The sequence below is a fragment of the Amblyomma maculatum genome, chromosome 10 (genome assembly GCF_055883805.1).
Source record: "Amblyomma maculatum isolate TAMU_Amacu chromosome 10, ASM5588380v1, whole genome shotgun sequence".
In the NCBI taxonomy this organism is placed as follows: Eukaryota; Metazoa; Arthropoda; class Arachnida; order Ixodida; family Ixodidae; genus Amblyomma; species Amblyomma maculatum.
The window spans coordinates 82,976,878-83,048,966 of record NC_139353.1 but is presented as its reverse complement, the minus strand read 5'-3'; the positions used below and the strand labels follow the sequence as shown (position 1 = coordinate 83,048,966).

At 46.8% G+C, this 72,089-nt stretch overlaps 1 protein-coding gene across 1 annotated transcript; it reads right to left on the bottom strand.

The window, feature by feature from the left end:
* Positions 1–33,303: 33,303 nt before the first annotated feature.
* On the bottom strand, positions 33,304–62,888 carry LOC146176890 (neprilysin-3-like). The gene is made up of 9 exons (XM_084581417.1): positions 62,681–62,888; positions 62,310–62,541; positions 60,982–61,123; positions 52,202–52,351; positions 47,927–48,190; positions 39,779–40,063; positions 37,684–37,971; positions 34,144–34,458; positions 33,304–33,522 (listed from the first exon to the last, which is right to left on the bottom strand). The coding sequence occupies exons 1-9, from the start codon at positions 62,886–62,888 to the stop codon at positions 33,304–33,306; spliced, it is 2,103 nt and encodes a 700-aa protein (XP_084437543.1).
* Positions 62,889–72,089: the final 9,201 nt, after the last annotated feature.

The following is a 72,089-nucleotide window of genomic DNA, read 5'->3' as shown; positions in this document are numbered from 1 at the left end:
TTTCAGCGTTACTTCTTCCTATTCTGCTTCACAGCCATATGTTCTATTCTCTCTCTTATTCTGTGCAGGTGACAAAATTATTCAGAAAGAGTGCGCCGCAAGTTCTCAAGACTTTGCAGGACGTCACGTCAGGTATGATGAACCTGACATCCGCCGAGTGGACTGCGGCTGTGAACGACGCGCACGCCGAGCAAGATCTCAAGCTGAAGCCGTCGGATATGGTGGTCGATACCGACATGGCTTCCGTCCACGAGGCCTCGAGCTTCCTGGTGGGCGAGGGCGTCCAGGTCACAGCCTTCTACTTGGCCACCAACCTCGCGGCCGACTTGATGTTCCTCGTCCATACAAAGCTGGCAAGTCTGCTCTCAAGCTGTCTAGGCAGCATTCGTTTGGGGCGGCTTTCGGAATGGTCTGCGGCGTGACGTCAGGGCAGTAAATATGGATGCATTGGATCCTTTATGACGCCTTGACATCACGTGACCATGTTGGACACATGCCGACAGTCATTGGAGGATTGTTTACGAAAACATGGGGGTTAGTTTACTTTGGCATAGGATATATGTCTGTGATCATAAGGGCGCCTGATTTCTGCCTCACCGATGTCGACTGGCTTTATGCAAGCACTCGTACTATGTGACTGTAGCGGTAAAAGCCAGCTGTACTATAATGATGTTAATTGCATCGTTCAGCGTTTATTATGGCCTCATACGGCATAAATGAGCTCTATCTCCTTTTTAGAGGCAGTGTGTTTTCTCAAGATTAGAGATAGTACGGTGGCACAAGTGCGGATGTTTCTGACCCCTGAATATAATTTTTTTGGCAGATGGTAGATGATTAGGTAAGTTTATTTAATTAATTATGTAGGATTTAGTAGACGCCGGAGACCACTTCACTGCTTGTACCACCATGATACTACGTGCTTACACAAGGCCAGAATGATCTTACTCGCGAAAAGAATTTGCAATATATGTACCCTCAGCACTCTACCGATGAAACGTGTAATTTCTTCACTTTGTAATTCCTTGTCTCTCATATTGCTGCACCCAGAACAGACTGCCGCTGTTAGCTTGTTTCATTACATAAAAAAAATAAAAACTGCACTATATGTCAAATATTTACTTCGCAAAATGATTTCTTAAAACTGGCTGACAGGAAATTAGTAAGAAAAGTATATCTGCGTGAACACGGCGCAGTGAGCCGTTTCTTGGGTTACAGAAGTCATGCAAGCAGCGAAAACGCTTTACTGAAATCATCTTACGGGGTCTTGGCAGTAAGAGACTCATCTCAGGCATAACTTGATACGAAACAACTCAATTCTTTTTGTGAACCATATGGTTAAGTAGATATATTTAGTAAGCCATTTTTGCTTTTCATACAGAAAAAAAAAACAAAGGTGTCCCAACGTATTTTATGAACAGAGAACCTACTCTCCATCGCAGTTTACATTTAGAAAATGTTCTGTTGTCAACCTAATTATAGCGAGGTATTAGATTCATACAAAAAACAAATGGCTCCCCCGCTTTGCTTGCTGTGGCTCATGCGAAGCAATCGTAGCAATCTAAGTGGTATCCGCTGCTGACGTTATCTGCGCTATATGATGTAGAATGCGGCAAATCGGGCTGCACCGCAGGTTCCCGCGCAGCATGAGATCGGGAATTTTCAAAAATATCTGGTAAGACATCATCTCACGTTATGGATTTTTAGCCAGCATACGCGGTAAGTGGTATTTATTTTTTCGCAGAATACACGGTGGCTAATGGTCGCTTTGTGAAAAATACTTTCGAGTAGCTTTAACATTCAGTAGTCCGTAAACAAAACAATGAGAACTTACAGACCCTATTCTGACACATGATAGCCTCCACTGCTTATGCACCACAAATATCCAAAACATATACACACGCACAGAGAGAGAGACATAGACACGTACACAAAAGCCAGACAGAGAGAATACCCAAGAACACAGACGCACGTGTATACACACAAAGGCACACTCAGAAACACACACACGAATACATAGGCGCGCGCACGCACACATTATCGGTTAAATAATTGTAGCTCATGACCGTTGCCAGTGCTTTGCTTTGGTACGGCTTCAATGGGCGCGCGTCTGGACTTCATCGCACAGCGACAGCCAGGCAGATTCCGCTACGTACCCTCTGGATGAGCAGCACAGCACTCGATGGGCGCTCTAGACGGTCTCTCACGGCAAGCCGCAAAGCTTCTTCTTATGCAGGCCACCAAAACGGTGCGACTTCATTTGCCCAATCCAGTGGCAGCAGTTGGCGGGTACAATAGCGAGCGCGCCGGTTTCCCGCTTCGAATTTACTGCGGCGCGAGGGGGAAAGGAGGGGCGCCACTGTCGGCAGTGGCATCACTGAGTCTAGGGCGCCTGAACGGACAGAGTAAATATCGTCCACAGCTACCCAAGTCGCAGTTCATTCATTAATGTTGCAGCTGACGCGACCAGCTTATAGCCGAAGACTTGCATCCAAGTAAACATTTATTTTTCTACATAAAACTAAAACCGTTTTAGTTTAGCAATGCCGTATTCGTGCGCCAGCCAAGAACTAAGTGAGTGCGCTTACAGAACACACACCTACATCATTCAATGGCAGAGCGAACGATGCATTACAAGTGCTTCCTAATAGGCTGGATGGCGCGGTGGTGTGCTTGGAGAACCCAGTAATAAAACTGCGGATTTGAGACCTCATTTTGGAGGACCAATGGACGTGTAAAATAATCTTTGTGGTACTTACAATCGCTCTTCTACTCTGAACCAGGACACCTCCGCGAACCGGTTGCAGCAGTCGGGCTTCTGTATGTTCCTCGTGCGCAAGTGCCTGGTCCTCACCTGGCCCGTCCTGGCCGCCCAGATACTGCTGAGAGGGACGAGCAGCGTACAGGTTCTCCACAGCCTCTACTCTGGCTTGAAGGTGGCCACCAAGGTTAGTGACTAGGCGGCGAAAGCTAATAATAGGGCTACAGGTTCCTCGACGCGGTGCAATGAGTTGAGTGATTAAGCGCTCCTGTCTGAACACGAGATACGCACTAACGTTCTGAGCTTGACGCTCTGTGCACAGTTTGAGATGGCCGGCCTATAAACGAAATTCATTATTGTAAACATTGCGCATGGCGTTTGTAACCCTGAAACTTCTCAGATTTTTCATAATGAATCATGAACCACCTATCCAGTAGTTTAGACTTTAATCTCTTAATTCCTTTTCTATGTATATTGTAACAGTTGTTACACAGAAAGACTACTGTGGCCACTGAGCGAGGGCACCGAGAGAGCTGAACCAGCGAACGAGGGCACCAGGCATGGGGACCACACTTCAACGTCGTCTACTTCGTCCAATTGCGCTCCTTATACCGCTCATGCACGTGTCACTGCCCCCTCCTCTGGAATATCGCCCCGATTCGGTGTTGTCGTTAGACAAAAGAGTGGGTGAAAAAAGCATTGAAGAGCTGCGCCACGAGTCTGGCATCACAGAATAGACTACATGCAGCCTGAAAGTCAGTCGGGGGTTCGCTCGTAGTATGGCTTAATTCGCACCACATGCACAACGTCACTGCGCTTGCTGTTGCGCAACGAATGAGCTGGCGAAGCTGGTGCAACGTTACGTCTCCGAGGCGGCGGACAACAAGGTAAGGGCGGAAGTAGCGGCGCAGTAACTTTTCGGGCAGCCCGCGGCGACGAACGGGCGTCCAGATCTGCACATAGTCGCCCGGGTTGTAGGTAACGTAGCGGCGTCAGAGGTTGTAGCCGCCAGCGTCGATGTGCTGCTGACGGTGACTACGGTGTGTGGCCAGTTGCCGCGCTTCTTCCGTGCGCTGAACAAAATGGCGAAATCGACGTCAAGATCAGTCTCACTGTCAGGGGGGTCCATGGGTAGCATAGCATCCAGAGCTACAGAGCTAGGGGTGGTGACCTGGCGACCGAAGACTAATTCGAACGGAGTGAACCGCGTCATTTCTTGCTGCGCGGTATTATACGCGAATGTTGCGTATGGAACAATTTGGTCGCATGTTTTGTGCTCAGCATCAACATACATGGAAAGCATGTCGGTCAAGGTAGGTCGTGTTGAGGCATTCCGCCAAGCCATTTGTCTGTGGGTGGTTGTACGTCTATGGCTGGAGTACGTTAGCTTCAATACATCCTGAGTGAAGCGGGCCGTAAATGCAGCTCCATGCTCGGTAACGATAGCTGCAGGAGCGCCATTACGCAAGACGATGTCGTGGAACAAGAATTCGGCGACTTCAGCAGCAGTACCGCTTGCAAGTGACGCGGTTTCAGCATACCGTGTCATGTAATCTGTCGCGACCACAATACACCGTTTTCCAGTGGACGACTTTGGAAAAGGGCCGAGGAGATCTACGCCAATTCGCTGAGAAGGGGTCTTTGGGGGTGCTATGGGCTGCAGAAACCCAGCTGGTCTCAGAGGGGGAGATTTGCGCTGTTGACAATCGCGGCAGGTCGCTACGTATTTACGCACTGATGGTAGTAAATTGGGCCAGTAGTACTTCAGCCGAATCATTGCCAGTGTGCAATTCACCCACAAGTGGCCGGCAGATATTTCATCATGACAAGCGCTCAAGATTTCGGGCTGTAACTGCGATGGCACAACAAGCAGAAACATCTCCCTGGTGTTGTCGAAGTTGCACTTGTAGAGCACTCCACGCCGCAGAGTGAAGGACTGCAGCCCACGACGAAACAAACGGGTACACTAGCATTTGCACCCTCCAGGTACTCAATGAGTGGTGACAACTCAGAGTCGATCCGTTGAAGCTGCACCATACGGGAAACGCTAACGGCACAAAGAATAGGTCAATCCTCGATGATATCTAGCGTAGCGGGTTTCACGGGCGCTCGAGATAAACAGGTTGTGTCTTGGTGCTGCCGGCCCGACTTATAGACGACTGTCACGTCGTACTCCTGTAACCAGAGGCTCCACCTGGCCAACTGCCCAGAAGGATCTTTAATGCTGGCTAGCCAGCATAGCGAGTGATGATCACTGACAACACGAAATGGTCACCCGTAGATGTACGGTCGGAACTTACTCAGAGCCCAGATGACGGCAAGACATTCTTTTCTGTCGTCGAATAGTTCCTTTCTGAACCAGAAAGTGTACAGCTCGCGTAGGCGATAACTCGTTCTGCCCCGTCCTGCCGATGTATGAGGATCGCTCCGAGGCCGACATTGCTGGCGTCAGGGTGGATATCCCTGTTTGCATTCTCGTCAAAATGAGCTAGTATTGGTGGAATTTCCAGGCGGCGGCGGAGTTCCATAAAGACTTCATCTTGGGCACTCCCCCATAACAAGGGTGTGTCGCCTCGAGTCAAGGCTGTCAATGGCTCAGTTAGGCGAGAAAATATTTTAACAAAGCGGCGGTAATAGGAAACAGAGGTTCAGAAAACGTCGGAGGGCCTTTTATTCGGTTGGTCGTGGGACACTGGAGACAGCGGAAGTCTTCTTGGGGTGTGGGAAATAACCTTGTGCTGACCACATTTCCCAAGAAACGGAGCTCCTCGAAGGCGAAATAACATTTGTCTGGCTTGATAGTTGTTTGCTCAGACTGGAGAGCTTGAAGGACAATGCGCAATCGCTGCAAGTCTTGTTCGAAGCTAGACGAAATGATTACCACGTCGTCCAGGTACACAAGGCACGACTGCAACTTCAGACTAGCTAAGACAATGCCCATCATGCGTTGAAACGTGGCCGGCGCAGGGCAAAACACAAACGGGAGCACCTTAAATTCGTAAAACCATCGGGCGTCATGACAGCCGTTTTCTCGTGGTCTCGCTCGTCCACTTCGAGCTGCGAATATCCGCTTTTCATATATTAGGAAGAGAAGAACTTGGCGTCTTGGAGTCGGTCAAGCGCATCATCGATTCTGGGGAGTGGGTACACGTCCTTTTTAGTAACATTATTCAGTTTCCTGAAATCAACGCAGAATCGTAACGTGTTGTCTTTCTTTTTCACCAGGACGACCGGCGACGCCCACGGAATTGTTGATGGCTGTATAACATCTTCTGCAAGCATTTCATCGACTTTCGTTCTAATAGCCTCCCGCTTTTTAGGCGAAACACGGTATGGACGCTGACAAACTGGTGGCATGGCCGAATCGATGATGATGCAATGCTGGCTACCGGTGTACGTCCGACCTTTGAGCTCGTCGCGAAGCAATCTTTAAAATCAAGTAGCAGGTACGATAGAATGGTCTTTTGATGAGGTGACAAACCCGGGTCGATTGTAACCTTTTGAAGGGCGCTACGTGGTACGGCATCGTCGTGAAGATTCATCTCTACGGGGCACAGATTCGGCAACCCATCCACATCGTGGAGGAAGGTGACAGCCATTCCCTTGGCGAAGTTCTGAATTTCATTGGTGAAATTCGTCAGGAAAACTGTCGCGCAGCCATCATTCACGTCGACAAGAACGCGCGCAATAGCCACTCCCTTCTTGAGCAACAGCGAAGGGTTATTGTCCGCAACACCTTCGTAGTCGTGAAACCAGTCGTTCCTCACTAACACCAGCACACTGGATTGTGGTGGCAGCATTATGTCGTCTTCGACAATACTCAGAGCGTTGACTCCCGGGTCTTCTGTGTCGCTGTGCGCCACGGCTTGCTTTGTCAAAAATGCAACTTGCACCTCGTGTAGGTCGATCACAGCACCGTTTGCCTGTAGAAAGTTGTCGAGGCCCAAGATCAAATCCCTCGAACACTCGCTCAAGATGACGAATTCACCGATGTAGACGAAACCACGGATGCCGATTCGAGATGTGCACCTTCCGGCCGCGCTAATGAGGTGACCTTCAGCCGTGCGAATTCTAGGGCCCAACTATGGCGTAAAAACTTTGCTCAAGTTCTGGGCGAGGACGTGGCTGATCACCGAATAATCTGCACTAGTATCAAGTGAAGCGATAGCGTCTGTATACATCAATTGTCACACACACATCAGAGGTAGCTCGTCAGATGCTGTCGCTACCCTGCCCCTGTGAGAAATAAGCGTTTCGGCGTATCCGCGGCGGAGGATCTTCAGTTTTCTCGACGGCAGCGACGTTGCCTCCGGAGACCGCTGGAATTAGTTTTTCCCGATGTGGACCTGGAGAACGCCGCTCAGGATAGCCGGCGTCTCGGCGAGGACTTGGGGAACGGTAACACCGAGGAGACGACGATCTAGTCGTAGCGGCCGTATGTCCCAGTGCTCTGACTGGCCGACAGGTGAGCTTCGATTTCGAATGGCCTTTCGCCGTTCCGTGGGCAAAGGTCGTCGGGCGCAAGACCCCGCAGGCCCACTCGGTGATATGGGCAGGCCCTGTAAAGATGACCCGCCTAACCACAGTGGTAGAAAAAGCGCCGCCGGTCGGGTGCACGCTACACTTCACATTTCCGTAGCCGCTGATAGGCTGGTTTATCAGGCAAACTGGTAAAACCAGACTGCTGCACTGCTTGAGTCGTGGTATTGACGGTATTGACATCGCAGCCAGGTGCTGGCACTCGACAGGGGACAGATACATAGGTAGGTCTGACCTCAGTCTGGCTAGGACCCTCAGGGAGCTGTGCTGCGCTGCTAGGCGCACCTCGCTCCAGACGACTTCCGACAGCGATGCAACAGAAGGCACGCTGCAAGGCAGCTGGAGGGCTTGTAGTTGCTCCCTGACGATCTACCTGATTAGGTCACGTAAAGCGGCCACATCGCTCCCTAGCGGCATTGAAGAAACAGCGGGGCCAGGCGTTCTCTTGGCCGGGCTCGTTGCAAGATCGCTGTTTCCATGGTGGTCGCCAGAGTCAGGAATTTGGCAACAGTACGCGGTAGACTGTGCATAAGACCGGCAAAAAGCTCCTGTTTGATCCCACGCATGAGGTGGCGAAGCTTCTCCTCCGCCATGAAGGGGTCGGCACGCTTGAAGAGGTGTGTCATGTCCTCCACATACATGCGGACGACTTCATTAGTCAGCAGGTTGCGGGAATGAAGCGCAGCTTCCGCTTTCTCCCGGGGGTCTGCGTTGGGGAATGCACATAAAAGATTTTGGCGAAATATCTCCCAGGTGGCCAGATTGTTCTCGTGGTTCTAGAACCATGTCCTAGCGGAGGCTTCAAGCGCACAAAACACGTTGGAAGCTTGTTGTCGCCAGCCGTTGTAGGGGCGACCTGCTCAAAAGTGTCCAGCCAGTCCTCCGTATCTTCGTATACATCACCAGGAAAAGATGGCGGTGTTTGCTGCGTGTGGTAGAGGATGGGCACCGGAGGCCTATACTATCTGTGGCCATTTCCGGTGGGACCATCGGTCGAGGCTGCGTCGCCCTCGTCGGGGTGGTAAGAGGTCCGAATTCAGGTGACTGGCCGCGGAGGCGGCGGCTAGGGCGCTGATGAGCCGATGTGAGTTCCGTGTTTTTATCTAGGCGTACGCAGGTCAGGAAACGTTTACGCAGCACCTCCACCAGATGTGTAACAGTTGTTACACAAAACGACTACTGTGGCCACTGAGCGAGGGCACCGAGACAGCCAAAGAACGAGGGCACCAGGAACAGGGCCCACACTTCAACGTCGTGTACTTCGTCCGATTACACCTTCTTCTTCTTCTACCTCTAAAACACGTGTCAATAACACACACACACACACACACACACACACACACACACACACACACACACACACACACACACACACACACACACACACACACACACACACACACACACACACACACACACACACACACACACACACACACACACACACACACACACACACACACACACACACACACACACACACACACACACACACACACACACACACACACACACACACACACACACACACACACACACACACACACACACACACACACACACACACACACACGCACACACACGCACACACACGCACACACACGCACACACACGCACACACACGCACACACACACACACACACACACACACACACACGCACACACACGCACACACACACACACACACACACACACACACACACACACACACACACACACACACACACACACACACACACACACACACACACACACACACACACATATATATATATATATATATATATACTCACTAGTTATCTAGACGAGGGCGTAAGGGTCAGGGTCATGGGAAACTGCGCAGTTTCAAGGTAATACAATTAGTCAACGTCATTTTACCCAACAGAGTCATAAGTTGAAAAGAATTGCAGTAAAAACTTCCTGTGCTACACAGCTGGGGGCTTATAATGAGCTATTTTGTAACACGCTTATGTCTGGTTGTGCATAGTTCTTATTGGTTATCAATAGTTTTGCCTAATTAAAATTAACTTACGTCGTTTCACATAAGTTGTATGCTCCTCGAGTTAGCAGTAGAAACCCATATAAGACCCACTTTAACCGACCTCTATCAACTATTCTGCATGGCCTAAGAGTAGCATGTCCGACTCGTGGTCTCAAGGGTCGCTGTAGGGCAGCAGTTATTGTCACAGCTCAATGGCCTTTTCTTTAGCACGTGAATTGCGTTTGGCGTCGAGATCCCGCAGACCGCAGACTCCAAGAGGGAGTGTAGAGGCGGCCGGGGCCGTTTGCAAACCGATGCAGGTGGGACATTTGCCGAGCTAGTAAATTGATTAGCGCACGTATTGACAGCTCAATTGCCGTTTTTCTCTTAAGTACTGCCTGGTGAGCGATTGCATTGTTTGTGCCACTCTCCACAATTTCGCATGAGCTGGTAGAAACGAACTCTTAGCATCCTCTGAACACACACTCATAACGTCCCGGCCGCTTTTCGATGAAGGCGAAAAGTAAGCACCAGTATCCAAGGTGGTCGAAATTTCCGGAGTCCATCCCTACGGCGTTTCTCATAGCATGAGTCGCTTCGGGACGTTAAACAAGCCCATTGGGAAGTCGATGCTGTTCACAGGTTTCTTGTGTCACCGGGAGCTACGGGCACACGCTTCAATGAACGCGCCAACAGCGTGCAAGGTTTACCAACTACACTCTCCACAGCAAGCGTTTGAATTCCACCGAACGGACACCGCTGCTGCACGATTAAGCCTTCATCATAGAGAACAAGCACACAGCTTGTGAAAGTTTGAAAACTAACCACTGACGAGAGCATAGAAATGTTCAGTTTTATCCTATCTGTTGTCCTTGTCAAGGGAGAGCAAAATGTAATTTTGATAGCTTTACAAATTTTAGCACCCCGCACTTCGCTGCTTGATCGAGGATGCTTTTGTTACGCCTTAGAAACTGCTTTAACGCTTTTTGTTACTTATGCGCGCCAAGTTTTCCCTCAGGCATCACTGCACTGGTTTTAGCCCTTTATTACTTCGTATCTCGTCATTTCCACGCCTTAACACGCGGTTTGTAAACGTGGTTTTTCTTTGTCAATCTGTTTGTTTCCGGTGACGCCGATATGACTTCCGTTATCTTGCCAATACTCAATTTTATGCGCTCTGCTGTCGTTACACTCTCTCCTTGCGCATAATTTAATTATTATCTCGATCTACTACAAATTACTTTTTAGCCAGCCTCTTGTAGTGTCTACTGCCTGCTTTTTTTTAACTGGCTAGCTGTTTTGCATGGTTTATATCTCTCTGCTTTCGTCAGCTACGGTATCGGTCCCTCTTGTCCTTTTCTGCCTCATTGCAATTAACCCTTAGGAAGACACATATAGAGGCCATATCTGACCTCACTTCAAAAAGGTGGCCCAGAAATTATGACAGAATACAGCTTTGCGCGATATAGGTCGAGAAACGTCCCATTCAAGACTGAGAAACGGTCTTGATATTTCTGGCAACATAACTCAAGAGCAAAGTGCTACAGATAGTTGGCGAGGTTTCTATGTGTGTAACAAATTGCACTCATGTTGCTGTCCCCATCATTGTGTGCTCATTAGGACTGCAAAAAATACAGCGAAGAAAGTCGACAGCACATTTTTCTTCAGCCCAGCCCAACGTGTTGCCGTTAAAGATATGAGGCTGCCGACGGTCCTTATCTAACGAGCTCAAAGCACAGCCATCACAGTATTTTTAGGTTGTGATGATGCGTAGTAAATAGCAGGCGTTTGATATGATACTGATCAAGCTATCCGAATGAGGTAATATTAAAATAAAATGCTAAAATTGCCGACTGTTTGTAACGTAGCTTTTCTAGTGCTGTTGCGAAGCTATTAATACAGGGTTTTATTTCAATAATAAAGCCTAGGACAGCTGTATATACAGTTATCAGTTTGTTCTTTCAAAGTTGGGCATAACCATTCTCAAACTTTATGACCCCTGACAGGAGTCCAGCGTCCTGACCTGGATAAGGGAGGAATCGTTTATCCATGCTGACAATGTCATCGACAACGTAACTCTCTCGGTTGTGACTGCGGCACTGCCTGTCGGCATCCGTGTGAACTACACCGGCCCCACCCCACCGATCATCGACGACGACCATGGGTTTATTCAAACCTTCGTGCGTGCCAGACGCCATCATTGCGACGTAAGCCTTCGGCGCCAGTTTCAATACCTGTGTTTATACGGACAATGCACTTCCCTAATTGGACGTCTTTGTTTCAGTGACTGCAGGTTTAAATTAGCAGGATTTCATTTTGCAGGAGTGTGAATGCAGCGATTTTAACTATACGTATTCACATGTTATCGTTCTCAAAAGCAACGAGGGATTAACACGCTTCAGTCCAGGCTCTGTGAGCGAATGTTAGTGCTTTTCGAGTGTCAAATAGCTAGGTTCAGAGTGAACGTGATACACCTGATGCAGTACGAGTTCTCAAAAAAAAAAAAAGGGACACTAAAACAGAACACACAAAAGACGACGTAAAGGTACGTGTGCCTTTTAATGTGTTCGCTTAGCGTCCTTTCAGTCAAGGCACAGTACCACACTTGAGCTTGATTTAACATGTATACAAGTATTAGTATATGCACATCAATGTTAAAATTAGCGGGTTCTACTGAGGCTCTGAAATGTTACCCAAATGATTAAATAACCCCCTGCTAATAGTCCTAGTCGAGAGGGGATCCCATTTTGCCAAGCGATAAGGGCGAGAGTGATACGTAGCGAAGGGCGGATCATGTTCATGCCAGGTTACAATGCATTTGATACATTATCATTGTAACTTGCACAGGGAAGCACTATAGGACTTGTGAGATGCTATGAATATGCATAGGCAGTTTATGTGAGCAATCCAAATCATTTCCCCCTGTTAAGTCTAACACGTGGTTCATCGCCTCTACTCGTTCAGGCGCTGTTGGCCTGCTCACAAGACCAATGACACGGTTTTCATCGTGCTGAGCTATAAGCAGCCTAAAAGATTCCAAAAAGCCGAAGCTTAGGCAACCCTCATCCTATAGGCTCACTCCTGAAGGATCGCTTGTCGGGGCTCCTACGTCAAGTCTCACAATAAAAAAAGCAAGTACCTTAACGCTGTCGCAATACTGCTGAAATCTGGATGATTAGCCGGAAAGGCAGGTAGAAAAACAGCAGGCAGGGGAATTAGGCGATGACATGCTGGTGTCTTCATAAAGGAGTCATATTGGGGAATTAATCAAAGAAATGAGACTCAGCCTCGCGTGATCTATGAATCCGCGTATCCGTGCTCGAGTCCGAGGAGTGTAGGATAAGACTTCTTAGTAGCTATTCTTAGTACCTCTGCGGGAAAAAGTGTCGAACTCTAGTAACGACTGGCCAAACCTTGGCAAATGACCGCGGCTCAAAACTTGATGCCGAGCCATTATGTATACAGTCCTGATAAAACTGTGAAGGACATTCAATATTGGCCCCTAATTTTGGGCCACGAAGTCATAGCGGTATTGGATCCTGTCTGTTGGTCCCCCTTGTGAATCATCGTTTGTGTTCACGCACTTTCTCAATCACTTAATCTCCTTCACTATTATCTCACACATACTCATTAGCGCATACAGTCGCAGGCTACCACACGATGTGAAGGGCCACCCGGCATAAACTTTCCCTTTAACCATATCGCATGAACGGGCCTGGAGTCGCCTGTCAGACTCGGGATCAAAGAGACCCGTTGTGTGTTATCGTGTGTTAGATTCCCTTCACGCTTAATCATTTCAAAAAGAAGATGGCCGAATTGTGCCAGCGAACTCTGTCATGTTGTGTAGTCACCTAACGTCACTTAGCCCGCCGGCCACTCAATCCACAGTGACGTCACCTGCTGACTACCACCTACCACGGGCGTTCCTGTGATTTTTTTGCTAATGCAAAAAGCGCCATACTAAATCTTTCCCGGCGCTTTTATACGGTACATGGTAATGGTACCGTATAAATAATAATAATAATAAATAAAAAAAGACCGAAGCGTAGCCTTGTGGTAGAGCATCCACTTCGTGTTCGGGAGGTACCAGGTTTGATCCCTGTTGCCGCCGGCTACCCACCGGCTTTCCTATGGGCACAAGCTTTCCCTCGGCCTGGTGTTCGGCTCTTTGGAGTGAAACGTTTGGGAGAGCATCCGCTTCGTGTTCGGGAGGTACCAGGTTCGATCCCTGGTGCCGCCGCGTACCCACCGGCTTCTCAATGGGTACAAGCTTTCCCCCGGCCTGGTGCTCGGCTCTTTGGGGTTAAATGTTTGGGAATGGGGGCATAGGTCTCAAATAGTTGCTCTGATGTGGCAGTGACCAGTTCCGCCATCGGACAACATTAAGTCCGCCTTCTGCGGCAAAAGCCAATTATGTGGCCCTTTCTTTTTCTGTCAGCCCGACCTTTGCAGATCATTAGTTAGCAGGGTTAGCAGAGCATCTTCCAAACGCACACCCTGAGAGAGCCGGGCGCCGGGCTGGGGGACGCTTGTACCCATTTTACCGGTGGGTGTCCGGCGGCGGGTTCGAACTGGCCACCTCCCGCAGCCGAGACGGGCGCCCAAACCACTCGGCCACGACTGCGGTATTACCTTGCGGTGGAACTCCCGGTACTACCTTGAAGGCAGCATAACAAGCAGTATGCTGAAGGTCTCCATTGTCATTAAAACGTTCTGATCTATCTCTACAGGCGAATTAACATTTGCGCTCAGTAGTCCTTCAAGCATTGCTCCGAATCGTATACCTAAATAAATTATTCACCTACTTGCGTATTACTTTCTAGGTGGCGCTCCGAAGCCCCCCGAGCATAGAGGAGTTGGCCATTTTCGACGTGGAAGAAACGGCCCGCGTGTCTTTCGTCGACGTCATGAGCTCAGTGCTGGTGCCGACAGTGCCACAGCTGGAGCCATACCTGTACGAACATGGCGTGCCAGACCAGTACAATTACGGCACCTTAGGATCACTCTTGGCGGCGGGGCTTGTCGAAGCCCTAGAATTGTCGGTGGAAGGCGACACGAGTGGTAGCTGGGACAAGGTCACATTGACCCGGCGCAACAAGACGCTGGACTGCCTCATTGGCCGTCATCATAGGCAAGGGTTTGGCAGGAAGGTAAGAGAGGCGTATGCGCAATACAGCTGTGACACCGTTTTTGCCCAAAGAGTAGACAACAGCTCCACAAATGTAGACTCGATCGAAAACCTTCTGGGCACGCTAGGTGCTGTCGTGAACAAGTAAAAGTAACTATAGGTTCAGACTATATTTAGGAAAAGCAAACCGTAACACGCAGCAGTCTTTTTCGTAATTGCAGCATTGAATGACTCTGGCAATTGTGACTTTGCTAGCCGCGTTGTGCAGGTCTTTGCCGTTTAGCCCAGAGTCTTTCTTGTAGCAAATCAACACAGGAATTGTCCACTTTATCAACCACTCATTTTCTGCCCTCAGCATGGGTGGGATGACTGATGACGCAGTTTCTTGCGGGATGACGTAACTAGCGAGGGGCATCCCTGTAATATTTAACAATGTAAAATGTGCAGGTCGCCGGCAGCCCCAAGAGAATGAGATCGACACTAATGGCGCTGTCTGCGGGCCTGCGATTGGCCTACGCTGCCATGAAAATCAGTTTCCGCCAGCGGGTGATCGATGACCAGTCCATCCAGAAACTCTGGCCCGCTGCTCAGGATGCATTTTTTGTACGCTACTGTCTCCTGTGGTGCAGCGTGTCCGACAAGCCAAACCCCATCACAGCGAAGGAGATGTGCATGGTCCCCCTGTACAATATGAAGGAGTTTGGTGAACTATACAAGTGCCGAGCCAACACGACATACTCCGCCGGCGCATTCTGCGACGTTTGAGCTGCTGCTCTGCGGGCAGGATGATGCAGATTTCCTGAAGAAGGCCCTCAGTTTTCGTTTCTAGCTATGTGTATAGTTTATATAATGTATATTTTATATTTGCACTCTTAATATTCTAATAGGTTAATTCAAGATTTACACCCATTATCACACTCGTTTAACACCCAAATTCACTGGACTGCCCACTTTCGTTAGTGTAATAATGGTAATTTTGGAACAGCCTTTATGGGTGGGCAACAAATAACTGAAGAATGATAAGATATCGCCGCAGTTTGGTGTTTGCATTTCTCTATGCGAGCCATCGTGCGCAATAAGCATGCGTTAATATTGACGGTTCATTCGAAACTCGCGTGATGTGCTCTGTGTTGAACATCATGATGTTGAGCGGCCACTGTACACATTCAATTGACTGTAAAACTGACAAACTGACTGCTTCTAAAAGCGCCGTTTTACATTCATAACCATGCGGCTGGACAATAGTTCCTACATAACGCTGTCGTGTTTTTTTGCTGCTGGGGATGTTTTTGTAAGAAGAAAAAGAAAAAAAAAACGAGGAAGAAATGATTGCCCTAGAAATTTCTATGCATATTCTTTGTGACTAATTTGCTTGTAACATGCATCGAATTAACATGTTAAAATCATTGTGCGAAACGTAGCCTAGAATTTCACACTCATACAGCCAATAACAAGAATGGGTTCTTGGCAGCCAATACGTACAGCTGTTGGTTGTACCTGCTGCCACTGATTCGGGCATTTTCGCAGCGTATATACGCGCTAACGAAAACGGTTCCTTGCCTATGCTTCCTGTACCCGTTTTAAGAGAAACGTGGTATTTTTTGCACGGCCGTTTTACGAGTCGATATGTGAATGAAGTGTGTAATTATTGTACCAAAAGAATTACAAAATGATTTGGAGTGCCTTTTTGCCATTCGTGAATGTGCAGGCAATGCTGATAGCCCAACATTTGTGTGATAAGACTTTCTACTTTGGCGAGCTACTGATGCACGTCATGGCCATGGTGATGTTCATCTTCGATACATATCTTTCATTCAAGGATTTGTATCATGTCACTTTTCTTGTATTTTAATTATTTCTGTGCACACTTATCACACGTGCACTGTTTTCATTGTCCTACATAGAAGTCGCTAATCCGTTCCTGTTGGGTAAATAAGAACATATGAAGCAGTGCTCGTCTCTACTATAAGACTGGATATGTTGAGTTGCCGTGTTGAACGAAATAGATGAGTGAGTTATCTGTGGTGAGTATTTCTGCGGCTGTTTGTGATGCTGCGACCCCTATCATGTTCTCTTATTTCATGCGTGCTCACTCAAGCGGCTACTTTAGCAACAATTACGAAACTTTGGTGGGGAGAGCTGAATTGCCGTGTTTTTATTCTATATTTATAGATTAAATTTCTAATCTTGATTTAGCAAAATCTTCACAACGGTAATTTTGTGTTAAATTCATTTAATGAATTACTGTTACGTCTGTGCATCCTTGGTAGGTCTGCTTCGTCGTACAGTTTAAGGATGGTTTGAAAATTAGTTCAGCAATCGTGCACGGACCGCGCAAAATGACAAACGTTTTCGAAAATCCGAGAACGTTAAGTTTATTCTTTCACATTCGCTTCCGCACTGAACTAAACATCGATTTACACGTTCTTATGAGGAGAGAATTTGTTAACCTGCTAGTTTTGGAAGATTCGTACAACCATGTCTCGATGCTTTTCTCCTATAGAGAGTTTACAACTTCCGTTATCAAAGGTCTTGTTTTATTTTTTTTTTTAAATTTGTGATACGCAAAAACTTAACCTAAAATCTTTTAAATTGAAAACCACTTTTCAGCCACTTCTTCAGTGTTTAGAATTTAGCAAACGGGACTTATTTTTGGCAGCGGTATATAAAGTGTACGTAATATAGTGGTTAGAGAATAATTATTTTCAACGCTATCGTGTTCTTCACTATGGTGATTCTTTTATCAAGCGAAATACAAGAAAAGCAGTCGAAGTCATTGCTGTATATGTTTCTATTACAATATCAAATATATGCTATCTCAATAATCTGCTAGATCTATAATATCAATAGCTTACAAAAGTGTCCACAGCATTTATACATGCAGACGGTAATATTATGATGGCCGTGAAACCGCGGAGACGAGGAAGCAAGATTCAAATTTCTAAGTAGAAGTTGGGAGAGCTTGCTACCGGAAGTCGACGTTAAAAATCTAGCTCGAACCCGCATTCATAAAGTTTTTCTCTGTAACAATGTATACCGTAAATGACAATGTGTTCTTAACGTGCCATACAAGTTCAAAAGAAAAGGCTCAAGGGCGACTTTTAAAACGCGCATTCCTTGAAAGCTTGTTCAAATTTTTGTATACTTACGAAGAGATGTTCAATCCGCGGTTTGTCCAGATACCTAACAGTGCCACACTGGGAACGCGACAGATCCTATTCTGGTGCTCGGATTCTCATAGGTGAAATTTTTGTTTGGGTTTAACGGCTGAGAGCGACTAATGGCTTCAGCGGATCAAAAGGGAATTATTTTTTTTAAAAAGAAAGAGCCTTTTTGCACATCTTAAGTCAACGGAAAAGGACTCTAGCGGAATTTCGACGAAACCAGATAAAAATTTCAAAGAACAGTATATAAGTATATTACATCCCCAACAAGATGATTCCAGAAGCGAAATGAAAAAAACATTCGCACTAACTTGGCAAAGAACTGTTTGCATTAGCCCGATACCATTGCACACTCAAAAACAGACGCCATAGATATTAAAAATGTAACACACAACTGAGTAGAAATAGCGCCTTTTAGAAGATAAGACTTGTTTGAGTCACCGTATCAGACAGAGATGTTGGAATCAACTGTAGCAGTAACCGTAGGATGATGATGGTCGCAGGTTGCGGTCTGTACCCTCACAGGAGAATCGCACCGAGTGCATCCTTCCTTCCATCTGACAAGGCAAGAAAACATGCTTAGCAGCAGAATGGCAGTATGAGTACAGCGTGTACAGGCCGCCACAGAAAGGTCTATCAGTTCGAGATCAACTCCGACGACATCCCTAACATATGGGATAACTGTAGGTACAATATTCCTATACACAGTTCCTCTCGCACATTCATTTTATGTCAGCACGCTTTAAAGATCCCCAGGTGGTCGAAATAAGTCTGCAGCCCTCCACTACGGCTCCTCTTTCTCTCTTATGACTTTCACTACTTTCTCCCTTCCCTTCTGGCACGGTTCAGGTGTTCACAGAAACAAGTGTGACAAATAGTGCGCCTTTCCCTTCCTGCGATCTAATTATTATTATTATTATTATTATTATTGTTATTATTATTATTCCTTACAGTCGGACAGTGACCTGAATGGTTATGAATATAAAGCGTGAAAAGTCGAAGATAAAAATGAAAACCGTCGAGTTATTCAGCGAATTAGCCACAAACAAATGTATACCTTAGCGATAATAAAATCAGGAAATTTTTAAATCAGCCTGCCAGCGCGAACCTTCAATTGTAACGAATCCGACAGACATTAACCCTTTACCTAGTAAAAAAATTAATACCGTAGGGGCTACGGTACCAATTGTGTTTAACGTTTTCAAGGGATACTGGAAATACCAATATAGAGCAGCAAAAGAGCTAGCGAAGGAGGAGCCAGGTGCAGGAAATGAAATGAATAAACTGTAACGATGTACAAGACAATGTACAAGGCAATTTTTGCAAGTGAGTACAAAAGGGAACTTAATCTGAATAACACTTTTAGAAAGAAAGAAATACACAATATCATTTCATTAGATTAGGAGCATTAAACACATGCAGGGGTATTTACCATAAATACACCGTGTATATAGCTACCCTTTGGTAGGTGATTCTCGTTTCATTTGGAGCGATTAGTTGTCACAAGCAAGAAGACAAAGTGCCAATCGCGCAGCGAAGCAGCAGACTTTGATCGTTATTTAAGCTTTACGGGTTAGCACATAAGGAAGAGAATATTTGCAGCAAAGCTTCGAAAAATATTACAAAAGAAAACCAGAAGACCGAAGCTAGTTACACCTAAATGAGCATGATGGGAAATATATTGGACTGATCATAAAATAACAATATGGTTTCGGTGCCCCTCGAAGTTATGCATGTTGCTGCAAAGCGGGAGGCTAGGATTCTTCATCGGGTGCCGTGACGCCGAACAACATAGTCAACCCAAGACAACAAAGCCTTAAAATGTATTCTAGACAGCAAATGCATCGTTAGCACATCACATTCAAAGAGAACACGAAAGGGACTGTTGACCATCAAAAAGGTTGCAGCAAATATCAACACGTTACGACAGATAAGGAGAATCTACAACACAAATGAAAGTAGGGACAGTGAGTATCTAAAGGAGACAGTGTGCAGGAGATGGGAAGGAATATTTATAAACGTCACAGAGCCCTTCGAGAACTGAAAGGCTGGAACAAAAAGGACAATGAAGCAAGAAAGACGTTTGAAAGCCCCTAGCTGGCACACTGGCAAACGCCAAAAGCCTGCTTTCATTCCCTGAATAAATTTTCATGTTTTCCAAACACGTTTCGTTATTATTTAGCACTATTGAATACTGCCTAATATCAATTATATTTTCTTATCATCCGCTACATATTGCGGTACTGGCGAAGAACCCATGTCTCGACCAAAATTAACAAAAAGTAATACTTATAGATGTTAAACTTCATAACCCCCCTGACTGTTAAGAAGAGGTTACTGCGCATCGTTTCATTCTCTTAGTAGGCCGCTTTTGTTTCTTGCGAAAATCTCCAGTCCATTTCATTTTAACAGCGGCATAATGTCTGTTTTTTTCTCCCCAGGTGAGAACACAGCCTCCGGTTAGCGACGACTTGATGAAAAACACAAGACTTAGCCCAAGCAAAGCCGCAGTGTTCGTCGCGTGCTTAGGCGTCTGCCTGTTCCTTTGCTTCGCGTACTTTCTCTTGACGGCCCATAACATCCCCAAGAAAGGGTACAGAATCTGGGGCACTTCCGACTGCTACCGCCATGCAACTCTTTTCACTGAAAGCATCAACTGGATGCTAGATCCTTGCGACGATTTTCAGGCATTCGTATGCTCCGCATGGGACCCCTCGAAACAGTATGGCGACATGATTGCCTGCGTCATAGACGACCTACTGTTCGCGTGGTACGAGAAGTTTTGGGACACCCTTCAGAAGGGTTCATTTAAGTTCTTTGCCGGAAGCAAGGCGCAAGCTATCTAAGATATCTGTCGAAATAGCTACCCTTATAACAAACCACACGTAAGGTTATAGCGCGCAATTTTGGATACTGCCCGGCTAGGATGGCCAGAACCACGCGAGGATTTTCAGCCACCGCTTGGCTTGCTCGTGAGCCTTAGTTATCGATGGAACTGGCCATTCTGAATCACGGTGAATATGGTGGCACCAACTCCCATAGGAAGGCGCCGCTTTTTGATGAGAAAAATACTGTCTTTGCCCATTATGTGGAATCAGCATCGGTCGGTCTATCCATACTACATCAGCTACTGGAAACAGTTTCTTACCTTCTTCTATCCGGACAGTGCACCTCGACCAAACGTAAAAGAAGAAGACGTAAACGAGATTCGCGACATTGAAGCAGACGTGCTAAGTACTCTGAATGACGCGAGCAAGTCTGCAGGCAAAACGCCGGCAGCATTCTCATTCAGCGAGATCGGTAGGCACTTAACGCGTCTGTGAGCGAGTGGGTCAGCGATTTTCAGTACGGTACGCTGCTTAAACCACAACTCACTGTTGAGGACTGGATTCTTACCAGTGACGTCATACACCTCGAAGCAGTCTGCAATCTCATGGCAAAGTACAGAAAGCGACAACTCAACGCACATATAGCGTGGATGGTCGTGCAGCAGTTCGCTCTTTGTGCTGACTACTCCTTCCTCGTGGGATACACCGGCAGCAAGGAGACAGCCGAACAATTCCTTCCGGCATTCTGTGGTTTTCACGTAGAAGGTTCCTTCAAGGTCCTTATATCCGCACTCGCCTATTTCTCACGCTTTACGCCACAAGACCGAGAGACCATCGACAACGCTTTCAGGAGCCTTGTCCTGGTGGCCGTGGATAAAGTAAACAGCTCTAGTTGGATAACCGAGGAGACCAAGCTACAAGCTACTAGGAAGCTGTCATCCCTTAATATGTCGTTTTGGCCTCAAGAATCTCTCCTTAATGACAACGAGCTGCAAAGGCTTTTCGCCGATTTTCCTATGAAAGAATCGTCCTTTGCGCATTTCTGGGTCAGTGCGCACACTGCTTTGCTCAGGGTAAACAGAACGCCGAATTACGACGAGGCTTTGATGCTTCCTCACAATTATTTTCCTCACTACGCCGAATATTACTTCACCAACTATATAGAGCTGGCGATGGCCATTGCTTCCCCTCCAGCATTCTACAGCAATGGTACAAATGCGATGCTGTATGGCGGCCTCTTCTTCGTCATGGCCATGCAGATGGTCAATGCTATAGATTACACAAGCGTAAGGGGGACATACAATAAGACCATGAACGATGGCTTCCTCGTGTCAGCGGATGTAATGGGAAGATGTAGCGCCATGACCATGTGCCAGCACGGCGAGAAAAACGAGAGCATCTGTCCTGAAGTTCCTGCCATGGAGGTGGCCTACGCTGCACTCAAGAAATCGCACCGTGGAATCGAGGACGAGCCTCTGCCGCTGGACGAGCAGCTGCAGAAAGAAAGTCTTTTTCATGACCCTCTGCTACCTGATGTACTCTCGTCCCGGCTACCCAAGCCCCATCGAGGCAGACTGCAAGGCTGTGCGAAATTCTGGAACATTTTCCCAGGTATGCAGCTGTTCGAAAGGAGCCAAGATGAACCCTGAGAGGAAGTGTTCATTCTTCACTTAAGCTATGCATTGCTCAATTTAATCATTGATCAGCTTTTACGCTATGCATACCACCTGGTGAAATTCATTATCATGTACATACGTTGCTTGGTTGAAGGTCAGTCCTTACCTTGCCGATTGTGATTTTACAGGGGGCGTTTTATTCTGCGTTGTAGACGAAAGGACTGCTTATACGAGATCAATCGTGGTCATTTTTGACGCTGCCTTGTTTTTAACGTTCACATAGCGTTCTCTAGATTTTTATGTTTTTCCTCCCATTCTTCTACAAGACCTGTATATGATATTTCTGCATTCATCTGAGTGTGTCGTGAAGCATTGTCTTCGGCCGATCGGCTTGTCGTTCATTGAGCGAATTTTGGTTCAGTTGGAAAGATTACATTTAGAGCTTTGGAATGTGAATCATTTGAAAGTCTGTTTTGCTGACATTACTGCCTCGTAATGACGGTGGTCGGATTTATAACCTCGCCTGGATATCGATCAGCTCTGTTCTTGCGTAGGACACGAGCTGGTTTCACTGCTCACGTTTTGTTTTATGTTTTGTTCTGTAACGAGTCTAGGTTGCGTGCACACATTGAACTCTGGGAATTAGGCAGACTTCGATTTCAAATTAACGACTCCCAAGCTTTGTTGATCATGCATCGTCGCTTTTGCCATTCCATATTGTTGAAAGCAAGCTATGTTTGCGAGCAATTTGTCGATTGCTAAGTGCGACCAAAGCTGAATATAAAAATACAGAACAATGATCACTGGGAGAGCTTGAGATCTAAAATGGTCGCCTTCTCATGTTGTGATACTCTTGCTGTCCTCCGAGGGTCTGGCAGATGACGCTGATACGTACATTACTCGTAGCAAGGTCCAACAATGGGAATGCTAATTCAGCAACATAGTAATGTGTTCATGCACAAAAACAAAATAGTGGACCCTAGCATCTCTTTTGCGAGCCCTTACTTGACATGTTTTGTGAAGTTTGCATATTCATTAAAGAGCACGTGTGCTTAATTTAGCATTTATTTTCTCTTTGATAGAAAAGTTATTCATTAAAGCATAAGACGTATTCAGTGGAATAACTGTGTACAAAAGAAGTGAAGTTGCAGGGGGCGGTTTATGCGTCGATAAAAAATAATTTCAAGCGATTCTCGGGAATAAACCACATACACCTGCTCCCAGCCACATTCAATTTATTGAGAGTACGGAAAACTGTGATCCCCCAGTCGAAAACAACTACAGAACTGTGTCAAAAATACGACAAAATATCCTATAGTTCTGTCGTAACCATCAGATTTTTCTGTAGTTCTGTAGCACTTTTCTGTAGTTCTGTAGTTTTCTGTAGTATATTTCTGTTGTCTGTAGTTCTGTAGCACTTTTCTGTTGTAACGACAGAAATTTCTAATGTACTGCAGAATGTTCTGTTGTCGCAACAGGTTTCCCGTCAAAAACCGCACATAAATTCTGTCGTAACATCAGAAAATGTTCTGTAGTTGTTTCCGACTGGGCCAGGACGCGCTTATGCTGATGAAAGAGCTGAAGCGGAACGGTTAGCCAGAAAATGCGGTCTGCCGTCTGTATGTCAGCCTGCCGTCCACCCTCACTACGCCCACTGCAGCCTTTTCAATATTCCACCACTTAAAGCGGCCCTGCTCCAGCGTATGCCGCCCATTTGAATCGTTGCCTCCCCTCTGAATGCGGTCTGCCTCCCTTAACTACCATAATTTGTATTTCCTTCCGAAAGATGCCTTGCATAAATATTGCTGTTCAATTTCAGCACAATGCCAGAAAATGGTCTTGTGTTTCACAATTACTGCTTGGGGTGGTGAGCCTTTGAAACGAAAAAAATCTTTGCAGACTGAGTTGCTAAGAATTATGTTTCTGCCACTGCAAACGGCTTCATATTTGTTTTACTTTTCTGCAGACAACCATTGCTTAATTGACATAATGTTAGTAATGTAGAAACAAAAATTCAATAAATAGAATGATGGTATAGTTAACCAATCTAAAACAATAATTAAGATATAGGGAGAAAAATGAGCATGATAGCTACTGCTACCACCCTGTTTCAAAGGGGACGCTCCTATATTCCATCCATCCATCCCAACGATTTCCTAAATGGTGACGCTGCAGGATTGAGCTAAGGGAGTCGAAGATAGCAGGGCGATAACACAGCAAGCGCAGATAGTTGCATACACAGTACTGGAGGTGCTAGGAACGCGCCACCTTTCGAGGCACTCGGGGGGCTATCTGGCCTTAAGAGACTGATAGACTGATCTCCTTGACCAAATTACCTGGGAGTCCTACATCCGCAGCCCAAATGTGGATGAACAAAAGATCGTCCTACGCCTGGTGGAGGAGGCTTACTCCAAGACCTTCTCTGCGGCCACGGCGCAGGAGAGCCGGTAAGGAGGAGACCCTCCCCCTGGCTGAGCCTCTGCCCTGAGGTCCATGTCGGTGTAAATAAAGTCTTCTTTCTCTCTCTCTCTCTCTCTTTCCCAAATACCCTTGAGTCAATAAATGTTTTGTTCTCCTCCCTATCACCGAGGCTCTTGAAGCGTGCCGCCGCCGCGCAACAGCTCTGGCAGTTCGGTGCTTCCGTCGCATCTGTCGTCTGCTTCCTGTCGCTGCACTCGCGTATCGCCTGCATCGTCGCGGGAATATAGCCCTTGAAATCCTCAAGCTGCACTGAGGCTTTGACCGTTGCCTGCCTCATCGCTTGCATAAATTTCTTTCAGTCGCGTTGCGCTCGCCTGCTTTATACAGCTCACGTCCCGCCTCCTGCTTACTACTTATATGCGAAGATTCCCTTCAGATGCGCGTTTCACGTATCTGTGTTTTCTCGTGCGCCCTATGGATGGAAGTGTTGTGAGTGTTACGATTAGAAAAACGGTACGGGATGTCAAGTGCAGTGTCTGGTGCCTGCACATAGGCGCACAGAGGCCGAAGTGGATGATTCTGGATCACTTTTGGGCCGCCTAGGGCTCTTGAATGCGCGCTGATATTCCACAGCAAGCGCAAAATCTAAGTGTTTATTATATTTCCGCAGCTCAATGCCGTAAAAGCAGCGTCGGTTGTGGAAGGAAAGCTCACCACGCTGTGAACAACTTGGTATGGCTGTAAATAACTAATAGTAAGTCCTGGAAAAAAGAGTGAGCAGTTTTTTCCGCCATGTAGACAAGGCAATGTAAAAACAGACCGGGGAAAAGTACTTGAATACTGAGCCATCGCTGAGAGCTACTAAGAATATTTAGAAGTTTATTTATTCCAAAAAGAAACCAGCCACGGCAGTGTGCACTGACGTTCACCCATTATAGAAGAAGAGCAAGTAGCTAGGACACTTCTAGGAAATGTTGGTTTGCGCCCTACAAGCGTCATTTAAAGTTTTTCTCCTGATGCTCAGCACACAACAGCTTTGAGTTCTTGATTTTCGGGGGTATGTTCTGCTTCCCCAGCTCAAAAAGCTTTGAATCAAATGGCGGTCGAAACAAGGGGACCTTTTAATTTCCATTGCTGTACACTAATTTACAGCCAACGACAAAACACTTCATCGCCTATCTACCATCCGCATATAAAAAGAAAAATGCACAGTATGCGCTCCTCCAACGTCTGTCTGCTTTGCTGTGTGCCGTACCATTCCTGTACTAGTGCACCATAGATTATTTGCCTGGAGCTTGACACGGACGCATGGTGCTTGCATTAGCTCCTCCAATTTTCTACTGTGGTTGCGGAATTATTCACTGTTCATGTTTAGAGTCGCCGCAATCGACCCATGAAGGTGCTGGCCACCTGTCCACCTTCTTTTCGGGTTGGTATTTCCGACTTCACGGTGAAACTTTGAGTTTCCTCTGGGAGCCGGCCACCGCCACAATAGGCTAGGCCTAATCCCGGACGCCCGTGACTCCGCTGACTCCACGGCCCACCAACAGTGGCATGGTGCGCCCTGATGATTGGACTGTAGCCTCATCGTTCACTTGCGATTCTCCATCGAGATTGGACCGGGTCAAGTAGGCTCGACGTATGGCTCACTCCGACGTTCTCGCTACCCAACAACCCACCATGAGATCGACTCTTCAGCCAGCGGCCAACACAGTCACACCAAAGCAGCCTACGTAAGGCAAGCTTCCACCATTCTGAAGCGTCCGCCATCGTTACCCAAGTTCCCGACACGAGCCCTTAAAATCGTATTCCGTCGCGGTGGAGGCCTGGACCTCAGTAAACACAACGGAGGCTATGTACTGTCTCTCGTCCCTACCGCGCTACAGCTACCGATAGACGCAGTGCGAACGCAGGATGCCATCCGAATCAACCCCAGACACAATTCCTTCCCCATCAGCACGCCAACCGAAGACCGTGCCTGCAGATACGTCGAACTAAAATTTATCAAGATCTGCGACTAAGACTTTTCATTCAAAAGGTGCGTCGCTCCTCCGGACAACGTCATCCGCAGCATCATTTTTACTGTCATCTATGGCCTAACATCCCAAGAAATCTTTAAAGAGCTGAAAACATTCAATCAAAACCCCCATTATATTATCAACGATGCACGCCAACTCGGAAGCACCAAATCTATTATGGTCACCTTCATCAATAGTAAACCAATTAACAGCTGCGCTTCTATGGAGCGGTCTACCACTGCGACCAATCCCTCGCCAAGTCAGAAGCTTGCTTCAACTTCTATCGTGCAGGACATCACAGCAACGTGTTCACGGCTCCCAAAAAAGGCTTATGTCAACAATTTAGAGACACCCATTACCCACCGACCCTCCAAAGACACCCACGACAGATGGTAGAGACGGCGAGAAAACAACCCGGCATTCTAGAAGCAAGCACCGGGCAAGTTCGACTAACCGCGTCTGTTCCAGGTTCGCCGCGTCAGCCGCTTCGACCAATGGCAGGAACCGCTCGCTGTCCTTCCCGCCCCTGACCAACCAGCCTCCACCGGAAAATAAGATGAGTTGGTCCCCGCGATCTCCCTCTCTGGTCCAGGAAGATCAGCAGCTTAAGGAAAAGCTAGAAACCAAGGGCAAGCAAATTCAACAACAGAATCATCAAATAAAAAAAGAACTCAATGACCATATGCAAACCTCACTCAGCAGATGCAAGCGCTAATTCACAGACTTCACTCCAAGTTTGTTCCACTCCACTTCCTCCTCCCCCATGTAACAATACAGCATCTACCACTATCACTCATATACCGTCCAAATGGAAATCACCCCACAAAAACATTCCTTAGAGGTCGACTCTCAAAAACCTGATCTTGTTGCCTCCTTAGCTTTACTCGAAGAGAAGCTTGGTGAAAAATATGAATCTATGACCACCAGCACGAACGCATGGGCAGCTGGAGAAGACGCACGGATAGCGATGCTCGAGCAACAGAAGCTGCAGCAACAAATCCAAGTTCAAACTGCTCTAGGGAAGTTACTCTCTACCACAGTATCTCAGCTGATCTCACCCGCATCCCAGCCCCAAGATGGCAGGACGACGCCAGGACATTAAGGTGCGGCACTGGAACTGCAGAGGCTTTCGCTCCAAGCGTATTAATCTGCAGCTCTAGATCCAATCCCTTCCTGTCGATGAAACTCCAACGGTTATCGCATTGCAAGAAAAACACTACCCTGTAAAAATACTCAATTATATTCCTCATACATCAACAAACTGTCCTCAGTAAAAAGTAGGCGACAATGGTTCACCGCAACTACACAGCAACTGATCACAACATGGACGCTTCAGATATAGACTTCCATTTCATAGAGCTGCTTCCCAAAGGGCGGAAAGGAACAATTCTATTCGACTGACTATCTGCAGCTACCCGAAAGGAAAAACTGCTCCTCTAATGGCGGCCATAAAAAGCCCTTCAAATCAGCACTAACTAAGCGTTGATAGTGGTCATCATTATCACCATCATCAGTCTGACTATACCCACTGCAGGACGAAGGTCTCTCCCACATTTCTCCAATTAATTCTTCAATGCCCGCCATATTACATAGGATACAAAACGAACTGCACTAAAGGCGCCCGACTCTGGACACTTCTCCAAAATGAGGGCATAACCCTCGTCAATGATACACAACATAACACGCGCATCGGCAACATTGTACAGAGCAACACCACTCCTGATCTCATACTCACGAAAAACATCACACAATGCTATTGGACAAACACACAGACCTCTCTCGTTAGCGATCACTATATAATTGAGACCTCTCTCTCTCACTAGTTTTTATAACTACCTGTGTAAAGCGGAAACTCAAAATAAGCAACTAGGATCGCTTTTGCGATCTTCGTACCGCGGCCCCGACGCAAATAGATCACCTTACAAATTGTCTATCTAACCACAACAAGGACGTAAACATAGCCACATCAGAAATGCCGGGCACGCAAAACTCGGAGGTGATTGACAGCCGCTTACTCCACATGTGGGAAGCCCATTCAAGCTTACAGAAGCGATGGCTTAACAACAAACACAATTGCACCCTTAAGCTACGCGTCTCCGCTCTCATAACAGAAATCGAGACGCACGCGACATAGCTCAGCAACCAGGAATGGGTCAGGTGTGCGATCACCCTGCTGGGAACCTAGGACTTAAGGACACGTGGCGGTTTCTACAATGCCTTTTGAAACCGATCACGCCAAGAATGTACAGAAGAAAAATGTGACTCATTTTATCCACGGCATAGACATAGAAAACAGCAAAATTATTCAACCCTAAAAGATACATACCTTACAACCACACCGAAGACACCCTTGCCGCAGTCCTTGGTATCCAAAATTATGAACTAGACGAAGACATCACGAAGTGTGAAGTGAGAGCAGCCATGCTCCAACTCCGTCCTACGTCTGCTGCAGGAGCCGATGAGGTCACGAACACTCAGAAAACTTGATGAAAACTCAATGCAGGCAATAACAGAACTCTTTAACCAACACTGGCAAGAGATAACGCTTTCCTCGGAGTGGACACACGCTCAGCTTACTTTTATTCCTAAACCCGGCAAACCGCTGACTCTACCAAACGTTAGATCCATCTCGCTAATTTCATGTCTTGAACTTTTTCAACATCTTGTCTTGAATTAGATACATACACATATGCAAACCCGCGACCTTTTTCCTCACACAGTGGTGGAATTCCGCAGCTACCTTAAGAGGTGGCTGTCAATTAATGCGACAGAACACTCTGTTACGCTTGGTACAAATCAATAAAACAAAATTCGTAACACAATCAACGACACGCTAAATAGAAAGAGAGCTTGGCACTTAGAGAACTCCTCGGGCCTCAACTGGCTCCTGTTCCTACTCTCGAGAAGGACTATTCGTTTCTAGGCGCGGATGCATGCCTTAACAACCGCAGTCTCTACAAAGCACTATTCGCTTCTAGGCGCGGATGCATGCCTTAACAACCGTAGTCTCTACATTGCTCCTCCCCTACCTAGTCTTTATCTTCCGTACACTGGTGCTTACAATGCAGAACTCAATGAGCCGTTTATCCTCGGGGATCTGTGTTGTGTCTGTGAGGTTTTGCGTCCCAAAGCGACTCAGGCTATGAGAGACGCCGTAGTGGAGGACTCTGGAAATTTCGACCACCTGGGGTTCTTTAACATGCACTGACATCGCTCAGCACACGGGCGCTTTGCTTTTCGCCTCCCACGAAAAGCAGCCACCGAGGCCGGGATTCGATCCCGCATCCTTGGGAACTGTAGTCGAGCGCCGTAACTACTGCGCCACCCCGGCGGGGCCCCTCTGGGATCTAGGCTGGTCGCTAGAACAGGTAAGGCGGAAGTCTGTCCCAGGTGAGCACCAAATACGCACTCACTGTTTCGAAACCTCTCTAAAGACAAATACCATTTTCTGAGCATTATAAACTTACACTGGGAAGAAAGCGCCCTTCCAGCATCTTGGAAAATGTAACTTACAACCCTTCTGCCAAAGCCGGGCAAAAAAACCTGCGCTTCAAAACATCCGCCAGGTTTTGTAACATCTTGCCTGGGAAAGACCACGGAACGGATGGGGATTAATCGGCGCGACGCTCATCTTGAATCAACAGGTTTATCTTCCCCTCGACAAATTGGCTTCCGAAAAGGTGTGTCTACTCAGGCCCTCTTTTAACTCCTCACGCTCGAATTTCTTCCTCCGCTCACTTCCAGGATCCAAGCCACAGTGGCCCTTATGTGTGCAAGGCCATTGCTAACCTTGCCCATGATCCTCTCATAAACATCCTGGCCTCTACTGACTGTGGTTCAGAGGCACGGCTCTCTCAATGCATTTCTCCGCGACCGCACGGCCAAGTTCCGCCTCCCCGATTTTGTATCTGGTCCTTTCCCCTTCACATGTGGTAATCCTCAGGGTGCTATTCTAGCGCCCACCCTTTTTAACCTTGGAATGGTTCCCCTTCTAGTATTCTAATATCTATCCCAAACCTAAAACATACATTCTATGCAGACGACCTTACGTTGGTGCCCTTCCGGGTCTCCTGGAACTGTAGAGGAGACCCTATAGCAAGGTATCGATACAGTCGCTAGTTATCTTGACAAAGTAGGGCTACTTCCCGCACCTGAAAAATTCGAATTGCTGCTGGGTGCAAAAACTCGCTATCATCGCCAGCATAGCCATCTAATCAATCTCACAATGGTAGGTTACCCCACACCTCGCATATCGTCCTGCCGGATTCTTAGACTTCATATCCATGAGTCAACTAATCAGGCTAATGTTTCTACAACCATTAAAGTTTGCAATCAGCTTCCGCATCTAGTTCGCCGCGTTGTCAATAAGTACACCGAGCTACGCGAGGTTCAGGTATGGCAGCTTGTCCCCGCATTAGCACTCAGCAAAATTCTATATAACGTTTCATACCTTAGTCTAACTTGTCACCAAAGACATCAGATTGAGGTTGCACCCCATATATTGTACTAGGCTGCCCTTAACGTCCCTGTACGTACGTCCACGAAGCGCCTCTACTGAACAGGGTTGTTCTTGCCCCTGGGAGACCTCATACAGCACCATTGAGACCGGCAAATGGCACGTCTTTCAAGCACCAAAAGAGGACATTGTATATTTCAACCAGTTCCACTTAACCCTATCAACCTCCTTATCATTACTCCTTTTTCCCGCTCCCAGATAACCTCAGAGTAACCCTCATTCCAAAAATCTTGCACCCGATCCTAACCCAGGCAGACGTTCCGCTGGCGCTTCCAATCATGTTCATCCTACTGATCCCATGATCGTCTACACAGATGCATCACGAACTAACGTCAGAGTGGCTGTTTACTTAACTGAGAGCTGAAGCGAGGTAGTGACCATACCCTCAATTCTTACATAAATCCTCCTCCTACAGCGACTCTCGAGGCCCTACCAATAGTCGCCAGTATTCAAGAACTTGCAAAAGCACCACCTAACCCTTCAGGATGTACAATATACACGGATTCCATACAGGCTATACGCGCCATTCGCACGGGTAGCATTTTTGAAGGACTGCAAGGTGATCTACACAGAGCTCTCACCAAGCTACTTCCCAACGCTGTCACACTGAGGTGGATTCCTGGTCACGCTTGAATTTCAGAAAATGAGGCAGTGCATCGCCTCGCCCGCGAACTTCAGCACCGGACGCCTGGGATTCCCTGGCTTTATCCACCCACGTGTGACGCTACCCTTTACTACAAAAAAGAAATCAACATTCACTATGACAGCTTTAGGGAAACTCTTCATACACTTTCTCTTCCTAATAAAGAAGACTGCATGTTTTCCTGCCTTGTTGCAACACACTCACCTCACTTTCCACCCCCTCCACCCTCAAAGTAGTGGGCTTGGCTAGCCTCTACACTGATCCAGGACATTTTCGACGTTGAATAGTGCGCTGAATAGTTATTTTCTCCTCCTCTATCAAGCACCGCAATAGTCGTCTTTTACCACTTAAAATATTAAAAATATACTTCATAGTGATTTAGTAAAAGATATAAAATAAATTTAATAAATAAACGCCTACAAGAGACTGTCGTATCTCATGAAGACATCCAAAGAGGATAATTATGCGTCTACCGTCGCCAAGCCCTGTCAAGCATTCACAAATTCGAGATAATCTGGCCCGGAGTGCAATTGTTTTCTACTTAGGCATAATGATTAAATCAGCAGATTCCCTTACAAATTGTCGCTACTAACACCCGCTATCTCGTGTTTAAGAGGTGCCTAGAATAATGCATAAATCATTTAAATCGCTCGAATTGCGAGAACATACACTGCCATTCATAAGAATCTCTACTTGAGCTCGTAGCGCATCGCAATGGTCGGTTGGTTCTGGAGGTTTAACGTCCCAAAGCGACTCACGTTATGAGAGACGTCGTAGTGGGTGACTCCGGAACTTTCGACCACCTGGTGTTCTTTAACATGCACTGACATCGCACAGCACACAGCAGCCACCCCGTTTCGGCTCTATCGAAACGCAGCCACCGGCGGCCGGGTTCGAGCCTGGATACTGTGGCACAGTAGTCGGGCGTCTTAATCACTGGACCATCGCGGCGTTGCCGCATCGCAGCTTGTGTGCTATCGTTCTGAATAATCTGAATCGAGTAATACCGCAATAATAGCATTTATTTCGAAATATGTGAGTTCATGCACGGTATAGAGTTGGCACATGCGTGTCGTAAATGTGAATTAGAGAAAACCGTTTTGCTTAGAGGAATCTCACAGCTGCGCAACTACAACCGCACGCACACCGTTGAGTTCAGGAATCCAACACAATGCTTTATGAAAGGTTTGTTCAAATCAAGTTATTATATGGTACAATTCGATGTCCACACTTGGACTGCAAACAAATAGGACAAAACTGCATATACACGACCTGATGTCTGGGATGTTTCGAAAAAACACTTCCGTCACATAAAGTTCATTGCTAACAAAAAAAAAACCATTTAAGTACAGCACGTTTAGGGTTTTTCGTCGAAACATCTATCCTGGCAGCAGTCCGTTAAGACCTGTATCGCTAAAGCAAAAGTGATCACAGGGGCGCCAAAATAGCACCGAAAACCTGCGCCATACAACATAAGAACTAGATACATAAAACGTGGTGCTTCTAAAGCAAACAATTAAAATATGAAGATATGTTATAACAGTTTGCCATCGCATTCCATGACATGTCAAGGCTACTAATCAAAATTATAAGCTATATTACTAATATTAGACAAGCAATGAAGGAGATGTAGTCCTGGTACGCGAACAACGTAGCACCGTGTGGTTGTTGTACACAGACTGCGCTCAAGTTTAGACTTGGCAGATTTCTGCGATAGTGAAATTAGCGTGGCCCTTGCAATTGTAGCGTTCAGCAAACTCCTCCATGTTGTACAGCGGCAGCATGCATTTTTCTCGCGGAGTCAGCGGGTCGGGGGTTTCAGTGGCGCTGCACCACAGCAGGCAGAAACGCACGAAGAAAACGTGCTGCGCCTCGGGCAGGTAGTCGTTGAACACCTTGCTAGTGCCGGCCTGCACACGTACGAGCAGAGATATATTAAAATAAGGAAATAAGAAATGTGAAATATACGCAACAGCGTGTTTGTCCATCGTGCTTTATGAATATCAAAAAACACGTATGCAGGCTCTGAAATAGGTCGTGCGATGACCGAAAAAAGGCATAGATTTCGATTTGCCGCTTATGGTGATGACTTTTCTCATTGATGAGAACTGCGATTACAAATCATCCGCCTACTGCTCTACTATGTTTTGTCCTGCGCTTAGCTATACCTTGCCCTTTCAAGCTTAATTAACTGCATACAAACAGACCGTTTATATCACGGAGGGTTTCAGAAATCTATTCATTACTGCGTTATCTTTTCTAACCACGTGCATTTTCAAATCAGTTTCAATATTTTTTCATAACAAAATTATATCCCGGAGAGGTTTGAGGGCTAAAGGAAGAAACACAATTCTTTGTTCATGGGCTCGGAACCGCAAGCACACTCGAATAAAAACGAAATCTACAATCCCTCTTTCTCCAGGAAGAGCTGCGGCGCTGAGTGCCAGAAATGGGGTCTAAATCACGTGCAGCGAGGTTCTTTGGCTTAATTCACTACCTCTACAGGGCTACACGTTGTGCGCGGCGCACACCTTCTTTCGGAAGGCATCCACGAGGGCCAAGTAGGCGAGCCGGACTCCCACCGAGAGCGTCAACATGAGCGACTGCTGCGCGTCTGCCGTGCCGGGCTCGAGGTCGCCATCTCCAAAGCCCATGCTCGTTCGTCGCTCTACCAGACAGCGACGCAGCTGGGCGTGGTTGGTCGCCGTGTCCTGGTCCCAACTGCTCTGACTTGGGTGTTTGACACCGATTCCAACTACCTCGGCCAGATTGACCGCGATCAGAGCGCCCAGGGTACCGTAGTTGAAGTAATCCGGCACCCGAAAAGTGTACAAATACGGGTCGTTCTGCAGATTTTTGATTGCTCTATCAGCGTCAGGTGAAACTTAGATAGCATAACAGGAACATTCATGAAGCAATACCAGCACTCAATTGAAAACATTGAAGCTGCAAACGTTGCCTATTGCAAACGTTCATGCTCTTGAATAAGCGGTGTGCATAGCAATGCATGGTGTGCATGGTGAAATACGGGAGTGACGGAAACTTTCCACTCTGCGTCCTTTGCTCACAAGAGCACGTTTACATCGGCATTAAACCTTCTAGACATGCTCAGTAACACTGCAGTTTCTTGCATGTAGGCTGTTTACGTTAATATTCTTCCAGTGTCGCCATTGCCGTATGGAACGTCGCAATGATATTTAAGAGAAAGTATGCTGCTAGCGTTTCAAATCAGAAATCTGGCGAGTTCACTAGCGCCGGGGAGAGCCGCAACTCAAAGACGGAAGTAAGACGTCCCGCCAACCCTCCCGTTCTGAGGATTCCGCGCTGTTTGATGAAAGCGTTTACTGTCCCAAGAACTGGCGCTTTAACGCGACTGCGTTTAGGCCTCAATTCAGCAGAAAGCCCGCTTCAGAGAAGTGATAGTTGCCGGCGTGATTCAACAATCGCGAGAATGCGTCTCGTAGCTGTCAGCTGGCCGGTGATAAAGATGGACACGATGTATGGTCGAGTGGTGCACCATCCTAAAACAAATGGTGTGGTATCAGCTGGCAGAAGTTGGTAGGAGGACAGAAATTGGCAGGACATACGAATCGAACGCGAATACTTGGACCTCGACTCAGATATGCTGCCCCTAGGTCAAACAGGCATTGTGTGGCTTGGTTAAAAGCGGGGCTTTATATATCGCTTGGTCTGCTACATAATGGGTTAGCTTACGGCTGTCTGCATTATTAGCACGTAAGTGAGGGCGTATGTAATGGCGGAGTCACAAATTAAAAGACTAGTGGTTAATCTAGTAGCAAATCGCAAGAGAAGCTGCAGAGGAAAGCCATATACGCTGCCAAACAATAACGTTAAATGCGTAGCATCGGTGTGCCCCGTTTTTCTTGAAATAGATGAGAACTGCGCTTAAATCTGCTTAAAAGTGGAAATGGCAAAGACCGCTTTACAGGGCTTTTTTTCACTGAACGCATTGTCATTCCTGCTATCAACTTCGTCGTGGTTATTGCTCCTATCCACATTATGAGCAATACTACTGTCATTGTCATTGCTACTGCCATCATTATCGATGTCACTAAATCCAACGTCATTGTCATCGCTACTGTCATCCTTAGGCTAGATAAGCAGAATTATGATCAATTTCTAAATAAACCGGATAGCGCCAGTAGGGGTTTGCGCGCTCTGCTACGGGTCGTGGGCACAGTGGTTTGATTTCCGATGGAGTCATATTTTTTTCTTTAATTCTCAGTTCATGCGAACATTTCATGTTTCAATTTGCTGCGAACGCATCCTGCGAACATTTACGCTACCCATGAGCAAAGAAATGTTTTCGCTTTAAAATTCGGCGTTGGTGTCGAAGTTGGCGTCGACGTTGTGAACGAAAAATCGCGGTCATGGCGCTGGCAGAAGGTAGTTGGCAGCTGGCATGACCGAGCACTGATTCTTCCATGATTTGTGGGACTTAACGATACCGCATAATATTCGACCTCAGATACAGACCTTGAGAAATTCAGCCTCGCTGATATTGTTGCTATTTGTGCCATCATGTGCCGTGGCTTGTTAAGATGCGCAGAATTGCAAAGGTCCACTTCAGGCTAGGTTATCGTCGCAGCCGAAGAGAAGTAGCGAATCAAGCCTCTTAGACACTATGTTACGCCTGCTGTCTACACGCCCACAACAGCCTGGTTTTTTATTGCGTTTCATAAAATACCTCTTTGGGCCAGTTGCTTCATACTCGGCGGATAAAAAGAACAGCGCAAAAAACATGGACAAAGGAACACAAAACGACTGAACGGGCGCATACTACCAACTGGTTTTTCACACGAAAGCCAAGCACAATACAAGCCAAACTGCAGACCATGTGACCATTGGGAAGAGGGGCGGAAAAAAACACAAGAAGCCGTGTCATGTCTTTACAGGGGCTAAATCGTTTTTTTTTTATATATCTAAAACTGCGAAAGACACCCTCCCCACCAATCTTCGTAGCACGTACGACAGACAGCATATACAGACATTAAGAGAAGGCATCACTGCATGATGCATGAAGGGTAATCAATTTGAAGGGTAATCAATCAGGCCATGCTAGCATCAGCATGGCCTGCTTACCGTTGTTTTACGACACCGCCCTTTTGCCCCGCTGTTGTTAGCCGTTTCAACTTGAACACCCTTCATGCGTCATGCAGTGATGCCGTCTTCTCAATGTCTGTATTTGCTGCCTGGCGCGGGGTACAAAATCGGTGCGGAGGGCGTCGTCCGCAGTTTTGGATTTATAAACAAATTTTGTCAGGCCCAATAAAGGCATGACATCGCTTCATTCTGGATTTTTTCGCCGCCCCTCGTCCAAATGGTTACATGGCTTGCGTTTTGGCGTATATTGTGCTTTGTTTTTCTAGAATAAGAGTTGGTAGTCAGTGCCCGTCCTGTTTCGTCTTCCTCTGTCCGATTTTTTTGCGCTTGTCTTTTTATGTTCTAATTGTGGCTCCTTCCATAGTACCGCTTTCGGACACCATTTCAGCTGTGATGAAACTGTGAGATATCGCAGTACAGGGTTATACACGTGTTGATGGGAATGTGTACCAAAAGTTTGCTTTTTTTGCTGCCTGGATTTCTACAGAGTAGTTCCAACTGGCATAAAAAACCAATGAGGTGCATCTTTTTACAATTACTTAGACGGCGGAATATTGTGAGATACCGTTTTCAACATAACATGAAAACGGTCTGGCAATTTGATGAGCTTCAAAAATTTGCTCCTTAAATTTGTCCTGCTCACACTGCCATAAATACCAATATGTAGCGTGTTTGAAAATAAATAGAAATAAAGTGCAAGGCTCCCGATGGTAGATGTGCGGATATATCCTCTGCTCCGACACAATCTTAGAATATGTAAAAAAAAATCACTTTTCGAAGGGGAAAGCACTGTCCCACCATTTGGCAAAAATATCCGGATATGAATATCTGCAATGGAGCGTAGTACAGCCTGAATCGGTGGCTTCTTGCTATGAATAATGCCTGCCCGGCTATTTGCAATTATTACGGCTGTGTCATTCTGCTGGGATGAGGGCGCACAAACACACCTGATAAATTGTGGGCACAAGTATGTTCCTCCTTGCCTTGATGTAAGTGAGGGTGTTTGCGAACTCGAGATCCGAGATGAGCATTTCCATACGGGTGGGTGGGTGCACAGCCATGACGGTGTGGTGGTGACGTAGAGCCGCGGCTAGCGTCCTCAGGAACGAAGCCGACTCATCCAGTGGAGGTTCCGGGCCCGTGTAGTCGACTCGGGACACGTTAAAACCCTCGCCCGCTATCACGTCCAGTGCAGTCTTGGAGACAGTGTCGGTCGCTTGTGCACGTGTCGTACCCTTCACGCGCCGAAATAGGAGACCATTTCGCATTACGGACATAAATTTCCCAAACCAGACTGCTGTACACTATATGTACTGCCCAGAATACGAAAAGGCATTAACCATGGACGGACAGGACATGGACAAAGCATGCTTCATCCCTGCACTGCTCTGTGTCAGTCTTGAGTATGACCACTCACAAAAGTAAATCATTACTGTTAGTCGAAAATGTATGCGCTGCATATTGCTGCACTCATGATTAACAAATGGTTAAATACTATTTGATGCAAAGACGCTGGCTTTCCACAAAATGAAAAGAACTAAATTTTTATACTTTTGGTTCGTAGTGCTTTCACACACATGCACACACGCGCTTGTTTGTTTGTGTGTGTACTTGTGTGCGTGCACTATATTAAGTTCAAGGGGTCATAGTGAAAAACCTAACGCTACGGCTAAGTGCAGGTCAATTTAAAGAACAATAGTATAGGGCTCACATCCGTCTTCTTTAACGCATAGAAAACGGGGTTATACGAGCTTGCAAGAATCGATTGCTGGGCAGCCCGCCATGTTGTTGCTTTTGTAAACAGTCGACGCAACGCAGCTAGGCAGCAGTGAATGGGTCGAGTGCTTCGTCGTTTATGGCGGTACACCAAGCAAACACGGGGTTACTCATTCGCTGCGCCTGTAAATACGCGCAATATGTCGGCAAATTCCTCAGAAACGTATGCGTCGACGCTCTGTTGAAAAATTGTGCTTGTTATTAGGTGCGGAGTGGACCCGTTCACGCTACTCGCGAACCACTGTACTATGGGTATGTACCGTCTTTGCCAAAAGTAACCAGGCTGCATGTTTTGCTTCTCGCTTGTATTCTAAAGCCAACATGGATTCTCAGAGGGTCCCAACTTGTTGAGAAGTGAGGAGAGGAACTCGCATTTACTTTACAGAGGTTTACAGCCTCAGAAGTGGCATGAATTCTCTGCTACTCGACTGAGAAGCGGAACACGCAGCCTGGTTACTTTTGGCAAAGACGGTACATGTGGCCGCTCGTCGACATCGCTGACATTCATGAATTTCTTCTTCTGAGGGCTCGTTTGGTACTTGCCCCTATTGGCATCGATCTCCCGTATATTGGTTTATGCGAGCTATTCGCATCGGCGTCGTTCAGAGTTATCGCACTCGTGCAGATGAATTTTTGGAATCATCATGAACCCGTAGTTGGCCTGCCCGTCATTCAGTTTCTTCACTTTGCTCTGGATCCAGCTGCTACAAAATACCTCAACACAGTATGCCATCGCGCCAGCACCATCTGTGGGCATTGCGCGACAACTTAAAAGCGGCTGTTTTACACATGTGGTTGTTGCGTCATCTGCTGAAAAGCACGACAACATGGCGGACTGGCCAGTGTACATCCCGTCGTGCAGCTCCTTATACGGAGAGGGCTGTCTACTGTGGTGCATGCAAATCCTCTTGGCTAATTGTCCTCTCACTTGAACTGTCGCCGTCATAGCAGCCGCTTGTCCTTGTGCTGCACACAACTATCTTCGTCTCAACTCATAGGTTCGAACTGATACCTCGATCGTGAGGGGAGAGATGGCGAATGAGAGAGGAAGGGGCGCCGTAATGGTGAGAGCCAGCATAATTTTGACCAGTCGGAGAACTGATATTGAGTAGCACATGGGCGCCTCTTGTGCCTCGTTGTCGTCTTAATGGCCGCCGCGGAGCCATAAGCAGCAGCCGAATGGTTTAATTATTCAACCTCCCCAGAGTGTGTAAATACATCCTCCTGAAATCTAAGGTTTGCACTTCAGTCTACGGGTTCGCATACCTTCATCCAGCCGAAGACCTCGCTCGTTTCGTCCGCGACCCTTTCCTTCATGACGGAGAGCATGTTGTAGACCACACCCGTGCTGCCATACGGGGAGAGGTACTGCGCGGCCAGGTAAGCCCAGGTGAGAGCAAGCGTCTTGTGGGCGAACAGGAGGCAGTACGTCGCCTTGTGAACCTCGCTCTCAGCCATCTTCTGGCGGATGGACAATATGTACACCACGTCCGCCTCAAAGACGGTGGACAGGTAGAATTTCGCCAGCCCCAGACCGCGCTTCACCACAAGCTGTGAGAATGCAAACGCACGGAGTAAAAAAAAAAGTTACGCAAATCGCTTAAGACTGCATGTGTTATCAAGGCGAAACCGAGTGTCTCATGGTGAGTTTAAGTACGTTGGTCGTTTGGAAGGCCTGTCGCATGCTAGCCTCCTATTTGAAGTAGTTACAAGCTATTGGCAATAAGAAATTGTACACCACCACCCAGAACGCTAAACTACGAACGACTGCGTCAAGTTTTGATACAAATCGCAGAAAACTGCATACCATATCATACGTCACCAGTTCAAATCCGTCAGAATGCGTCTCAATTTTGATATGTAGGTTACAAAAACTAGCGCCGCATTACGTCCACCATCTATGCCATACAAGTAGATTACGCGCTTTAGCGATGGCGTTGGAGGGGGGGGGGGAAGTGGGATATATCTGCCACGCATTATTATTCTAGCCGCTTCGGAGGCCAGGCGATTGCTTTTGCGACGCCTTATTTTTGTCACCATCTCTATGGCTCAGCGGATGGCCGTCAGCGGGATTCCCTCTAATGCAGCTACTTAGTAAGGATTTTGGCTTAAAACACGGTGTAGGACTCAGTACGTGAAACACTTGTTCAGCCAAGCTGAGCGCGTGAATCAGCGAAGGCTGATATAGCTTTGTTTTAGTCATATAACCCTACATTCTTCAGTGTAACCGCCATTAGGCTGAAAATTATATGACCTCCGCCTACTACTATGAGCGTTCTTTCCGTGGCAAGTGTATAGCTTTCGTCACGTATTGCTCCGCTCTCTCAATTACCTTTCAACCCTGTACGACTACAAAATCTCCGCCGCCTACCGTTTCCCACCTCTGTTCTAAAATAATAAAGCTCTCATCCGTGGCATGTAATGATTTTGCTAATTCACCTGATCTAGTGTACTACGGCCGACGTGTACATTAGCGCCAGAATGCAAGACTGTTCAGTTATACATTTCGGCAACAGCTAAGAGCTTTGGACTAGGCTGGAGCAGTGACCAGTTTTCGGATGTAGAGGTGATGGGGAAGCCGTGTGCATGGGGTTAGGAGAGATATGGTAGCTGTGTTTCAAGTACGATCATACTCCATCAATGTAAAGCTTGAGCTTGGTGTGGCATACGTAGCGATCTCTTAAGACCTGTAGGAGAAGCCAGAGGAGAAACTCGTACCGTCGAGAGGGTTTTCACTGTGTTTAGGCCAATCAACAACATGCACGTCACTCGCTTCCAACCAATGAGCACCGAGTACATCATAAGCGGAGGAGAAATATGCATTTAACAACTTTAACTGTGAATGGTGCCGGCGTAATGATCTCTTCATGAAAAGAAGAGAGCCGATATTTTCAAGAGTAAAAATACGCATGGGTCGCTTGCGAGGTGCTTCCATATAGTGCCTGACAGTTACCAGTATTCGAAACGAAATAACAAATTGTATCATCTCACCGGTACTCATCTATGAACCAGGCGCGCGGAGGCTAACGAAAGTAGTAAGGTTGAAAGCTGGGTGAGTTGAATGTGGTTTATTTTGAAGATAGCGCGAAAAACGGAAGTAGTTCTGCTTATACTAAGCATGATGCAATGAGGAATGAAAAGTGAGTGTTAGGTGCAATAGAGAACGATAGCAGAATGGGTCAAGGATCATAAATGCCTTTATGACATCCTAGTCGAAATCATTAAGGAATGATGAGGGAAGAGAATATAATGCAAAGGCGAGCAGCGATGGTCGATAAGGGTAACAAGGTAGAAAAATGCATGGCAAAACGGTTATGGCCGGATGAGATAAGGAAGTTCGGGGATAAGAATGGCAGTAGCTGGCTTAAGGCCAGATTTATTTTAAAGATATGGGAGAGGCTTTTGTCATGCATTGAGAGTAATCAGACGGTTATGGTGATGCGATAACGATGCACGCGGCAAGATATGATCTGAGGCCTTCTGTCACCCATTAATAATTAGAAGGGTCATTAACGATGTGCCCTTAACGGCGCACTCCCAGACACTCTTAGAGTGAGTGGGGGTAGCTGCTCCGGTCGCGAAGGAGATGCCCTCGACCTGCGTGGCAAGCTCAGCCGGAATTCAACTACCTTGTAGTGACAGAAGGGGGTGGCCGTTTGGTGCCCAGCTGTCGCCGGTTCAAGCCAGAGTAAGGGTTGGAGTCAGAAGTAACAAACAAAACAAACTTTATACACAGCAAGAGACGATACAGAGGAATACACAAACACTCAAATTGCACAGACGAGAGGTTCACAGAAAAACAAACGCTAAGCATGCAATTACAGATGTATTCAATAACACAGAGGATTTACAATAGATCAAACACGAGAGAGTCACAAAAACAAGCACCAAATTGTTCACCGGGCACTGTTGTAGTTCAAAGCCTCGAGAGTCACGATGCGGCCGCCGTGCAAGACGAGCGCCGCTCCCACGCAGGTCCGTGGGCTTGCCAGCAGCGAGTGATCCCTGGCAGTCCAGCCGAAGCACTTACGAACATGCCGCAATCACCGACTGACTGACTGACTGACTACACAAGCAGCGCGGCCTCCATAAATAGGGCGCGCCGCGTCTGTCTGTTAAGGCCACCAAGGCTTAGCGCCCACACACACACTTAGCTTCACTGGTTAGGGCGCTCCGTTTCCTCCCATTGAGCTGCGCGTCTTCATTGGCTAGGTTCCGTAGAATTGTCTGGAGACGTCTGGCATCTTCCGGTCTGATGAATCACCGTCATCACCGGGTAATGAGAAAGAGAGTGACGACGACGCATACAAAGCTACGCGCACTCTCGCACGCGGAAGGCTTTTCTCGAACCTTGTGAAACTTTCGATGGGGCGTCGCACGGGCCTCGCGCCGCGCCGGCTTAAAATGTGCGCCGATCTCGTGATACCTTCTAAGCTCTTTCTGTCAGAACATTTTCCTCACTCTACATACAGCCTGCTATACATACATGGAGAAATATGGGAGAGGCCTTCGCCCTGCAGTGGGTATAATCAGGCTGATGATGATTATGATGATGATATATGAACTGCGAGTTGGCCCTATAGGCTCCGTGCATAACTAGTTTCACTGGTGGCACACTCGTCGTCCAAAGTGGGAATGCGCCCCATAGGAATAGATGTACACAAGTCTTCAACGCATTTTATGATTACACAGCGCAAGTAAGATGTTGGCCCTACATAAAGAGCCAAGTACTCGATAAAACATGTAAATTTATGAAGCCTCATAATAATACTTAATTCCACTGGTGGAACACTCGTCGTCCAAAGTGGGAATGCGCCCCATAGGAATAGATGTAAACAGAAGTCTTCAACGCATTTTATGATTACACAGCGCAAGTAAGATGTTGGCCCTACATAAACAGCCAAGTACTCGATAAAACATGTAAATTTATGAAGCCTCATAATGAAGGCGATGTATTTTAAAGCACCGTGATACATGCTCGTGGGGGTCGCCGATGGCCAGCGGCATCGCACAGGAGCATTACTCACAGAGACGAAATGTTCATTTTTCCTCGCTTCACGTTGTAGACAGCCAGTGGTTCGTAGTTGGCCTCCTGAACTTTGAAGAGCTATGTTTCAAAATGTTCAATAATATGAACTATAGATTTAAAACGCAACTAAACATGGGTGCTGTGAAGCCGCACATACCCCTGACAGGTGCTGTTGGCTGGCGTTTCTTGATTCCCCGAATCGCAAAAGTTCCTCCAGGAATCTAATATAGTGTTAATTGTGCTCCACTTGTGCATTGTACAATCGTTTAAACACGGCTGGCCAGATGCTCTACGCCGAAGGCAGCTGTGAAACGGCATACCAAAAGAACGAAAAATTCTACGGGGTACTTTGTTTGCACCACTGTACGATGAAACGAAAGTTGTTTGACTCCATCTTCCTCCTTTTCGTTAGGCTCGTTTCAGGTGTATGCGCAAAATTGTGAGATACAGTGCCTTTTCTTTCCTCTAAACAGTTTCGAAACGCCGCTGATTCCTTCTGTACTGCGCCTGCTTCTATATGGTGTGGTATGGCTTTCGAGGAAGAGCAGAATGAAAATCAGCTTCGTGAATTATCTGGTGGCGTCATGACCTGCTGTGATGTCATTATGACATCAGTTCCGGTTATTAGGCATGTTCAGATGTGATGTCATAATGACGGTCGTGACGTCACGACCGATGACGACAATATTTCATGAGGTCAAGACCACAGTGATTTCTATCATTACCCATTACTAGTTAGTCATGATTAATTACAACTAGTTAGCGACTAGTTAGTTATTAGTTAGTGCTGGTTAGTGACTAGTTAGCCATTTGCCATGACTATTAGTAGTATTAGGTAAGGCGTGAAATGATTGTGGCCGGACGAACATAGTCATGGCCGCGAGTATGAGCCATTAAAGGCTTCCGCGTTAAATTCCGCACCCTTGCAGACTTTGGCATAGACAATACACCGGCCGATGTGGTTTCCAAACACTTTCTCCGGCGTGTTTGGACTGTACACCATCGCTCCTGTTGCGTGGACGCCCTCGCGCGTTCAAGTGTAGGATTGCAGATGGCAGTAACGCTAGACAAGGGCACATCTCACAGAACCTCACGGAATATTACAGATCTTGCGCACAGGTCTTGCGCACAAATCTCGTGCACAACTCTTGTACAGGATTTTGTTCCATGAGCCCAGAAAGGCTTTCGATTTAAAAATCAAACCTTAATCATACCATGCTTTTTCATCAGTCTTCCTTAGCTGTTCGGTGTAACGACGACTCGCATGCTGTGCTCAGGAATAAAAGTGTCCATATATCAAAGAAGCATGGAAATATCAGTGGTTCAGTAAATTAGTGGAGGGGGCAAGCGAAATACGGCTACTGCAGCCATGCCATCAATACGTTTAAATACAATTCTACTCAAATGCTTTTTCCGACAATTCCATGAAATGGCTTCTAGCATGCGTGTATTTAAACATAAAATCAGGATCCCTTACTTTATTTTTATTCATCTATAACCTCTTGCTGCTACTAGTTTCCAGCGAAAATCACGATCAGCCTTCTGTATCTCTAAAACAGCTCCAAACAGTCTGTTAATATACATGTACCATTATGTGCTGTGGCCTGCGGTTCATAGTGGCAGGAATGGTTACTCAGAGGTACCATCTTAGACAACAACCAAAATACTACTCTCAGAAATTTTATTGAATCGCTTCTAGTACGCGTCTATTAAAATATAGGAATATCGATCCTTGTTTTGATTTGAATAATAACTCAAAATATTGTTTTGAAATCCCATACAGACTGCCGTTCATCATGGCGCATACAATACAAGGTCACTGAGGGTGAACGTGGTCCATTGTCGGCTGTTTTTTACAACGGCTTGGCAGATATTGGAATAAGACGAGAGAAATTGGTTCAATCTAGACAGTTTTTAAAACCGGTGTGACCCGTAATGAGATTACACAGTATAAATTGGTCCAATGTGGTAAATTCTTACAGATGGCACTTCCGATATATTGGCATTAATGGCGATGTCATCAGTTGTGTAGTATGCAGTGCCTTAAAATTAATGTTGACATCAACAATGTTGTGAACGCGGTGTTTTCTGCTGTTTGAACTGCCCGAGCGAACTCATGAAGTTGCCAAATCACGAGCCTGTAGGCCAATCGGGATTTTTGTCCTGGGACGTGTGGGCTGTGCTCTGATTATCTTCTTTAAGCTCATCGCAAAACGATACATGATCGTCTCTCCAAATGTGGACCGATAGGTGAGTTTAGTCAGCCGCCGACCTTCGGCAATGTGGACCGAATGTAGCGTGCAGAGTTTAGGCTGGAAAAATGAGCCTTAATTCGGTCTAACTGGGTTGATAAATGGGCAGCGCACAGGGACCCGTGGGGGCGGCAGTTATAGGAGCCACATAATTAACAGAGAAGTGCCCACACGAGCCACCCAAACAGGACCCGCGGGAGCTCCCACTCTATCTTGCATTGTAAACCTTGTTGCGAGTGCAAATGACACATGATATTGCGCGATGGTAAGGTATCAGTCTACAGTCATCCGAATTCCCCTTCAGAGATCACTTAAGTCATCCTATCCACAGTTCATCGGGCCTGCTCCGTAAATTCCGTGAAGAAGGGGAGGGGCGAATGGATATCGGTGACCACCAATACGCCAAAGAAAATAGTTCAAAAATCTTCGTACTCTTCTAAAGGTGTCTTTTATTAAGGCACCTGCAGCAATGCGAGTAGTTAGCGCTTTATATCACAAGTTCCCGCTTCTCGTTATTGCTGCCACATGAGAAAGAGAAAAAGAAAGTGTTCAATGAGCTCGCATTGCAAAAGCGAGCGACATGATCGGCATTGAAATATAAGAAGCACTGCTCGACTTCGCAACTTTCGGCACCCGTGCCACTCTATAGCCTGTGTACATTAACACTAACCATCTTTTCGTCTAGCGCAAGGGACCCACTAATCTAAAGAGGGTCCACTACAGAAGTTAAACTGCTATAAGTGACCCGCTTCTGCCAGCAGTGTCGTTCAAACCGCTGCCATCAATATGGCACGGCAGATTTAGGCTCCGCTCAAGTTATAAGATAAATACACTCCATGCGCAGTTATTCCGGTATTATCACATTTTTCTCAGGAACGAACGGTTTTCCAAACTCCTAAAAAATGGGTCGTTAGGAAGTTTTACCTAACAGCAGCTGCGAGTAAACTGCAAGAGACAGCAGATGTGGTGAATCAAGCCTGATACGCCGCCTGCAGTGCCCTTTCAGACGGTGATCGCGAAAGAGAAGCTTACGGTCTCACGTGAACAGAACACCCGGAAAATGCTGGCAGCGTGGACTACACATTCAGAGACGGCAGGATGACGCCGACACTGCCGTCGGCGTCATCCTGCTGTCATCCTGCGAATAAGTGCTAAACATGTTTAGCACTTATTCGCAGCGCTGCATTCTACGCCATTCTTTATGGCCATTTGGTGATTTGTTTGGTAGAATAGTTATTAAGGTCATGCTTCTTTTTTAAGCGACAGTCGATGTCATCCATGTAAAACAGCAAGTGGAAATGTCTTGCACGTGGGAATTAATGAGCCTTTCATTCAGGATTCGAGCATACTGGGCCATTGCATTCGCCGCTGTAATCCTCGCAGCCTCAAAATATTATGAGCATGCTTTTTAGAGGAGGAATGGTGGTGCCCTCTTCTCTGCCCGCAAGGGTATACGATGACCTCGCAGCTCGAAACCTTCACCCGAAAGAACGACTATGGGACATTAAATGTGTTCTAATTCGCGTAAACGAAACTTGCCGCCTCCGAATAAGCGATTAAGGAATGAGCTAAACTGACTCTGCAAATTCCTTACATAGGAGCAACATAATTGTATAGCATATTGCAGAATTATAGCTCTGGTGCATATACGCATGAATCTTGTTGTCAGTGATTTCTTTAAATATTTACTGGGCTTTCTTTTAATACGCGAAAAAATAATGAAAGAAAAGATATATTGGTCAAAAAACATTGTACAATGAAAGGCATATGACTTCATCAGAGAATATTTTTTTTTTCAGAATAATTTCACTAATTAGATTATATACAGAACCGAAATATACTTTCGAATCTTTCGAATGTTAGATGGCAACAAATATGTTATTGTTTTCCCCATGTACGGAGCCTCGCTATTTATCAGTGCTTTGATCACGTTGATTGACGTGAATGCATGGATATATAAATGACAATGCTCGACCACGTACGTTTGTTAACCAAAGTTTTAAATACTCAGACCAGCACATTTCTCTATATCACCTGTAGTTGTAACTTGCATTGCTAAAAGGCAAAACATGAAGTCCGAAATTTAACTACTGCCGTTTAAGACTAAAAATTGCCTGTCTATACTTTGATCACCTGCATGGCCGGCTTGAAGATCTCGGCACCCCTGACTATGATCTCATCCGTAGGCACAAGCACGAGCGTGTGGCGATGCGAGTCGCTCACAGCGGCCACCCAGTCTTTGGCCGTGACGTTCACCACGAGGCCGTTCACCGTCGCCTCCAAGGATTGTTGCTTTTCAATGGCTAGCTTCGTTCCATTGAAGAACTTCCGAACTTGGGCGTCAATGTCCACAAGCTGTTGAAAGGCATCTGACACGTTGTCGCGATTCAACCGAAGCTGGGTGGAGAAGGATTGAAAGAAAAAGAAAACACGACTCAGTGTACAGAATCGTATCTATATGCCGGTGTCTGAGGCGGTCATGAACTTGAGCATTGACTTTCAAATCAAATACGTTTATAGCTCTGCTATGACATATCATGACACACCTCAGTTTTTGTGTAATGAGCCAATGAGCTTTGAATGCTAGCCCCCGTCTTTATAGAGTTAGCATGATACAGCCGATACGTCCCAGCGGTTTGTAACCCCCCGAAAAGTACAGATAATTTAGGCACTAAACTCAGAGGTAGGTCACAATCACATTTTCTGAGTGTTTACATGCTCAAATGAGATATCACTACTGAGTGCGCTGTACAAGTAGGCGGTAGGATAGTTAGAGAGGATATCGGTAAGCTGTCTAAGGAGACGAAAGATCTGATTAAGAAACGCCAGAGTATGAAAGCTTCCAATTTAACAGACCAGATAGAATTGGCCGATATATCAAAGCTAATCAATAAGCGGCCGATATAAAAAAGTATAACATGGAGAAAATTGAGCATGCTGTAAAGAACGAAGGAAGCCTTAAAGCGGCAAAGAATAAATTGGGTATAGGCAAAAATCAGATGTATGCAATAAGGGACAAGGCGGGCAACGTCATCACAAATATGGACAAGATAGTCAAAGTAGCCGAGGAGTTTTATACAGATCTCTACAGCAGCCAAAGTAGTGACGACTGTAATGCGATTGGCGGTAGGGAAAAACAGTCAGACGTTCCACCAGTGACGAAGGACGAGGTCAAGAAAACATTACAACTATGAAAAGGGGGAAATCAGTTGGAGAGGATCAGATAACTACAGATTTGCTGAAGGACGGGGGGATATCGTGCTAGAAAAACTGGCCACCCTGTATATGCAGTGCCTGGTGTCATCGACGGTACCGGAACCATGGAAGAATGCAAACATTATCCTCATTCATAAGAAAGGGGACTCTAAGGACCTTAAAAATTACTGACCAATAAGCTTACTGTCTGTTACGTATAAAGTATTTACTAAGGTAATCGCTAATAGAATCAGGACAACCTTAGACTGCAATCAAGCAAAGGATCAAGCAGGTTTTCGGGAACGGTACTCTACTATCGATCATATCCATACCATCAACCAGGTGATAGAAAAATGGTCGGAATATAACCGGCCCTTATACATATCATTCAATGATTACGAAAAAGCATTTGACTCAGTTGAAACTTCGGCGGTGATGCAGGCATTGCGACGAGCCGTACGTGAAAGTGCTGGAAGATATAAATAGGGACAGCACAGCAACCATAGTTCTGCATAAAGAAAGTAACAAAATTCCCATAAAGAAAGGTGTTAGGCAAGGAGACACGATCTCCCCAGTACTATTCAAAGCTTGCTTAGAGGAAGTATTCCGAGACTTGGAATGGGAGCAGTTAGGGATAAGGTTAGATGGAGAATACCTCAGTAATCTGCGATTCGCTCACGACATTGCGTTGCTAAGTAACTAGGGGGATGAACTACAAATAATGATTGATGACCTAGACAGGAAAAGTAGAAAGGTAGGCTTTAAAATCAATATGCAGAAAACTAAGGTAATGTTTAACAGCCTCGGGAAGGAACAGCAGTTTACGTTAGCTAGCGAGGCACTGGAAGTAGTAGGCGAATATGTCTACTTAGGACAGATAGTAACGGCAGATCCGGACCATGAAAAGGAAATAATAAGAAGAATAAGATTGGGATGGAGTGAATTTGGCAAGCACTCGCAGATTATGACTAGCAGCTTACCGGTATCGCTCGAGAGGAAAGTATACAACAGTTGCATCTTACGTGTACTCACCTATGGGGCTGAAACGTGGAGGCTAACCAAGAGGGTTCTACTTAAGTTGAGGACAACCCAGAGGGCTATGGAACGAAATATGGTAGGGGTAACATTAAGAGATAGGAAGCGTGCAGAGTGAGTCAGAGAAATAACTCAAGTTACTGACATTCTAGTGGAAATTAAGAAGAAGAAATGGGCATGGGCAGGACATGTAGTGCGAAGAGAGGATAACCGATGGTCGGTTGGGTAACAAACAGGATTCCAAGGGAAGGAAAGCTTAGCAGGGGGCGGCAGAAAGTTAGGTGGGCGGACGAGGTTAAGAAGTTCGCAGGGGTCAAGTGGCTGCAGCTAGCACAGAACAGGGTTAATGGGAGAAATATGGGAGAGGCCTTCGCCCTGCAGTGGGTATAGTCAGGCTGATGATGATGATAGGCTCAAATGGACTAATTTTTGCCTCCGCTCTAGTTTACATACCATTGTCTACATCTAAGCAATGTGGCCAGACCATTTATATGAAAAACGTTGTTTTCTGCTGCGTTTTTATCAGCATTGTAGCTTCGAGTAGGAAACCAAAAGCTTTAAGCAGTTAGGGGCTTAATCATGCTTGAACCTAGTGATAGAGCGAAAGCTGCGAGTGTTGGAGTGATAGCCTTTTTAACACCCGCTTTTCAATAAACGGTTTTTTTCACAATTATAAATAAATTGGTTTATAGGAAAGGAAAGGGGCAGTATTTGTCACACTTGTTCTTTGGACACCTCAACCGCTCAGTAGGGCGGAGGTGGGCGTGAAAATAGAAAGAGAGAAATGGGTGCTGGGTACTGGAGGGCTCCGGAGTAATATCGACCACCTTGGGATCTTTAACGTGCACGGACATCGCACAGCACACGGACGCCTCTTCATTTCGCCTCCATCGAAACACAGCTGCCGGCGGTCGGGATCGAACCAGGGAACTCTTGCACAGTAGTCGGGCGCCTTACCACTGTAGTGCTTATAAGAAAGGAAAGGTGCAGTACCTGTCAGACGCGAGAGAAGGAAGGTGAGAGAGGAAGCGGAGAGAAAGAGGTCCCATAGTGGAAGGCTACGGAGTTGGCTACTTCTTGCCCTTTAACATGCGCGGACATCGCACCAACCCAGGGCTGCCTCTCTGTTTAAGTTAGGTTTCGGAAAAAGGAAAGCGCAGTATATATTTTGGTGAACACCACGAATTCGTGAACACCCACACTTGATTAGAAGGAGGCCACTTGAAAGCCGAATTTATTGTCACGCGAAGCCTTCTCTACCTAGGGTAACCCACCGGAGTGGTGCAGTGGTAAGACGGCCGGCTACTGTGCCGGAATACCCGAGTTCGAAACCGACCTCGGCGGCTGCGTTTCGATGGAGGCGAAACGAATAGGCGTCCATGTGCTGTGCGATGTAGCTGGAGGAGGTCTCCCCTGATGGGGCTGGTACAGGTGGGTCACCGCCGCTTGCGGCGGGGGCTTGCCTGGCACCGAATTTTTATCTGTTCTAGGCCGTCATTGCACACGCCACCGCTGGTGGTGGACGACGGCTGTTGTTGCGGCGCGCTTCTTTCTTTCCCTCTTCTTTTTTCTTCTCTATATCTTTTCTGTCTGCACGAGGCAGCGGAGGGGGCTCAGCTACAGAGCCAGTAGCAGGCCCGTGCATTTTCTTTTCCTTCTTCCTACAGCCACAACAACAACAACAATGTCAGCGCACGTTAAAGATACCCAGGTGGTCGGAATTACCCGTAGCCGTCCACTACGGCTCCTCTTTCTCTCTTTACACTTTCACTCCCACCTTCCTCCCTTCCCTTAAGGCGCGGTTCAGGTGTCCACAGAAAACAAGTGAGACAGTTACCGCGCCTTTCCCTTCCTATAAATTAATCAGTTTTTTTTCTCTACCTAGGGTAGTGAAGCTTTCGCTTCCATTGAAAATTTGTTTATAAAAAAAACGAAAGTGTGTTATCTGTCAGTGCCACCTGAAGGTGAAAACCAGCGCTATGTTGTAAGCTCCAAAAGCTGCCGTAGTGAATATTTCGCCTCAAAACAATGAAAGAGCACTTGAAAGACTTATTGCTCAGGTAATGTCACAGAAATGGTACTACCAACGCTACCATTTGTACCACATATAAGCAAAGGTCAAAACTTACACACAATACTGATCTGTGAACTCGACCATCGACTGAAAGGGGGCGATACCTTTAAGACCTCCACAAATTGACGACGGGTGTCTTCGCTGTCTAAAGACTGGCCAAGCTTTCCCTCCAGTGAGTAGCCTTCGTGCATGAACAGCATGGGTCGACCGGATTCGTAGATGAACCTGACGTGGAATAGAGCGTAGACGCCAAGCTGCGATGTACGAAGAGAAACAAAGATCAGAAACAAAACTTTTTATTAAGTGATAGGAGCAGTTTTTTACCGTTTTTCTGTAGGCTCCTCAATGCACCATCAGGGTTGCAGTGAAAGAGGAGAGAAATGCGAACCGTATCAAATGGCTGCAGGACAACTTTGAAATTATTGCAACCTGTTGCATTAGAGTAATACGAACGCATGCATTGCTGCTGTGACTTTACTATTACGTCATCTGCAGTCACATAACGACTGTTTAGAATAAGTTTACTAAGCATTAGACATTCGTATGAATGGCGACAAATGACCAAAACAGGTAATGCTCATGATTAAGAACAAATGTAAGTGCACATAAAATAAATCCTAACGAACAGATATATAACAAATCCGTATTTGCATGAAAAATAACATTTGGCGGAAACAGAATTTATTGTATACACACATACTGCGAAGAGAATTTGTTAGGTACGTATACATACATACCAAAACTCACATTACTCACAGACCGAATCACTATAAAAATTACCGACGATTACGTTACTTCCTAATGCGAAATTTGAGCGCAGCAAATAAGCTGTTACACCTTTTCGATAGATTGAGGCAAAGAAATCGAGCAACACATTTTCCAGAAATCCAGCATCACAGATTTTTATTTTTTTATTTTTCACACGTATTCCTTTAACAAAGACTTCACTAACAGTTCTTGACAGTCATGAAGGAAGCTTTGTGGTCGGAGAAATAGACTCATATATATGTTCGACTTGGTACACCAATGCTTGATTCTCAAAGACGAGATCTATACAAGTGCCTCGCGAGGTTGTCACAGCCGTGGGACGCGTTACGAGCGAGAGGAACGGGATGTTCTTCCGCATAAGTGTGAAGAAATTCCTGTTTGTCTCGCTCATGGCTCAGAAAGAACTGGCAGATAATTTCGCAGTGGCGAACGGCAGCGGCAATTTCGGCTCGGGCGGTGCACATATACAGATCCGCAGCCACCGACCTGGCTCTCTGATTGCCACCGCACAGGGGTTGCATTGGAGGAGGAGCGAAGAAAGGAATTAAGTTCGAGCCGGCGCTTTGACAACCGGAGACTCGCAGGAAGAGGGGGGAGGGGGGCGGCGTGTATACCCAGCGGCAAACGATGGGGGCAGAAGCGCGCGCAGCAAGCGGACAACGCGATAAAGGGAGGAGGGAAGAGATAGCAGCGACTGACTGATGCTGCTGACGTCGATAGTGAGTCAACCCCAGCTGCGGAATTGGTTTCAGGGACAACGCCACCGATGCCGACGCAAACAATATGATACCCTCGCTTCTGCAGCGCCAAGAACCAGGTCTAGCCGTGGGAAGGTGGTCACGTATTCGTCGACGTGCCGGGGCCTACGTGAAATAACCGGCGCGTCGGCAACTGAAGAGCACCCTATCCGCCACACAGGAACAGGGGGGGGGGGGACCCTCCTCTCCTCTTTCTGCATGGCGAAGACGGTGTTCTATGCAGTCACGTTATCTTGACGCTCTGGCGGCGTCAGCGGCATCCAGCGGTATCAGTCGGTCGCTGCTAGCGCTGGGGGGATGAAAGGGGGGGCGGAGCTGGTTACGAGGCTGACGACGACGCGAAACCCAGGAACGGACGCCAAAGAGCTGCGCTCTAAAAACAGTATAGGCTACATATACATATTAAACTGAAAAACATGATTCCCCGGAGAGGGGAAAACATTAGAAAGGGGGGGCGGGGGGTCTAATAAAGGACGACAAGCATTTCATGTCCACTCCGCTGTACAATATAGAAGCGCGTGTGCCAGCGCCGCAGAAACCGCGTCTCGCCTTCCGTTTCTAACTTTCCAGACAGATACTTCCAGATGAAGAGGCGCAGCCTCTGGAAGGCTGGATACATTGCGCGTGCGGAAGTGCGGCGTGCCTCAGCGAGGCACCTGCGACGCCACAACACGAACAAAACCATGGTGAACACAAGTTGTTCAAAAAGGGATGGGCCGGCGCCTGAGGCTGGGATTCATGCGGACACTAAACATCCTATATGCGAGCCACCACATTGTTCTCGCAACTACACATTCGAAAAAAATATGCGAGAGGCTCTCGGGAGCACCGCAGTTGGCACACTGGTCATTGGTTACAATACCCCATTTGGCAAGGCGCTGTCTTGTGGGGAGGACGCCCCAGCGCCTAAGCCAGTAAAAATCTCGCACTTCCTGTCCACACTCGCCATTTGGGGGCAGCGGTCTCTCGTTGCTCACCATCTGAAAGCCTGCGAGCTGTAACTAGTTCACTGATGGGTATGGCTGATAGGTCGCCTACATTAACACCTCACAGGTATGCAGCGAGAGTCGACTTGTCTCGGCAACCTTGCGGTAAAAATGCAGAGGTCTGGCCGCCTGTGGACCGAGGTAATGTTCGGGTGTAAGCACACGATGCGCCGTGCTCATCCAGTACAGGATGAGCGAGCGACCAGAGTAAGACTCGTCAGCCAATAGCCTCTCCATCAGCCTTGACGCTAGTACTCAAACCACTGTCGGGATGCACGGCAGGCCAAGGCCTCCCCTGCTGCTTGGAAGGTGTAGGAAGTGACGGGCTACTAGCGCTGTCCTGCCATCCCAAACAAAAGTCCCTATAAGGAACGCGAGTCAGGACCGGGAGCGGTCGACTGTTTCATGGCGCCTAAGATAAATCGCACCTCCTCCAATGTTGCCGGCTCATTAGTGCCGAACATGCGTCTTCTGGAAGTTGAGGAAGAGGCCCACAGAAGGAGCCGACAGCCTCTTGAAAATCCTCCTCCTGGTCGAAACCTTGCGACGAAAAGAGGGCTACAAAATGCTCGCTAAACAAGTTGTGGATGTCCACGGGCTTCGAAGACGTAATACTGTCCGCAAGCATGACACCCTCTACGCGACTTCGCCTGTTCGTGCGCTGGCGAGCGACTTGAGCGTGTCCGAGGTTCGCAGCATCCTCAAGAGGCACGTTGGATGGACCCGTGGAGAGTGATGCGCGTGAAATGTCCCCGAAGATGCGGTGATAACCCTCGCGCCGCGTCTCGAGATATTCGTGCATCGCGAACTTAAGTGTTGCACCGCCACGTACGATGAATATACGGCGCAGAACGTCATTCAGCATGGTCGTATGTAGACACGCGGCGCGTTCCCCTCATACACAAGAACATCGCGCCAGCGTGTTTTCAGCGCGTCCCAAGTAGCAGGAGTTATGTCACTCACTCTGGCCACAGACAAGCCCAACTCTCGGCGTATATCATCAATGCACTGTTCATCGTGGAGTACCGCTATATCCATGCGCCACATCAGAGGGCTGTTTGCACGGCCCGAGGCTGCCCGCAGAATAACCATAACCGGGAAGTGATCACTTAGAAGGCCTGATAAGAAAGGCAATACCACACACTGTAGCAAGTCAGGTGCCATGGCGGAGGGGATGTAAACTCGATCTATTCGGCTCGCGCTCTGGCCCCAGACTCGTGTTGCCTCGAAATGGTCTCTGTGACCCACGCGTCCTCTAAGCGTAATGATCGCACTAGTTTTCCAAGTTCTTTCGCGTGGTAATTGGAGGCGCCCTGACCAGGCCCCCTGATGTCGCGCATTGTGTCTAAAACACAATTGAAATCCCCGAGCAGAAAGTGGGACACGTCATCGAGAAAGTATGTCGTGAGGTCATTGTTGAGGTATACGTGATGTCATCGTTGGGGCCCTACCTGGTGCGGTACACTGCAGAGAAGTCTGACTGTCCAAGTAACTTAATTCGGCGATTATAATTCAAAGGCTAGTGCAAAAAAGTGCATTCTGTACCTGCAAGCATTTGTTGCTTTTAAGCTTGTAGAATTCTAAAATCTCTGAACTCTCCTTTAACGTGCGCTAGCATCACTCGGTACACGGGCGCTATTTGCGGCAACGGTGTACGTGTTTTGACGGACCAGAAACGGTAAAAGAACCCGTATGTATTTGTACACGTACCTAGAAATTTATTGGAGCTATAACATCATTATGCGAGGTAACGCCAAGGTCATCGCATGTTTTCCATGACCTTCAAACAGCTTCGAGGTCAAGTTTCAGCTTAAGCAACAACCACTTTTGGTAGCTATGCTCCCACCAAAGATTAGGGTCAAACGTCATATGACGAGCATGTGTTTGGGGAGAGACCGGATCGCTGACGTCAATCTCGCGTATATATACAGGCGTCGCCCCCCGGATTCTCTTTATAGCCATAACGAAAGAAAAAAATCCTGTTGAATAAAGAGCTTTGCCATCTGCAACAAAGCTTCAGCTATCGCTTCTCGCTAGCTTTAACCGAAACTAAACCATAGCCAATTTTTCCCACGTGACCTAGGTTAGCTATTAGAAGAAACATGTACGGTTCCCAAGACGCCGTTTGGGGGATTTAGGTGATGTGAAGAACGTAAAAGCGGCTAAGTCGTCGCTGCTGTGTAGTTTGAATTCAAAGCAACTTTCAAGCCAGTCTGACACGATAAATGGATCGAGCAAAAGTGCCCAAAATTGTTATCTCCGAATATTTCGAGTCTCACGTGACCTCAAACCGGTTTCTTTCGCGATGACCATCATTCAGCTGCTGAAATTGAAATTCCGTGGTAAATACGCTGGGTATGAAAATGTTCGACGCGCACACTTTCCAAATATCCACCACAGTTTTTCACAGCACTTTGAAGAAAGAACGTAGGGCAAAAACCTATGGAGTCCATCATCCGATAACGGAGTGATAAATCCTCATGGCCTTTCCAGAGGTCAGAAATGTCAGAATAAAGATTCAGGCAGCCTTTTGAGCTCAACAAACGATATCAGCACCACTGGCTTGAACGGCCCTGAAGCTGCACTCTGGAACAATATAAACGGAAAAGCGTATTTAACTTGATCAACAGTGAATAAAATGCTGCCAACAAAGAGCTAAAGTTCGCTCGCTTAAAGTTCGTGAATGCTTATGGCCCGTGGGTCTGGTGTCTGTAATGGAGATATATTTAGACGTATCAATATTTATCTAATTTGAAAGTAGTTAGTACATGAACTTAAGACGAGCTAGTTTGGCTCTTTTCTGCAGGGAAAGCATACCGGCTTTATGAAGTAGGTCATTTCGTGAATCGGTTTTCCTAAATTCATTAAAAATGAATTTGATTGCCTTCCTCTGTACTTGTTTTATTTTGTTTATGTGTAGATTAGCGAAGGGAAACCAGACAATATTAGAGTATTCCAGGATTGGTCTTATAAGGGCTAGTTTGAGGCGCCTTCTAAGGAAAAAGAAAGTATTTTTAATGCTGAGGATGAGATGTAAATTATATGAGAGTTCCATCTAAGATCATGGAATATGATTACTTCGCGATATTTGTGTTCCGTGACTTGAGTCAATGGAGTAACATTAATGGTATACTGAACGACTGATTGTTGTTTTTTTTCTGGTTATTGATAACGCGGCAGATTTTTCAACATTTAAGTTCATTTGCCAGCCGCTACACAACTTATATACCGTTTTAAGATCATTGTTCAGGGCTACCTAGTCTTCTGGTGAGTTAACTTCGCGGTAGATAATGCAATCGTCTGCAAAGAGCCTGATGTTAGAGCAAATATTCGATGGTAAATCATTAATGAAAATGGTAAATCATTAATGAAAATGGTAAATCATTAATGAATACAGGGGCCAGTCAGTACACATCCTTGTGGAACACCGGACGTTACAGGAACTAAGTTGGAAATGTCGTGTTGAAATGTAACAAACTGGCACCTGTTGGTTAAATAGTATTCGATTCATGCAACTATGGGGCTGTTACCTAGCGTAGCTTCTAGTTTCAATATTAATTTCTGATGGGATACTCGGTCGAAGGCTTTACAAAAATTTAGTAGTAGTAGGTCAATCTGTCGACACTGAAGGATAACTCATGTTCAAGTTCTATTAGTTGCGTAGTAGTCGAAAGTCCTCTTCGAAATCCATGCTGTAAAGGCGATAAAATGCGTTCTTCTTCGAGATATGCTGTTATGTGTTTTACGATAATATGTTCAAGTAGTTTGCAAGCAGTGCATGCAAGTGAGTTAAATCTGTAGTTTGCGGTGTCATCTTTGCTTCCTAATTTATGTATCGGTAAAACTTTTGCAATTTTCCACTCATTCGGAACAGTACAGGATGACAATGGTTTGTTAAAAATTTGCTCACAGATATTTAGCATTCCATTCTGCCTACCTCTTAAAAAAAGCATTCGGTAAATTGTCTGGGCCATGTCCTCTCTTCGGGTCTAAAGATAGTATTAGATTCAGCACTCCTTCCTCCGTCACCGTCAAAGATGCCAGGGGCATGCGATTGCTGAGATTCAGGTATAGGGCATTATCTTCAGCAAAAACTGATTAGAAATATTTGCTTAGCAACGTGGAAGTAACTTTGTTACCTGTTTTCGAGCATTCCGTTGCATTTTGCTTAGGGTTTATATAGTGCGAGAATTTTTGGGGTGAGCTTTTCAGGAAATCGGGAAGAGTTTTTGTAAAGTAGTTAGTTCTAGCCAACTTGATTTTTTTTATTTCATAGTTTGGATCGCTGCAGTAAGCTGGCTTTTAGCGTGCAGTTTTGACTTCAATTTTTTTCGCAGTCATTTTACTTTTCGCTTAGCATGAATTATTTCGCAAGTAATCCATGTGTTTCGCTGATTGGTCTTGATTTTAGTTGGAACGAAGCTTTTATCGTTTTGAACCTCAGCCATAAGATTTCGATATTTGTAAAATCATTATAGGATAAATCTTTGAAGCCCGAAAATTCAAAACTGAGGTGGTCAATTATACTGGTGTCGTAAGCATTGCTAAGGTCCGGGTAGAATACTACTGCCTCATGAACAGGAACACTACATAAAACTATTTTGTGATCCGATATGCCGTACAAATCTCCAGTATGCACATTGTCGGAAGAAAAATGATCGCTGAGAAATATTAAGTCAATATTATTAGATGTAGAACCTTGTACACATGTGGTTGATTGTGTACTTGCGATCGATTGAAGTCCAGCATAAATTAATGATAAGTTCTGAGCAAGGAGAATTAATACTATGGTCTGCCAGTTTGTGTTGGTGAGGTTGAAGTCGCCTAGTAAGATTGATCTGGACCCAAAAACAATACGACGCATGAATTGTATAATGATTCAATACCATCGCGATCTAAAGAGAAACTTCGATAAACACATTCCACAGTAAGGTTACATGAGCCAAGAAAACATTTGAAAAAAGCAAAACAAAAAACAGCCTCGACGTCTTCAAGTTCAGTAAGATTGTGTAAGGTATTGTTTTTGACAAAAATAGCCACTCCGCCTCCACGTGTCGTTCTATCTTTACGTATAATAGAATATATCGGCGGCGGTATCTCACAGTATAAAATGTCATATGGTAGCCACGTTTCAGTAATGGCAACGAAGTTGGGTTCCAGACATAAAATAAAGATTCAAGTGAGTCTGTCTTGTTTAATATGCTGCGGGCGTTTATGTTTAGGATGCTTATCTTGGATTATTGGCTTGCCGGCGGGTTCGCGAGGCCGGTCAATCTGCATGTTCGTTTTTCTCGCTAGTGGAATCCTGTAAACCTTTTTCAACGAGTAGTATATCATTTATTGTGTCATCCCAATGGTATAGGTCTCCATTTATGCGTATTTTGTCGTATACCAAGAAAACTTTGTCGCCTTTGTCTTTATTTGGGTTTCATCATCATCATCATCATCATCAGCCTGACTATACCCGCTGCAGGGCGAAGGCCTCTCCCATATTTCTCCACTTAACCCGGTTCTGTGCTAGCTGCATCACTTGACCCCTGCGAAGTTCTTAACCTCATCCGCCCACCTAACTTTCTGCCGCCCCCTGCTACGCTTTCCTTCTCTTGGAATCCAGTTTGTTACCCTAAGCGACCATCGGTACCCTCTCTTCGCACATGTCCTGCCCATGGCGATTTCTTCTTCGTAATTTCCGATAGAATATCGGTAACTTGAGGTATTTCTCTGACCCACTCTGCACGCTTCCTATCTCTTAATGTTACCCCTACCATTTTTCGTTCCATAGCCCTCTGGGTTGTCCTCAACTTAAGTAGAACTCACTTTGTTAGCCTCCACGTTTCAGCCCCATAGGTGAGTAGAAGCAAGATGCAACTGTTGTATACTTTCCTCTTGAGCGATATCGGTAAGCTGCTAGTCATAATCTGCGAGTGCTTGCCAAATGCGCTCCATCCCAACCTTAGTCTTCTTGTTATTTGGGTTTGCACACTCCCAAAGTTTTTCCTGATACCCCGCACATGTACCGAGGGATCTTCGCCAATAGAAAAGTTAGTTCCTTTCAGTTTGTGGCAATTGTTTAGCACTCGAGCTTTGTCACGGAAATTCAAGAGTTTTAATAATAATGATGATAATATAGCACCTATAGTTATCTTGATGATAATAGCGCTGACAATGCAGTTACTGAAAACATTCCTATAATGCTTTTTTCGCCATTACCGCTCTAAAACATGCCCAAACGCAGTTCGGTGACTTAATAAAAACCCTCGTTGGAAAATTACATTTGTATCGTCTTCTGCCGTTTATTCCAGCAAAATAGCATTGTCGTAAGTCCGCTCGCCTTCGCAGGAGCGACAAAGTGATAGACGTAAATTCTCGTACCTGCAGGGACTGCCGCACCAGGTAGCGCACAACATCGAAGAAGCTGGCCGCCTGCATGAGCTGTCCAATCAGTAGCACCGTGTGCGCCTCTTGCAAGGCTTCCTTCAGCTCCTCGGAGGTGCTCATGTAGTGGTAGCATGATCTGCACGCGAAGAAGGGAAGTAAATTGGCGGGCAGCTCAACGAGGTTCGGGGGATTGATTACAATGGAGAGATTTAGCTTACCGTGATCCGCGACCCTCTACCGCGAGTGGGCGGGGCGCACAAGCTGATTGGTCCCGACGCGGCAGGTTTATGTGCCGACATCAAGTATGTGGCGCCATCTATCGGTGTCGAGGGGATCCGGGCATGCGCAGTGGAACGCGCGGTGGCGGATCACCGTAGCGGATCGCGGATCACGGTAAGCTAAATCTCTGTGATGTCTCAGACTGCACTAACCGCTGTAGCTAGAGAAACCGCAGCAGCTAGGAAGCTGGGAAGAGACGGGTAATGCTAATGTCATTGTGCATGCTCACATATATCCTGCCTGGAATGAGGCCTTATCGCTATAGTCTTAGTGGGCGCAGCTGAGAGCGAACTCAAAGATACATTTCGTGCGTTCTTTTTGTAGACAAGTGTTTTACCCTTTATACGCATATTTTTCTTTCAGTTGGAGGGTAAACCTGTGTGTTGGATGCATGATACGTATTTGTGATACGTATGTATGTATGATAAGTAATGGATGTAACACGCAAGCATTTGGGAACTAGGAATAATCTTTATTGCGTAGTGTGACTTAATTTATACCGGCAGCTCTTGGTCTAAGACATGCGCACTGGCCGTCATTTGCGCACGTGCTGCTGACGACAGTACAACGGTTACTCTCGATAAAATTTTCATTTTTTGGGAAACGTCGCTCATGGCACAGAGTTACTTGTCATATCGTCCAGTGTGAGGAAAACGTGTGAGGTATCTTGTGGATCGGTGGACAGTCAAGCACCGTGTGCCGAATCCAGAGCTAGTACGCATATGCAAAGCGGCCATATGAATTCTGTGAACGTATACCTCGAAATACGGAGAGAAAGTGTCACATGTTTGTTTAAACATATGGCAGTGTTCACGCTTGCTCTAAAGCTGAATAATGCCGTTCATGCAACAGACGTCTTAATTTGTTACTGTGAAGCAGCGCGCGCCGAATAATGCATGGAGCCGACTAACCTCAGAAGCAGCGTTATCGTAAACATTTAATTGAACGGACTCATATTCGCGCATTTAAGCTGATTACAACACGTGCCTTTCGACTCACGCCTTCCGTCGCCCACACATGTTAGCGCTCGGCATGATACTTGCCTGTAGATGGGTCCTAAGATGTGCATTCCCTGGCGTTGCTCGTCCCTGCGGAATTGGACCCGCTTGCGAAACAGCGTGGTGTTGAGCCGGAACAGCATATTGAGCACCGCGTCGGTGTGGAAGCTGGTGCCTTTTGGTCTCCACGAGTGGCACACGTAGCCGTAGAAATCGACGCACGGGTCCTTCGCCTCATCCACGATCCCGTCCAAATATTCCTGTGCCTTCAGGCACTCTGCACGACCGAATACAGCGCTCAGACCGACAACATCAACTACGGTACTACGATCGAAGATGTCTCTACCATGGTCAAGAACAATGCAAGTTCTTCCTAAACGGTGCAAACAATGTGCAAGTCACCATCCTCAAGTCACCTTCGGTGATGCAGGCGATGCCTTCCGGGATGTACGTTCCGCTGATCAGGTAGAAGAAGGTGACGAGGATCACGAAAACGAAGAGGAACCCTCCCACAGAGGCCACCATGATCAGGGACATCTGGTCTTTGCTGCTCATCGAGTTCTCCCCTGTGCTGCCTTCGCCAGCAGCGCCAGCTGCTTTGAGCGAGGAGGCAATGCGCAACATGCGAGAGAGTCAGTGGCCATGTTATACTTGTATGGGCTGCGTCAATAGTATTTTACGCTGGAGTGGAAGCTATAGGCGCGAGGGTATTTCCTCGGAATAAAAGGTCTACTTTGGCACAAGATACCGCGCAAATTCCTTGCCACAAACTGCCCGACATTAGCCTTCAAGTTTAGACATTATACGCAGTATGCAGGCGGGTGAAACTGCACCGTTACTCGGCATATTCTGTGGGAACTTTTCACTTAAATTGTCTCCACATATATCCGGAGGCCGAGCCTTGCAATGCGCACGCAAGGAATGAGCGGGATTGCATTGTAAAGCGCATCAAAAGAGGGGCCCCACCTACGTACAGTTTAATACTGCTCGAGCGCTGTGAACTAAAAATAACCTTCTCGATTCAGCCGTTGTGCGAACGATACGCGCGCGTGCGATCTGCTGTTCACGCTTCATGCCGCCACGCACAGCCGGGACTGCATGGAAGAAACTGTGTGTACAGGAATGAAAATATTATTCGCTGTCGAATCATTCAAATAAACGAATGCAGTCCAGAAACACTGTGTTCAAGTAAGGCAGTCCTCCGCATCCGTGACAATTTTTTTCATTTCACTAAAACTTATTCGAAATACGTTGCTTGCTCAATGAACTTTATCGGCTTTTTTTGTAATCCGCGTTTGGTGAAGGTGATTGCGGAAAACAACTGTGCTGCCCGATTTCACATCGCATCAGGAACTCTACGCGTGCAAACATGATTCCGAATTATTTATTGCTGTGCTATCACAGCTAATTTGCAAGAGACAAAAATGATTAGATGAAATATTGTTACGGGTGGAGAACAATGAGGAAAAGTGGCGCACTCGTTTGTGGAAGGTGAAGTGGAGTACTTCGAACGCTGGGCCCTTATTGCCTGGCTGCCTCTCAATGTATACATCTTTATTCTTCTGTTGTAAATATATTTCTCCCTGTAACAATATTAGGCAAAATTTAGATCGTGGGCGATTCCCAAATGCCATAGAATTTTCCTACCTGCGTGGTGCGCTATGCCTTGCAGAAGGGCCTTATTGAAGTGGCTGAATTTGCTAGTTCAAAAAAATTATGCAACAACTTTTAATGATTTGTAAAGCAGAAGTAGAGGCAAATAGGTCGACAAACTTTAAAAATATCAAAAATGTTCTTTTTTTTTGTTTTTGTCTCAGAAATTTTCATTATTTGTTGTTTTCTTGAATTTAGCACGATCGTATCTATGTATTGAAACGTTATATAAATATAAGCTTTAGTTGTTTGATAGATAATTATGCTAAGAGTCTAGCGCGGAATTATTGCTACTCCGCCATAAACTTCTTTGTTTTCAATTAAGAAATGCTAATCGGGTAAAATTTCGTTTTCTCGGCTGATTTTCAGAAAATTTATAGAAACGTCTACACTACCCTGAAAAGCAAAAATTAACCGAATATAAGTAAAAACATGCATATATTTAGTCAGACAGTTTTCAGCTACCCAACTTTAGTATACTTTGTGTAATTCATAACCAAAGTTGGCCAAAACAGCACAGGCGATAAGGGCGGCAGTCCACCTCTTCGTCATTAATTTCATGTGCCTCGAAGCAAAAATTGTGGCAGCAAACCTCATTGCAGATCTCTTCTTTCCAGACGTCAGGCAACAATGCATAACGCCTTAAAATAAATATAAAAGGTCGACGGACCATCCTTTCTTCGACCTTACGTGGAAACACTAAGTATATGGATTGCTGGTGTCAATTTGAGCTGTACGGTGTGGAATGCAGACCCTTAGCGTCAGAATTTTTGACAAAGGCTGTATACAGTCAGTTCATGGGCATTTTTCTAAGCGCACCAGAGATAGAGAAAATATGCTGTGATGTACATGGGAAGTCTAGAAATAAGGCGCATGGAGAGTTTCTTTTAGTTGCCCAAAACAATGAATATTTGACATTGAAAGAAATTTTGCAGAATACTACATCGTGTCATGGACATTTCTTATCTCGTGTAATAATTCATTTTATTCTTTATTGATAGCAGTGAATTGATGAAAGATGAAATTCCAGGATCCCTTGAGTTCTTATTGCTTTTATTAAGCGGACATTTCATATTTTTCTTAAGGCATACATACTCCGGGCAGATAATATAATTAGTGGCAAGTGGCACCTGAGATGAATCAGGTTCAGCCGATGTATTTCTGTTTAAGCGTCATGATAATTTCACTATGCTTTGTCCTGAAATTATCATTATTAGGCGTGGCTGGTGTAGCTGGATATGGCGTATTGGTGATAATATTGCCACCTGGTGTCCCCATGTTCTAGCTGCGCCTGGAAGAAGAGGACACTGAAGTTGACTCTCGTGCTGTGCGCCGAACGTTTGCCTGCTGGTACAGCTTCGTCCCGTCGTTTTAGTCAAGTCTAGCCTTGTTGTCCGTGACATATTTTGGTGTCGACGCTGGGTATCGATCCCAGTATATGTCCCGAACTCCTCCGCATACCCAGGATTCAGGTCCTGTGCCAATCGACACTCCTGTTCACCGCGCTAGCCGGAGGAACCTAGGCCTACCACCTGAGCACGGGCCGTTGGAATTCACCACCGCAGCCGCCCCTCGACCTGTCATGCAAACTCCGACGTATTACACTCTGCAGAACCCGCGACTGCCTAAGGCTTTCCACGGCTGTCAGACGGAAGACGTCGAAGACTGGCTCTCCCAGTTTGAACGGGTCGCCGCATTTAATCAGTGGGACGACGCCGCAAAGCTCAGGAACGTCTTCTTTAGCCTGGAAGATGGCGCTCGTACTTGATACGAGAATCGCGAAGGCGCCCTAACATCGTGGCGCGAGTTCTGCCGCTGTATCCTGGACACCTACACCAGCCCGGATCGCCGAGAACGAGCGGAAAGAGCTTTACGCTTTCGCATACAGATGCCGAACGAGACCATAACCATGTACGTGGAGGACATGACTAGGCTGTTCCGACGATCTGACCCGGCCATGCCCGAAGAGAAAAAGGGGCGCCATCTCATGCACGGCGTTAAGAAACAACTGTTCGCTGGGCTCGTGCGCAATCCGCCGAGCACAGTTGCCGAGTTTCTTTCGGAAACAATCACGATGGAAAGGATGCTCCAGCAGCGTTCTACGACCTACGACAGGCCGGTAATCGCCGCTACGCTCACGGAACCGCATTCGGCCTTCGGGGCTAGTCCGGATCTTCTTCGCGACATCATCCGCTCCATTTTGCGTGAAGAGCTCCAGAAGCTTTTCGGTGCTCCCCAGCCGACGCTCGCCTCTGTCGCTAGCATTGAACGAGAAGAACTCCAGCAAGTACTTCGGCCTTCGGTACCATCTGCTAACCCGCCATCCTTTTCCAGCGAGCCCTCTCGACCAACGTATGCGGACATCTTGCGACGTCCCCCAACTGATTCCACACAATTACTGCCACCCGACCAAGGCTCACTGTATTCAGCCCACCCCGAGCCGTACATCGACAACCGCCGACCACCCCAGCGAAAGGCAGACCTGTGGCGTGCCCCAAATCAACAGCGCCTGTGCTTCCACTGCGGAGAACCTGGTCACTTGTATCGACAATGCCCATATCGTCAACTGGGACTGAAGGGTTTCCCCATCGACATGCGTAGCCCTCCTTTAGGCCAACGACCCCGGGATATTGAGGACTACGTAGCCCAGCAGCGCATGGCGCCAACTTTTAGACGACAGTCACGATCTCCGTCTCCACGCCGATCATCCTAGCAGCCCAGCTCCTCCGGGATGGCGCAGCGACGGTCGCCTAGTCCGAGCCGGGAAAACTAAAGACAGCGACCTCAGGGGGCGAGGCCGCTTCAAATCGACGCGACGAAGACCCCTCGACAACGCGACCTGTGAGCGACCGCGACTTGACGGCCCCGACGACAATTCGTACACGTGAAGATAGACTCTCGCTCGATATACCCGTGCTCCTCGACGGCTATAAGGTTAGCGCATTGGTAGACACTGGTGCTGATTTTTCGATTTTAAGCGGGAAGCTAGCGATGCTTCTAAAAAAAGTGATGACGCCATGGTCTGGCACGCAGATTCGAACCGCTGGCGGACATGTCGTAACTCCGAGCGGTCAGTGCACGGCGAGAGTCCAAATTCGCAACTCCACGTTTGTTGTCAGCTGCCTTGTGATACCTGACTGCTCCCGCGACTGTATCCTTGGTGTCGATTTTCTCCGAGAGTATGGGGCCATTATCAATCTCCGGAAGCGTACCGTGACCTTTTCGACCGAGAAAGCTGATGATACTGACACCGCAGACCGCCAAAGCCGTGCCCCTCTTCGAATTTCTGCCGAGAGCGTTTATATTCCGCCACGTTCCAGTGTTTTTGTGACTGTTAAGTGCGATGAACTACGTGACGGAACGGCGGTCGCTGAGGGCAACCAGTCCCTTTTGCTCACCCACGGCATCACCTCGGCGCGGAGTCTCATCCATCTGCTTAACGGCCGATCTGAGCTCCTAGTGACTAACTTCACGAACGAACCCCGCCATCTTTTCCGCGCTACCGCAATCGCATTCGCCGACGCCTTAGCGGACGTTTCTGAATGTTTTACGTTCGGAGAAGTTGAAAATGTGCGCCCATCCCTTGATCGTCTGGATATTAGTACAGATCTCTCGGAAACACAGCAGCACGACCTGCATTCTCTCCTTCTAAAATACAGTGCTTGTTTCGCGACGTCATCGAAAATTCGGCAAACGCCTCTTGTGAAGCACCGTGAAGCACTCCCGACGATGCCCGCCCTATACGCCAGCAGCCGTACCGCATCTCAACGACGGAACGTGAAGCGATTCAGACACAGGTTCAGGAGATGCTTCGTGATGGTGTCATCCAACCCTCCAACAGTCCGTGGTCGTCCCCTGTCGAGTTGGTGAAAAAAAAGGATGGCACCCTTCGCTTCTGTGTTGATTATCGAAAGTTGAACGACATCACTAAAAAAGACGTCTACCCGCTGTCCCGTATCGACGATTCGCTCGACAAGCTTCGTCGCGCCCAGTACTTCTAATCCATTGGCTTGAAGAGCGGGTACTGGCAGATTGAGGTCGATGAGCGGGACCGCGAAAAAACAGCTTTTGTCACCACAGATGGACTGTATGAGTTTAAAGTGCTGCCATTCGGCCTATGTTCAGCGCCGGCTACTTTTCAGCGCATGATGGACACCGTTCTCGCCGGCCTCAAATGGCAAATCTGATTAGTTTATCTCGACGACGTTGTCGTGTTCTCTGAAACCTTTGGAGAACACCTCGAACGCCTTCGCGCAGTATTAGATGCCCTCCGGTCAGCTGACTTGACGCTCAAGCCCGAGAAGTGCCACTTTGGCTACAAAGAGTTGAAGTTTCTCGGTCATCTTGTGAGTGCCGCAGGCGTTAGGCCAGACCCCGACAAAGCTGCCGCTGTCGCCAAATTTCCCGTTCCTGCCACGAAGAGGAGTTTTAAACGTTTCCTGGGTTTGTGTGCGTACTACCGCCGCTTCATCGCCGACTTTTCCAAGATAGCCGCACCCCTGACCCGCCTCACGCGGGATGATACACAGTTCGTGTGGGCCGCCGAGCAACAAGAGGCTTTTGCGGAGCTGCGCAGACGACTGCAAACTACCCCTGTTCTTGCGCACTTTGATGAAGACGCTGCCACCGAAGTCCACACCGACGCCAGCAACATCGGCCTTGGCGCTGTACTCGTTCAACACCAAGCTGGCGTGGAAAGGGTCATTGCGTATGCCAGCCGCACGCTCTCCCGCGCTGAAACAAATTATTCCACTACGGAAAAGGAATGCCTCGCGGTTGTGTGGGCAACTATGAAATTTAGGCCTTACCTCTATGGCCGTGCGTTCAAAGTCGTTACTGACCACCATTCTTTGTGCTGGCTTCTCCTCCTTCGCCTCCAAGAATTTGATTATTCCATTGTGTACAAATCTGGTCAGAAGCACGAAGATGCTGACGCGCTCTCCCGGGCACCCGTCAGATTTGTCGATAACGTCACGGATGACAGAGGTTTTCTTGGACTAGGGAATGCCTCAGACATAATGACCCGACAGCGAGCTGACCCAGACCTTCGACCTGTCATTGACCACCTGGAGGGTCGCGCTGCTGACGTCCCCCGCCAGTTTGGAAGGCACCTGTCTGCATTCTGTCTTCGGAATGGCGTTTTATTCAAGAAAAACTCCAGCACTGTTGATCGAGCGCACCTCCTTGTCGTGCCGGCCGACCTTCGCGACGATATCCTTTTTGCTTGCCACGATGAGCCCACCTCCGGCCACTTGGGCTTTGCACGCACACTCGCTCGAGTTCGTCAAGCCTATTATTGGCCTAAACTTTCTGACGCCGTCCATCGCTACGTCAGAGGCTGCCGCGAGTGTCAACGTCGAAAGGTGCCTCCTCTCAAGCCCGCGGGTTTGCTCCAACCTATTATTCCACCTCGGACGCCGTTTGACCAAGTCGGCATCGACCTACTGGGCCCATTTCCGCTGTCATCGATGGGAAACAAATGGATTATAGTCGCGACCGACTATCTCAAACGTTATGCGGAAACCAAGGCAGTGCAGCGCGGCACGTCAATTGAGATCGCTCAATTCTTTATGCAGCAAATCGTGTTGCGTCATGGCGCACCGTCCCTAGTCGTAACCGATCGAGGCACCGCGTTTACGGCACAGCTCATGCACGACGTGCTCGAGCTTAGTCATACCAGCCACCGAAAAACTACTGCATATCACCCGCAGACGAATGGCCTCACGGAGAGACTCAACAAAACCATCGCCGACATGATCGCAATGTACATAGACTCGCAGCACAAAAACTGGGATGAAATTCTCCCCTACATCACTTATGCCTACAACACGGCCACCCAAGAGACGACGCGTTTTACACCATTTCGCCTAGTCTACGGACGTGACGTTCAGACGATGTTGGATGCCATGCTTCCGAGCTGCCCAGATGATCATCCACTCATGCCCTACGCCGAGCAGTTTGCTCAGCGCGCTGAGCAAGCACGTCAACTTGCCCGCATTCACATTCAACAACAGCAGGGCATGGATGCACGCCGCTACAACCTCCGTCATCGACACGTCGCATACCATCCTGGAGAGAAAGTTTGGGTGTGGCCCCCGGTGCGTCGGCCCGGCCTGTGTGATAAACTGATTTCCCGTTACTTCAGACCTTACGAAGTTCTGCGCCGAGTCACGGAAGTGACTTACGAAGTTCTTCCAGTGGGTACCGTGCAGTCCTCGCGTCGGCAACCACGCTCAGAGGTCGTGCACGTTGTCCGCATGAAGCCCTATTTCACGCGGTGGTGCGCTATGCGTTTGTTTCGTTGTCGCGTAGGACACCTTACCCCGCCTCCGTTATCTATGCTGTCCATGTGCTGATCTTTCTTTTCGCTTACATTGGCCATCGCTCGCGCTCCGTCCCTTATTTCTTTTTTTAAGAGGGGGAGTAATGCCACCTGGTGTCCCCATGTTCTAGCTGCGCCTGGAAGAAGAGGACACTGAAGTTGACTCTCGTGCTGTGCGCCGAACGTTTGCCTGCTGGTACAGCTTCGTCCCGTCGTTTTAGTCAAGTCTAGCCCTGTTGTCCGTGACAATATTGTTCCAAAAGATTAGGAAATCCCTGAAATGTTGTAACTGTTGAAACTTCTAACATCTAATGTTTGAAACTGCATAGTATTATGCAAATAGCATTCTGTACACTAATCTAGGCTCTTGTTCCTTTTTCCTACGGCAGTTTCTGCAGTGAACCCCGAGAGAAGCACGGAAACACGACAAATGTCAATACATGTTCTTTGTCTCCAAAAGTGTATGACTGTCTTGGCAAATTCCCTGCAAAATACAAATTGGTAATTTTTAATAAAACTTGGAAGCAAAACTTGGAAGCTGACACCCTTATTTGACCTCCCTGTGTTAACTTTAAATTAATTGTAGGTAATTTCCCTCTTCGTGTTCCCTCCCAAACTTAGTTTACTGTTGGTTTTCTCCTATTTTACAGAAATATAGTTCGCGCTAAACTTATTGGACCATTTATGAGTTCCGTTTGGTGTAGGAGGGAATGAAACCTATTAGAATGTTCGAGCAAATTTTTTTAATTGCAGCAAACCAATGAGTGAAAAATTGTGTACAATTACTAAATAATTTATAGCGACCCCGTATCATGAACTTTAATATAAAGTTGAACCCAATGCCGCATCTCGTAGTGACTTCGCGGGAATATATAGACCGTGGAAGGCGGGAGGACAACTCGAGGAGTTTCAACTCCACATAGGTGAGCAGTGCCTTCCCTGCGCCCACGAAGGAAGCATTGATATTTCATGCACTTATACAACAGGGTCGTTGAATTTTTTGTATTTGAAAACTGTTCGCAAGTTACTTCTAGGTTATACCTAGTAATATTTGATGCTCGTTTCGTTCATGTAGCCCTTCCACCCTGGCTAAAATAATGCATGTTTGCACGGCTATGCTTGCTCAACAATTTGACATTCCCCGAAGCGAACAGAGGACACAAATTCAGATAATATAGTGTCCGCAGAGGGGGAAATGAATTGAAGTTGGACTGTTGGCAACTGCCATCCATTCAGAGAAAAACTTTGGACCGAAGCAAAACACGTCAGCATCGTGTGCTCGACAAGGTACGTACAAAAGATTGCGTGGGAAAACTTGGTGCCGACATGTATCGCCGGCGGAGTTTGTAATAAAGTTGCACTGTGTCGACATAAATATTTTTACACACATCCCAGTAGCTAGACAAAAACCATTCCATTCAATACAGTGACCAAGCTGTCATTTCTGATGCACATGAAGACGATATGTTCCACTGCGGACGAACTATGAGCAAGGTGTCTGTTTTTTCCTCTGTGTGTGGTGTGCGTGCGTGCATGTGTGTTACAAGAATTTTCCTAACCATGAATGTAACAGGAGCAAGCAAAGAAAATTGAGCTGCGAAGTGCAGATACGTTTTTGCTAGTCCACACAAAAATATATGCATGGGCGCTGATCACAATCGCAATCTGCAAGCTGATTCTCCTTTTCCTTTACCTGCCATCGCATTTAATTTCCGAGCGATTCCCTAGGGCAACTTCCAAGCCCCACGCACAGTTCCCAGTTCCACTTCGAAAGCGCAGCCCGTCTCCTGCACTGGATACAACGAACCTCCATGGGGAAGAAAAAAGCGAAGCTATCAATGCAGAAAGCC

Excerpts from the sequence above, each read along its gene's own strand:
- LOC146176890 (XM_084581417.1), bottom strand. The coding sequence starts at position 62,888 with ATGTTGCGCATTGCCTCCTCGCTCAAAGCAGCTGGCGCTGCTGGCGAA. Across the intron at positions 40,064-47,926 it reads TCTTCAAGCCGGCCATGCAG|CTTGTGGTGAAGCGCGGTCT; the intron begins GTGATCAAAGTA and ends GCATTCTCACAG. Across the intron at positions 37,972-39,778 it reads AGGTCTTCGGCTGGATGAAG|GGTACGACACGTGCACAAGC; the intron begins GTATGCGAACCC and ends CGGCGCGTGAAG.